General features: G+C 38.7%; 2 protein-coding genes across 6 annotated transcripts; one reads left to right on the forward strand and one right to left on the reverse strand.

Moving 5' to 3' along the window:
* The first annotated feature begins 28,598 nt into the window (after positions 1-28,598).
* On the forward strand, positions 28,599-41,812 carry chrna1 (cholinergic receptor, nicotinic, alpha 1 (muscle)). Its single transcript, XM_074675654.1, has 10 exons — positions 28,599-28,653; positions 35,595-35,737; positions 38,815-38,859; positions 39,338-39,447; positions 39,547-39,742; positions 39,858-40,095; positions 40,222-40,445; positions 40,548-40,662; positions 40,825-40,949; positions 41,245-41,812. Exons 1-10 carry the CDS (start codon positions 28,599-28,601, stop codon positions 41,371-41,373), a joined length of 1,380 nt encoding a protein of 459 aa, XP_074531755.1. The 3' UTR covers positions 41,374-41,812.
* Positions 41,813-44,097: 2,285 nt separating this feature from the next.
* On the reverse strand, positions 44,098-55,865 carry lnpk (lunapark, ER junction formation factor). Of its 5 annotated transcripts, none has more exons than XM_074676280.1 (15): positions 55,728-55,865; positions 54,319-54,379; positions 53,269-53,310; positions 52,896-52,946; positions 52,661-52,797; positions 52,445-52,503; positions 52,130-52,170; positions 51,761-51,844; positions 51,616-51,667; positions 51,379-51,480; positions 50,983-51,075; positions 50,754-50,859; positions 50,362-50,432; positions 49,451-49,621; positions 44,098-46,708 (listed from the first exon to the last, which is right to left on the reverse strand). In XM_074676280.1, the coding sequence occupies exons 2-15, from the start codon at positions 54,343-54,345 to the stop codon at positions 46,527-46,529; spliced, it is 1,218 nt and encodes a 405-aa protein (XP_074532381.1). In that variant the 5' UTR covers positions 54,346-54,379; positions 55,728-55,865; the 3' UTR covers positions 44,098-46,526. The 5 variants fall into 5 exon arrangements, with proteins under 5 accessions (XP_074532381.1, XP_074532379.1, XP_074532380.1 ...); XM_074676278.1 differs by having other exon boundaries at positions 50,983-51,093; XM_074676279.1 differs by having other exon boundaries at positions 51,367-51,480.
* Between the last annotated feature and the right edge of the window lie 5,083 nt (positions 55,866-60,948).

Raw genomic sequence — 60,948 nt, forward strand, 5'->3', positions numbered from 1 at the left:
CTTCTTTGGGGGAAGCAATACACAACTCTCAACATGACACAAAGAGAAGTTGAGCACTTTACACAGGACATTTTCCAACCTTCAGACACAAAGCTCAAAGAGCAGTTGGATGGCACAAATGCTGCTGGACTGTTGGTGTGTGACATTAGAGCAATCTGAGTGTTTCTTTCTTTCTTAAGGACTGATAGCGACACCTCCCCACGTGGAAAAATTTGTCTCAATAAAACTGAGCAGGTAAAACAATGGACTCTGTGAGTCACCTTTCTTTTCAGTTCTGTCATTGCAGGAAATCTACTTAGTTAGAGCCTCACTCTATGTGACGATACGCCTGTGAAGATTATTTTTACAAGCCTGCGCTGCGTGTTTGCATTCAGTGTTTTCAAAACTTCTTTGAACATTTCGCATCTATGCAATACCTTCAGTTATGTGCACAGTTGATTGTTAACATTACTATAGCTTGATCAAGCAAAATACTTAAAATCTGCACCCTAACTTTTTTTTTTTTTATTGTGAAAGTCCAGGTCCACACAAACAATGACAATACATGTTATATCTCACATTTGACCATTCAGCAAGCAGTCCAAAAGTGTGAGGTACCCATCTTATATCAACACTATCAGTAATATTTACATTTAACCTTTTTTTTTCAATAAAATAAGAACAAGAACACTAGGAGGTAACACACAATGGGGTAAATTTTAATGGCATATAAAGCCATCTACAGAGGAAATATACAAAAACAAAAACAAAAAAAAAGACACAAAAAATTCACTTCAGACAAATGATGGTCGGATTGGTGTGACATACTTTATCCATCTTTCCCATCTTTTTGAAAAGGTTTCTTGTTGGAGTCTCAGAGCAAAAGTAATCCTTTCCATCATAAACATATAAACTATATCGATCCATTCCTCCACAGTAGGTTTCCCTGGTTGTAACCACTTCCTGGTAATTGCTTTTCTGCTGGCAGCACTTAATATCCTAAATAAGTATTTGACATCAGAAGAAAAATTTTCAGATGTGATGGCGCCCAAGTATAATGTCTCAAATTCAAACTGATTGTCTGTCTGAAAAACACTTTGCAAAACTTTATGAACCTCCTGCCAAAAAGGAACCAAAGATGCACAGGACCAGAATATGTGAAAATGGTTTGCCTCAAGGAATCCACACTGTCGCCAACATGCAGAAGAATTTGTGTAATGTCTCTTTTGAGCTGGAGTGATGAAAAACCTGATAAGGTTTTTCCAGCAAAATTCTCACCCAACTGTTGAACTTGAGGTTTTCCACTGTATCTCACATAGGTTTTCCCAATCTTCTTCCTTTAAAACAAAGTGACCTTCCTGTTCCCATTTTTGCTTTGCACCCTAACTTTTTAGCAATTAGTTTTGTGGTTAGTATGTAAACAAGGTAGTCAATGTGACAGCAGTTTCCCCTTCCCTCTCAAAAAATAGATATTGAAGCATCGAAAACAGATTATTTAAAAAATTGAATTAATTTTTTTTTTTTAACGGATTAATCCAAAAATTAGGTAGATCTCTGGTATATGTTACTGATTCTTAAAAGTAAAACTTCTGATTCATGACAGCCTTCAAACCCACCAGATTGGCAGTTAGGGTAAAAAAAAGTCTGTTAACCCCAAATTTACTTTAACTCTTTAGTGAGTTAAATTCAACTTAATAATCCTGCTTTCACTGCTGCTCAACACACCCGTCATTCAAACACCAGGCCTCAGAAAATTGTACAACAGGGTATCTGTTATGAATTCAGAATAAACCAATCCCAAGTCACTGCATCCTTTTACTTCATCAGCGGTATTCTCAGACTGACTCTCACATTATTAACAATTTCCAAAGCCTGGACATCACCTCACATGATGACTCAACTGATGATGTAAAATCAGTCTGGCTCTTTAGGACGTGGCTGAAGCTGCTTTGGATGAAACAAAGCATCAGTCTGCAGCTTGACAAACAGGCGTGCTGGAATTTATACATCCACAAAAGACGCTTCTTTATAGGGCAGTCTGGACCCAGACCCACATTTTATAGAACCCCAAAGCATAATGTAAGCTGATAAGCCACTTGTTGATTTGCACAAGTAAAGTTTCATAGATGTAACGGCTAAAAACAAAAGAATAAACACAATCAGTAGTTACACACATGAAGGGAAAAATGAGAATCCAATTTGAGCAGGTGACAAATGAAAACCTCGAGTGCTTATAAAAACATCTCAACTCACCCAAGAGAAAAAAAGCAATCAACGCGGCTCTCTGAGAGAACTGACATCAAATGTTATTGGCAATTTTGGGAGAATAAGACTGTGATAAAAAGAAAATCAAAAGTTTGAGAGCAACTGATCTAATAGGATTACAAAAAAATCTAATTTTGAATCAAATGACAACCTGGTTTTAAGAAGATTGATCTGCTGATTTGTGATGTTGTAAAGCCAGGTAAACAAAAACAGGGCTCTGGAGTTGCTTCAAGAATATTGATTGCAGAGTGATACTAGAAGACTCACTCTCCATACATCACACCACAATACAATAGGATGGACAATGCCATACCATGACATACAGTTGTATAAAACAACCTTTATTTATGACAAGGACATTTGAAAATTAATTTCATATTTGACTCAGCTTCAGGCACACTTCAGGAAAACACTTATCCGTTGTGAGCACAGCATCGATCAGTATATCAGTAGCTCAAATGTTGATCATCTTGTGCTTTTATAGCAGGGGTGGCCAACCTGCAGCTCGCGACCCACATGCGGCTCTTTGCCTTTCAGTGTTCGGCTCTTTGACCCATTCATTAAAAAGAATTATTATATTGTTATGAGTAGTGGTGTGCCAATCAATCTAAAATATTGATATATCAATGCCAATCATAGTGTCACACAGCATGCGAATAATAGCACTAAGTCTCTGCTCACAACTGCCATGCTGCCGGTCTATTTTTGCTGGAGTTCGCTGCAGGCACAAGTCTACCTCTACAGAGCACATAGTACCAAATAGAAAAACAGACTATCCAGTCAACTTCAAAATAAAGTAACATGTTCTGGCTCCTGATTGTAAATATAGTCCCTGTGTATAAAAGCTACATCGCTAACCTAACAGAATGAATCCAGAATGAACTGCAAATTAACTTCTGAAAGGTTCTGTTGTTTACTTGTTGTTACTTCTCTATACATGGTTGTTATCACATGGTTTCACAATTACAGCAGGAACATGGTTCTGCTATGAAGCACACTGTACTGTTAAGAGCTTACGAGACAGACCCAGTGTGAATGGGTGCATGTCCTATGACAGAGCAAAACCATGGCGCTGAAGGACTGCAGTGCCCAGAGTATCAATTAGGGGGCAGTGAGTATTTGTTTTGTTGCTGGTAACTGTAGGTTATTAGGCATAGGTATTATTTGTATTACCATTTTTGCTATTATCATAACTCTTATTATTTTTATCATTCTTATTATTCTTATTCTTATTATTATTATTAGTACCACCGCCAAGGAGGTTATGTCTTTTGGAGAGTTTGTCTGTCTGTCCGACTGTCTGTTTGTGAACAACATAACTCAAAAAGTAGCGGATGGATCTTGAAGAAATTTTCAGGAAATGTTCAAATGGGATAAGTAAAAAGGTGATTAAACTTTGGAGGTGAACAGGATCACCTTCTGGATCCAGGGCTAAATGGTCGGATTGCTTTGCAAAACAGGACTTTGGAAATTTTGTTTGAATTGCATCTTTGGAAATAAATGTGATGAGAAAAAAGTTGAAGTGTACTTATACTTATTGCCCCCACTGTAACTCTATGATAAATGGTCGGATTTGTTTGCAGAACAATACAAGACAAGGTCACAATAATTTCTGACAGATGTAAAAGTACGATCCAGATCCTGGCAATATTCTGGATAAAAAGATCCGGAATGAAGTATGAACTGGGTCATCATAATTTTCAACACTGTCAGGTAAATTATCATACAAACCTGCAACTAACACCAAATTATAGCAGACAGTCTGCTGAAAGGGAGTATAACATTAAAGTAGGACTTAAGTGTTACGTGACAATCACAATATCCTTGGCGGAGGTCTGCGTTTTCTGAGTGTTTTTCTACTTATCATTTTGCCATTCAAAGCTCATTGTGTCTAAGAGTTGTTTGTTGCTGCTGGACTTTGGGATTGTTATGGGTCATACTACTCCAACCAAAAAACTAAAACATCAACAGAAACTCTGCTCACTTTTTTCATCAGTTATCTATCCATCAACATCCTCTTTACTGAATTAACTTCTATTTCATAAATGGAGAATGGATGGTTACATAATATGTTACAGTCATTCATCTCATTGGTATCATGAGGAAACAAGATATGGAGTTCAAAATGGCCGGAAAATTTGTTTCTACCCCTTTTCTCCACTTAAAATACCAATAGTTCATTCAACAGTTGTGCTTCACAAGTCAAGACAACAGTATTTTCCTTTATCTATATTTTGTCCCACCTCTAAAAGTTACAATTGACTACTTAAAATTAGGCCTGCACAATACATCGTTTGAACATCGCCATCGCAATATGCACATACGCAATAGTCACATCGCGCATGTGATGTGACTATCGCATTTCCCCCATTTATTGGAGATATGGGAAAAAAGCAACTGAAATTGAAACCTATTCTATTTTGTACAGAGACATGGCCTCCTGGATCCCTTTCATATACAGCAATCTTCATCATTCACAGATAAACCCCCTTGGCCTGGATTGGTCATTGTGAGTCCACCAAATTCTTCCCAAACAGAGCTATTCAAGTCACCTGGTGAAAATTCTTCTTTGTTTAATATCCCAATATATATCACAAACCCCCCAAAAAACTCAATGTCAGTTTTTTCCAATATCTTGCAGCCCTACTTTAAATGTAAGAGTGTATCAAAAGTGAAGCAAAAACAGGGAAACCCCTACAAGATCCTCAGTGTGAATACTCTGCTCTGACATCTGGGTAATGACTCATTTTTGTGTACCAAAGAAAGATGATAAAAGATTAAAAATACATGTTTCAAATAACAAGATACAATCAGTCATTCCATCTATATTTTCTGTAACATAACTTGTTTGAATTAAGGTTTACAATGTGTTGATCCACAAGCTAAAGCCCTTTTAAGCCCAGGCGTCAAACAGATTAATTGAAAAACTGAATAGCAGACAGTATTGAAAGAGAACTTTACAGCCAGAAGGTGCATTTAATATATATCAAAACATTTACCTCTTGGAATTATAGAAAAAATGGTATGCTTTATATCATTCATACTGAAATCACAAGTCATGTTTCAGTTACAGGATGTCAGAGCCTGAATCATCTCCACAGAAACAAGTCATTTATACTTTAGAAAACTCTGTATTAGTCAGTTCTGTGTGTGTGTGTATGTGTGTGTGTGTGTGTGTGTGTGTGTGTGTGTGTGTGTGTGTGTGTGTGTGTGTGTGTGTGTGTGTGTGTGTGTTTGTGTGTGTGTGTGTGTGTGTGTGTGTGTGTGTGTGTGGCTGAATGCCAGTTGTTAGGATGTGCTGTGTCCATCACAAACCGCTGTCCCCGTCTCCCATCTGTAGACTAATTGTCAGGGACAGCCTGGTAATTCGACAGGTGATAGCAGAGCAGCCCTCTGCTAATGTATTCCTGCCCAGGAAATGAGACTTTGGTGCCACCATGACAAGATGACTGACAGCTACATTAGAGCACAGAGAGAGGAGGACAGGACCAGCAGACCTTTGATACACACTTTCACACACACTCACATCGACAGATAACGAATAGTAGCAGGTTTCTTACACTTTTTGATCCTCTAAAGTTTTGTTTGAAATGTAATTTTTCCCTTTTTCTTACCACAGTTACCAAAATGTATTTCTGCCTTAAAGTGATACTCCAGGATGGAACAAGTTGGGTCCTATCACAAGGTTTAGGGCAGAAATTACCCCTACAGCAGTGTTTTTGTGCAGCAGAAGCCCAGGGCGCACGTACCAAACACCCCCTCCCTGCTCCTCTGCCGGTTTCCTCTGCACTTAGACAGGGCCAATTTTTACTTGGCCAAAAACACAAATAAACAGACTCCCACCGAAAAAATTTGGTATCGGTCTGCGTTCACGCTTTATTTAGAGAATTTTCAGCGCGTTACTGTCACCACTAAATAAGGCTCTAGTTCTCATCTTGTCTCTTTGTCCTGGCAGACTACCTGCATTTGTTTATATCTGGCACGTCGCGCTCGCGGACTGATACACTAAGCAGCAAGTGCCTTGTAGCCAGCTGTGGTTCTGCAGCGGAGGTAGCGCTGTTTTACGACACCAAAAACAGAACAATGAACTGCAAATTTAGCAGAGGGAGGAGGAGAATCCAATACAAAACGACAAGACCTCAGGCTAAGTTCATGGTATTTTCAAAGTATAATATAATATAATATAATATAATATAATATAATATATTATAATATAATATAATATAATATAATATAATATAATATAATATAATATAATATAATATAATATAATATAATATAAAGTTTGGTTTAAAATAAAAGGTTTTCTCAACTTTACCTGATTGAGATTTCCCCCTTTTTGCATGCAAATTTTTTAAATACAACTTAAAGGTCTGCTTTAATCATTATACTGAAGTCATTTCATGCATCAAAGGGTTTGATTCAAAATTTTCATGGTGATATAGAGGAGAAATCAGAATATCGAGATATATATATATATTGTATTGTGATATAGCCTAAAAATATTGAGATATTGTTTTTTGGCCATATCAAGCAGCACAGTTTAGCATTCACTGTAAATACATACATCTATAGTAGATTTTTGTCACGATGTACTCCTTCAGTCAAACAGGCTTAATCCTTGATGCTGTCAACCTTCAGCAGAAGTTTTCCTGCCGCATATCTCCTCCACCCTAATGAGACTCGTGTTTAGAAGATGTAGTCATTCCACCTTTATAAGAGGCTTTAAGCAAACATTTTTATTCCTTCCTAATCTCTCTGCTGACAGTCTGTGGGAGGCTAAATGCCAATCATGACACTTTTATTCAGCCTTGGTGGTTGGCAGCTACTAACTCCTCATCAGAGTTAGCACAATGAGACAAGGAGAACACTGCTACAACTGTAGTGACATTTTGGCTTATGTTAAGTTCAACGCAACCCTTCCTCACCCCCTCTGTTGTTTGAAGTGATTGTCAGAGGAGCATGAGGAGCAGTGCACTGAAGCATACCTCTCCAAAGCGTGCCAAAGCACAGAAGTGAAATGTACCTCAGTACAGTGCACTTGGGGTCACATGGGCCAAAGGAACTGGACTTTAGGGTTGAAGCGTGCTTGGGCATGCTTCAGATGGCCACCACACCTCGAGACATGTCTGTGACATGTAACATTCAGAAATCCTGGTTATTTCCTACCAGCCCACATCTACCAGCTCCAACCTCACCAAGCAGAGCAAACATAACATCAGTCTTCATTTTATTGACAGACTCTCAAGTTTGAACAGACCACTACAGAATAACTGCTGCATCAGTTGAGCTTTCTCTCGCTCTTCTGTCCTTTTTTCTTTTTTGCCAGTCCATTTCCACTTTCCACCATAAAGACAAAATGAATCAAATAAATCTTTTTTTTTCAAAACAAAGGACAGATATTGCTCCTCAGATGATTAACTCACTTCTCATTGCTAAACTTTGCAAACTTGCACAGCGTACAGGCTTTTAGTCTACCTGCCATGGGTTCATGTTCCCGCAGGAAAACCCAACCTGACTATGAATACTGAGAAATAACATTTATAAAATACAGATTATTTTAAGCTCACCAAGTCCTTACAGTGCCTTTAACGTTTGCTTTAAACTGCTAAGAAGGTAGGGCTGGGCGATATGGCCTAAAAATAAAATCTCAGATTTTTTTTCACAAAAAATTTGATTTTCAATTTTTTGATGATTTTTTTTTGTTGTAAAGAAAACAATAGGTACAAATGACAGAGAAAACTCAAAACCAGTTTTTTTTATTTTTTCAAAAACTTAAAACGTAATAAAAGTAACCTCTATTTGACTTTTGGAATTGAATTTTCAGCTTTTCTTCTGTTTCAGTAATCACTTTGTAGTTTTAAAGGAGGCAGACTTATTTACATTCACATTAAAAGCTGCACCATTTTGTAAAATTTGAATTTAAAAATACTGCTAGGAAAAGCATGTACAGTACTGTTTCAGTGCACTACAGCACTATTCAGATATATTCTACTTTTAAATGATTTAAAAGTCATTTCTGTCGAGTTTTATTTTTTTAAGGCTATAGCTTGTTTATCCTTTAATTTTAATACAAACAAATAAGTAAAAATAAATGCTATTTATTCAAGTGTGGACTCATAAAATTCATGCCTCCATGCATAGGTCAGTGCCCTGGTCGGGGCACCCCAGTCTAAAAAGTCTGGTCCGCCCCTGCTTGACAGAGCGCACCTCGATGCTGGTGCTTTATGTTGTGCTGTTCATCAGCGGATTGATTTATGCTGACAGGATTTATGCTGGTGGAACAGAGGGAGTTGCAGGTAAAGACAGAACTCAGCTTTCTTCAGGTAAGAATTTAACAACTTCTGAGTCATGTCTGTCCAAGCAGCACGCCGCTCTGTTCGATCACCTACCGTCGTCCCATCTCCCACCCCGCAGTCTACTTTCACAAATCATGATCCATCCATGTCACCATAAGAGGGGATTTTCTTCAGTAGAGTGAGGGTGTTCTGAGAAAAACTAATGTACATTTCTTTACTATCTAAATCTCAAAATGATCAGAGAATTAACTTTGAAGAGCAGCAGGTTTTACGCGCGTCAATCACATCATTAATAATCTGCAGGTGAACATAAAAGGGTCCCGGCTTTGTAAATGTTTGAGTCAAAGATCTAAACAAACTCCTGAAAAGTGACAAATAAAAAAAGCAGAGTATTGGAGGAAAGGGATTTGAACGTTCACTGACGAGAGGTCTAGTTTATATTAACCTCTTTGGGCTGTTGAAAGAGACTATAAGGAACACGTGTCCGTCAAGGTGCTGGGTGTCAAAGATGCACAAGAACATTTTTATGACATTTAGGTTTCTGTTGTTTTGTTAGTGAACTGTTAAATCACGCTGCTCACACACGCAGTCAGCGCTTGCCGCGGTATAAAAGGGTTTTTTATTTTTTAAATCGTCCTCAAGGAAAAATTTGAATTAATCCATATAATCGATATATCGCCCAGGCCTATAAGAAGGTTAGCCCCTCAGAAAATTCCTGTTTAGAGTCATCATGAGAAAAATCCATCATAAAACACAAAAACTTCCTGATCCTCCTTCCTTAATATGCCAGCCTCTCACTTTAAGTATGATTATGTGTTTGCTGGCTTTTTGCTTTGATTGATTTTAGTTCTCATGATATCATAGCTACCAGCAGCTTTTCAGCAAAGAGCCCATGACAAAAAAAGGGATTTTCTGGGTATTGCTTCAGTGAGCCTCAGAGGGTTGAACACTATTACAGCTGGGACATCATTTTACGGCGACAGATGGAACAAGTATTACAGTAAGTCATACTACAAGGGTTGACGGGGATAAGTCTGTTGTAGCTGTGATTGGGGCTTGATTGCTTTCTTCTCCAGGAAAAAGAAAATGACAGCTAGAAGCAGACAGACATCTTAAGAGGAAATCAAAAACAGTTGCTTTTTCAGATGAAATCCTCCTCACACTGAACATTTTTTAAGGAAATTGAGAAAGAACACGATCTTGCTCAGATTGACCGACTTCTTCTGGGTAAGCTGAATATGTTTGGATGATTTTATGGTGTAACAATGTCAGAAAATAATCCTGTATTAGGAATTCTCCCTTTATGGTTGTAATATTAACTCTTTTTTCCCGGCTTCATCTGCAGTCTATCCTGTTAAGCTTCTTTTGTAGAATACGGACAAGTGAATCACAGTTTACGCTGTTTTGTGTTTTCTATCCTTTCTTTTCCTCTTTTAAAGCTCATGTGAAATGCGTCTGTTGGCTGCCTCAGTTTCTGCTGCCGTCCAATTGTAGTTTCTTTCCTCTTCCTCAGTGGTTCTGTCAGTTCTCATCCGTCACTCTCTTTTTCTTCTCCTCTTTTTTGCAGAGATGAGAGGACTTGCTGTTTGTTTGCTTGCTCATCATAGAGCTGTCTCTTTGCTGTCTTTTCCTCTCTATGCTGTAATGTCTGTTTTGCTGCATGCCTCTGTTCTCTCGCTCGCTCGTTCAGTTTTTATGTACTCAGATGAAAAGATCACTCTCGTCGACCGTTTGTTGTCTGCGCTCTGAAAGTTTTTCCTCTGGTTCTTTGCCACATGCTGTTTGTCTGATGGCTCAGGTCAAACGAACTGACCCGCCGCGCATTGCTAATGTGCTCTGGGGGGATCGGTTAAATTATGCTCGCAGCAGGGGCGAAGACATACATAACACTGGCATCAAACTCCTCAAGGTTACACAGTATTTAGCCGCACAGTTTCCAGCTGTTTACAGAAGATGAAGCGTGTTTTGCTAGACTGCCATGTACATGTCTGACTCCCTGTTAGCCAAACACTCACTGAGGGCAAACATTACAGTCATGGCCTACAGAGGTTTCTGGAAAGACACAAAATGACAGTTTGTTGGCAGGCAACCAGTAAAAGAAATTACACCATCCCAGACATCCAAAGAATTTAACTTTATACACCTCAAGAGGGGCTCACTCAAACACTGAATATGACATGGAAACGACATAGGGCTGTGCATCTGTTTCTAGCCTATCTTTGGGTCTTTGTGAGAAAAGCATGGTTTAAGAATGAGTCAAGTCAGGGCAGCTCATTGGCTGTCTTCAGAAGCAATTGCTGTAACTCAGCTTTAAAGTTGTTAAAATGTTTTTAAACATTTTAAAGGGATTTTGAAGGGGGAGATGTCTTGAAAAAGGGGGAAAATCTCCTTTTCAGGTTTGATAGTTAGGATGTGTGAACACAGCAATCTTAGCTCAATTTAAAAACAGCACAAAATAGTAGGCAATTGTGTTTGGCTTATCATTTCTCTAGCTTTTACCACTGTACAGTTTAGAAGTCAGTTTCGGCCTGATTGACTACAAAAGTACATTAGAGACCATGATGGACTCTGAGAAAATCTGGGTGAGAATTTTTTTTTTTCTTTTAAGTTTTATCTCTCCATGGCTCTCCCTCCTGACTATTTTTTTTTTCAAAAAAAACTACACAGGTACGGCAGCTGTCAATCATCATTAATCACGCATAAAACCCTGTTTTTAACCTCAAATAACTCATAGAAACAAAACTTTTCAGAAAAAAAAATTGAGCACAAATTTCCTTAACTATTCTTACTATAATTCAATAAAACCCCTCTGAAAGGGTATTCAGTACAAGTAACCGGACACAATTCGTCTCCTTTTCTTCTCACGTGTATTAGCCACACGTACACCAAGTGACAACCTCCGGTCTAAGAATATGAGACAATGCTGAAGTGCTAAAATCTGCTGTTTCTCGAGTGTCCGCTTGAGGCTGGCTCTAAACATAACAGAAGTCACATACACACCAAACCAAAAAAAGCCAGTCTCACAGCAGAAATTAACCTGTTTATAGCCTGGCCCAAAAAACGTCTCCTGTCTGACTCGCCAATTTCACTATCGGCTCACACTGTGAGCCCCCTCCACTTCTACGAAAGCTGATTTACTTCAAAAATCCATTTCAGAAAACAGACAGGTGACTTCAGGGAGACTATGTCCATTAATCATACAGTCTTGACCATATACTGTAAAAAAAATGGATTTTCATTTTGAGATCTCCACAAAAGCTGCTCCCCCTGGTGACTGGCTGCAGTATAGGTTAAAAAATCTGGCTTTCCAGCCATTCCAAATGGGCTGTGGTCAAACTTTAAAAAATTAACACACCTCGTAGAAAAGTTTCTCACGTCCAATTGTTGTGGTGATATGAAGATATTATTTTGCTGTCTTGTATTCAAGTCCTTATTTTTTCTGAAAAGTTTTGTTTTCATTAGTTATACGAAGTAACGTTTATTGATGATTGACAGCTGCCGTTCCTGTGTATTTTTTCAGGGACTGTAAAATATGTCAGGAGGTAGAGTCAAGAAGTGATTAGACTCTCAAAAGGGAAAAAAATGATTATTATTTTTGTCACCCAGCTCCACTCAGATTCTCCCAGAATCCCTCATTGGCTCTACTGCGCAGACTCTGGCTGTACAACTGGTCAATGGCTGCACCTCTGACGGAGGAATTTTGGCTTCAAAACTGTACTATAATAAATGGCGGAGCCACACTGTCCACTCTATATACAGTCTATGGTCTTGACGTACACACAACAAACATAGTTGGATAAATAGGTTGTAAACCTGCACATAAACACAAACAAACTCAAACTTAACTTAGATAAACTCACATTCATCCACACAACATAATTCCCTTCTTAAACACTAAAAAAAAACTCACTCACTGACACATCGTGTCAAGTTCTGACAATAAATCAAACAAAAATGAAACTTAAAGATTAAAAGCACTTGTGATGACCCTGCCCACCCTATGCACACAGCACATGATCAAAGACTCTTCATTAAACAAACATCAAAGAAACGGAAAGAAAAGGAGGAGTGACACAGTATACATTACCCACAGTGATCTGGCCTGACAGACTACAAAAGTTATACAACAGCACAGCCTAATAATATCTTGACATCACCACAGCATATGGATGTGAGAAACATTTCTACGAGCTGTATTTATTTTCAATGTTTGACCACAGCTCTTTCATAACGGCTGGAGAGACAGATTTATTTATCTATACTGCAGCTGGTCACCAGGGGGAGCAGTTTTTGTGGTGACCTCTCTTTGAGCCAAGAGAAATGATGTGCATTTTTTTACCATCTACCATCTGTGGGAAGTCTCTAAAATTTGACAAATTTTGTCATTGCCCAAATGTTGATGAGGCCCCAACCTTCTCCCTGCTTCAAGTGAACCCAGGACTCGTTTTGGCGTCTCGTGTGTATGGCCTACACTGTGAGAAAAAGAGACTGCAATACTGCAGTGTGAACATAAAACAACCCAAGGGGAAAACAAACCACAATGAGTCTTTTTTTGTTGTTTTATAAGACCAAAGAAAAGGAGCGATAGAAGTGAAAACACCCTGAAGCTAAATATTTGGCTTGGTGTAAGTGTATCCAACCACAGACAGACAGACAGACAGACAGGCAGAGAAAGAGACAGGTAAATAAACAGAGACAAAGTCAGACACATGAACAAAAATAGATCAACAGACTGACACAGGAGAGCAGAGATTTGAAGCCCTCCAGAGATGCTGTGTCTAGGTGAGTTTTTACAATGTGCAGCATCACAAACCATCCATATCAAACATCAAGAGGGTTTCTTCAACATCTCTCTTCACTCCTCTCCGTCCTCGCTCTTACAGTCTTTTGCAAATCTGTCTGAAGCTGCTTGTCTGCCACCTCTTGTCAGCCACCTCTTGTCTTTCCTGTCACATCTGTCTCCTTCTTTCTGAGGTGGTCAGGGACGAATAAGTGCTTTTCTACATATTCCCAAGAGCTGCCACAGCTGGGAATCTTGACATGTCAGACCTCTGTTTCTCATGGAAAATAGTAAAGGGAAACTACTTCTAGTAAAGGTATGTCCTTTGACATCTGATAGATTCAGCTGAACTGAGTCAGCTGGTCAGTTAGACCCCAAAACAAGCAAATGATGATCCATCATCACTCATCTTTGTACTGTACTGTATGTGCCTAGAAAAAGACGATCTTGACTCAGGATTAAAATTTGTCTCCATGAATGTGTTCATGTATGGTTGAGCTTTTCTGATCCTGACCTTGAGACCAGATGGCAGAGGGGACCTTCGTCATATCTCACAGTAATTTTAGAAAACCCACCTTTCCTCTCACAGGCTAATAGTAGTTGTGACGAAGCAGACACCAAGTGACACTGAGGCAGGGAAAAAAAAAGGAAAAAATTAATTAACAGACAGACATAGTATGGAGAATGAGTCAACAGGAGGTTTCAAAGAGTGGAACTGTCTTACAGCTCCATCTGTTCGACCAAGCAGCCAAACCAGTTTGTTTATTTGTTGATTATTTGTTTGTTTGTTTTTGATGACACACAGAGATTATTTACCCAGAACAACAACCCCACTTTTTTGTATTTCAGCAAACAAAAATACCTACTCATATTTGTCTACTCTTTTCTTTGGTTTGATCTACTATTGACCCTTGAAACATTAACTCTGCAGATACTGCAAGAAGCCATCAAAGTTGTCTTAAGTTGTACACCCAAACTGTCTGTTTTAAACTCTCTTTATGCCTCGTCTTGGCCTTGTGGAAAACACCAGCCCAATGGCACAATGGTGACACATGATGTAACAGCCAAACTGTTGCAAACACAAACGCATAGATACCATTAAACCCAATAGCTGGTCATTATCAGCATTACCCTATCTATCAATTTGTGCTGATATCGGACGTATATCAGGATTGGATTGGTGCATCTAGCTCTTAGGGGACTGAAATATCTCCTGTTGATCTCTTGACTTTAAAAGCAGTCATCTTAATTTGCTGCCATTGAAGAAGTCTATAGATGTTGATTGGATTACAACTGTTTACTGCATCTATAGAAGTAACTTGTGTTTTTCAGGGGGGGAGGCAGGGAGGCGGAGCTTGTCAATCAAAATCATGCTCGTAAACTACTGTGGGTGAGAGCGGTGCACTCTTTGGATGAGAGATCAGCATGGATATGAGGAGAAGATGTGAGCTGACAGAAGCATAGGGATAGGTACCGAATTGAATACTATTATAGGTACCGACTGAATTCTGTCAAAAGTATTGGGTACGATTCACATAAAATCAAAAGGTACCATGTTTAGGTACCAAAATTCATCCTTGTGACTGTGAAGGAGTGGAAGAAAAGGTGATTTTTCATACTGGACATGAACAAAGTATTGCAAGGTTATATATTGAAGAATAAATTATTAAATTTGTTTTTTGTCTCTTTTCTATTATTAAACAAATTGATATTTTTTACTACATAAACACAAAAGAGTACTGAAAATTGGTACCATTGAGAACCGGTACCTATTGGGCATCTGTACTGTATCGTTTCAAATGTGAAAGAGAAGCATAATGAGAGGCTGTAAGTCAGAAAAGTACAGGCAGCACACGCTCAATCTGAGGATGTGTCGCAGTAGTACAGAGTGAAAGAGTGGCGCTATCATGAGTAGGGATGAGTACCTTTCACATTTGAAACAATACAATACCGATACTTGGTACCTGGCAATCAGTACCAGTACTCAACATACCAATTTTTGTTACTTTTTAGTGTTCATGTGGTAAAAAATATGAATTTGTTTGATAAAAAAATTTATATATATATTTTCAATTTAACACATTTGTTACTCAATATATAACCTTGTAATGCTGTGTTTACGTTCAGTGTGGAAAATCGCCTTCTCTTCCACTGTCTCACAGTCACAAGGATACATTTTGGTACCTAAACATGGTACCTTTTGATTTTAAGTGAATTGGTACCCAGTACTTTTGACAGAATTTGGTTGGTACCTCTAAAAGTACCTAAGTCGTTACCCATCCCTAATAATGATTAAAGACGACAGAGATCATGGAGAGGATCAAAGGATGGAGAAGAACAGAGCACACTCTTCTTAGTTTTGGTGTTTACACAGTCATAGAAAACAATACTATTTGGGTCTTGAAAGGTTGTAAAAGGTGCTATGATAATGTCTGGCAGCCAATAAGTTAACAGACAGACAGGTGAGAAAAGGACACGAACAATCTTTACAAAGTCCAAATAGACATAAATCTTTTGTAACTATTACGTCTTCAAACATGCAGAGAAATATCAGAAACACAAACTTCAGGTTACTTAAACATCAAAACAAGTCTGAGCTGACGTGTATTAAATGAACAATACCAAACAGAAGGCTTGGTAAAAATCAAATCCATCCAGGGGCTGAAACTGTTGGAAGTCTCAATCAGAGTTTAAATTTCACCCCCTGACTTTTACTGCCAAACTTATTTATATCCAATAAATCCATCGCTCTTTGCGTTTCATTCCTGAAAGGCAGACGAATGAATAAAATGCAGCCATGAAATCATAATGGATGTCGTCTATGAGGATGCTGAATTTTTCGACAGTTGGCCAGTTTCTTACTTATGAAATGAAAACTTGAAAGTTTTTCACACTACTTTTTAAAGCAGCACAAGCTCCTTTTTCAAATGATCAAAAGGTGAATCTGCAATCAGCAGCAGCTGCAACTTAAGCAGAGGAGGAAAACAGAAAACTCCTCTCAGAAAGCAACAGCCATTCAACTGATATAAACTTTAATAAAAGGTTTCAGGATAAATGTACACATGAATAATACAAGGCGTCCTCTTTATGTTTCCTCATAATACCTCTACTTTCAAGTCTTCAACAACTACGACCAGCTCTCCTACAGCAAAGACATTGCTGTAAAGCTCCGGCAATTACTGCCTGTTTTATCTTCTCTTATATGAGGGCGAAATCGATTTGCCCTCAAATCACAAGCAGCAGCTCTGATAATCTCAATCACACACACACACTGTGCACTTTGTCAATAGCTCTGCTGGTTCATGGACCATGTCCCGCGCTCGTGTGTGTGTGAGAGAGAAAATACCAGTGCTGTCAGGTGTATTTAGCTCAGAGCCCTGTGATGAGTTCTCCACAGAGGCTGGAGGGATCATGACCCCATTACACACAGGTCACACACACTGACCCTCAGTTTGAGAGTGTAAGGGAGTGGGAGTCCTGAGGTGGTCTGCTTGTGTATTACATGTGTTAAATGCTGTGTGTTCATGTCATATGCGTATGTTAGTGTAAATGTGGAAAGAATAGTGGCAAACAAGAACAAAAAAGAGTTGAGATGATTTCCAGTTAAATGCTGACTTATAATTTAAGATGCTTTTGCCAATACCAATAACATAAAGTCTGCTCACTTTGTGACGCACATACTGTGCATTTGCGTTTTCACAAGCTGTATCCTTGGGACATACAGGTAGATTTCACTTTATTTCTCTAGATGTGTCAAAGACGCAGGACATGTACCATTACCTCTTATTCATCAGGGACCAAACTGAATGTAGGTAAATTAAAAACACATCAGAGCTCTCTTTAACAAGGACTTAAAGCAAGTAAATATAGTATCTCAACCAAGAAACCAGGCTAATTAAAATATTTCAGGGCTCTGATCATTTGGGGACTTGTACTTAGTAACTGTCTCTCACCTGGGGCCTGTTGAAGGCGACATTTGCCTTTTTAATTCCCTTCCCTCCAACACATTTCTTTTAAACAGAAGAGCTGCTTCGACTTTTACCACACAACTCACAAAAGAGACGAGAAGAAGGACCGAGGGATGCCCTGAAACAGAATCAAATTAAATTTCTACTCCTGCCTGTCCTTCTGTCTCCTTCTACACTCAAACTGTGCCACAGTCGATACGTCATGGTGAGGAGGCAGAGAGCTGAAACACAGAACGTGTTTTTAACAGGGACAATCACATTGTATCACCGTAAATGTACCAAACTTACTCTATTTTTACTACTTGAGCAGAATGTAATGGATACACTACCATGTTGACTTCTTATATTAAAAAACAAACAGTTGTATTTGTGATTTAGCTAGTGTTGTGTTGTACACGGTACGGTGTTGGTCTCCAATCTGACCTCCAATAGAACAAGTTGGGATGTCTCACCAAAAAGTCTCCCTCAGCTACATGTCCCTGACTCTTCTCTTCCTTCCACCTTGCAGATGGCACCAATTAAACACGCTGGTCGAGGCCTTACTGGGGCTAGGCAATATGAATGCATGGGCCATGCGTCCAGGGCTCCATCTAATTGGTCCGACGCTCATGCTGAGTGTGGATGCATAGCAGACAAAATAAAATTATTTCTTTCATTTATTACTTCTCAATGTGTTCATTGTGTGCACTCATGGTGCTGTAACAATGAGAATACAGTTTATTGGTGAGCGGGACAGCTCAGTCTTCTCCACTGCTCAGTGGCTCTCCCACATCATTTATATTCCCACACCTAAAAATACTCCAACGCCTCGACCCAATGTTAACACGGTTTAACATTCTACCCTGAATATGTTGTGAGGTGCATTCAAGGACACATAAGTAGCATGTTTACTTTGTCCAATCAAAGAGACATAACTCATTAGGGCTGTCACTTTATGTTCAAGATTCGAATAACCAATCGAATATGGGGATAAATATCTGTAACCGATTAGTAAATACTAGTGCTGTCAGGCGATTAAAAAAATTAATCTAATTAATTACAGGATTTGTAGTTAAGTAATCTAATTAATCGCATTTTAATCTCATATCTGCTTAAGGTCCCAAAATAAAGAGTTTGAATTCCAGGACATTAAAATTACATTAAAAGACATTAAAAAACATTTAAAAATAAGGTGGGAATATTTACAACACATTTATAGGTACCCTGATGCATAAGGAACACATGATAAAAGTTTTATGGTTCTATCTTTAAAAAATCTACGCATTCCTGCACCTAAGATAAGCTGATTTGATTTTTAGGACGGTTTTTGCTTTTACTCAATGTTGACTCGATTGTCACTGCAATATGAACTTCTATACTTCTATGAGGTCAGGAGAACCAGGGCTACAGGCTAAAAACTGTGAGGAACAATGTACAAAACACTTAATTCAAGTCTTGGATCAAAGAAAATAAAGTATTTTCAGTTTAACATGCTCTGAACACACAAACTGTTGCTCATGGGTGCAGAGCAGCCCCAAGCTGAAACATGACACCAGGAAGATGGAAGCAAATTTTCAAAGAATTCTTTAGATTTAAATACAGGATATATATTGATCATTCAGGACTTGTTTAATGCAGTAAAGAGTGTGAAACTATCTGTTTTGTACAGAATTGAGCTAGAGCAAACGGTTGATTTTCTGCAGATTTTCAAAAAGGACGTGCGAATAAACGGGACGTGGAAGGCAGTCACAAATCACTCTCGCCTCCCTCCCTCCGTTTTTTTCACGTGTGATACATTCAGGGACCGTTGGAAATTTGAAAATCTGACAAAAACACCTCTTTTTCCAAGTAGGACACACGGTTTGTAAATGCCAGACATTTAAAAATAAGTGCGTCTTTGAACGCCCTGCGGGTTTGGGATCCAGATTGATCTGCGTTAATTTTTATAACGCGTTAATATGCGGTGTAATTAATTAATCTAATTAACGCGTTAAAATGACAGCTCTAGTAAATACATATTCGAATGTAAAATATTGGGTTCAGCAGCTCATCAGGGCGCCTGGAGCAGTGAACCCCTTCATTCAGCAGAGGGCGCTGTCTGCAAAGCTTGACAGTTCCGTCGCGTATGAACTTCTCTCTTGACCTCAGCGACCAAAGAGTGAAGTATAGTTCGATAAAAATGGAAGACGCAGAAAGCCACAGTGGACGACGTTCAATATTAACACCGAATCATCTGAGGAGCACTGTGTAGAAGCATTTTGGGTTCTACGCCATTAATGGGGAAATTAAAAACAAAGACCGGGCTGTGTGACGGTTATGTGGAAAGCAGTTTACCTACTCGTCCTCAACAACAAGTCTGCGGTTCTGTCGGCTTTTCATCCAAGCCATGCAGTCGAGGAGGAGGCGCCAAAGTGCAGTGGTGCTTCATCGAGTGTTCAGCCCCGTGTGACAACGTTTTTTTCGGCAGGGTCCTTACCAGAGTTGCGGAAAAAAGCTATCACCGACAAGATTGCACGATTCATATGCAAGGATATGCAGCCCATTGGTGTGGTTACGGGAGAGGGCTTTCGGGTCTTGATGATGGAACTGGAGCCACAGTACACCATTCCTAGCCACACCGCCATTTCGAGCCACATCGTAAAGCTGTACAATATTACGCGGGCAAACATTGAGACTATTTTAAAAGACAAGACGCTCTCCCTTACTACTGATGGGTGGACATCGATGGCTACTCATGCTTATGTGACAGTGACGGCTCACTTCATTTCTGACACATGGGAACTTGAAAACTATGTTTTGTGCACTAAAGAGCTTAGAGGGAGCCACACATCTGCACACGTAGCCGCTAGTATTAGTAGCATGCTGGAGGACTTTGGCATATCCCGGGAGGCAGTCGTGTCTGTTATCACAGACAATGCTCTTAACTATGTGAACGCCGTGCACAATTTGGGGCTTATTGATGTACCGTGTTTGGCTCACACCCTGAACCTGGCAGTGCGCAAGGGACTGGAGGCTAAAGGAGTTGATTATCTTCGGTTATTTTCGTTTATGGTTGAAAACTGTTCGACTTTAAATTTGGGGAAAAGTGACAGCTAACACATACCTAAGAACATTACAGTGATAGTTATACAAACAAACAAAATAACCAGCATGGATATGATTAAACTGGGTTCAAAAGTGGGTTTCAATTAATCTGTAATGGAGATTAATTTCCATTTATGGAGCATACAGACCTCCAAAATGAATTCCCTATCAAATCTTCTTGTATTTAGCACTTAGAGGAGTTAATCTCAGATAGTGCAGGAATCTGTATTTGAATCTATTTTATTATTAGTCAGTATCAATCAATTTTTTAAATATTAAATATTTTTTAAAAACCCTAAAACTACACCTTTTCCCTTTTTGGGCTTTTTTTTTCCCTTACCATTCCAAAAATGTGCTGAACCAAACCAAATCTTTTGTGGACAGTTATAAGTGTAAGTAGCAGCAGTAGACTTGACATGAGAAGTAAGTTTAACACTTGTTTGATGAGTGCAAGACTTGAAAACTAAACAGCTACCAGCCAGACTAAACTGTGTCATGAGTAGAGACAGAATAATCTGCAAACAGAGGATCTGTAAAGACTAAACTCTAATGGACAAGAGGGCTTGAGGGTCCAGAGTTTGGCACTAAGTCATGTCTTAAGAAAAATGTGTTTGTGATGATGATGATGACATGAGTCACCAAAACATGTCAAAGCTGAACTACTCAAAATGCTCGATGAAACTGTATTATAAGTGATGAGTGATTGATCCTCACAGCAAACCATTTCAGCAGGATGTTTTTTTTTCATTGATTTCTTTGTGCATTACTGAGACTCCTCTGAAAACTAACCGTGAAAACTTGAGTTGGACCATGGAACAAGACTTGAGTCATCTTTTGTGATGGTGGGGCTGAAAAAGTTCACTCTTACACTCCTTATTTCACTTTAATGAATCCAAACTCATGAAATTGTTCACATATTGCTTCATCTTTTGAGGCCAAAAACAGCATTAGAAATAATCTGTTCCATAAAAACCCTGATAGAACAAAATTGATTTGTTTTTGTCACTGTGCCAAGTGAGGACACTTCTGAACTCTGCTGAAGGAGCCTACACACGAAGGCCCTTTCATTCAGAAAATCTCCAGCTCTGCTGGCTCTGAAGGCATGTCCAGGTTTAAAATCCACAAACTCTCTGTGGTTCACTTTCTTCTCATTCTCATCCTCTTTTTTTATTTTGTCTGTCGTTAATCCTCATATAATAAGTTCCGTAACACGGAGCAATGAGGCACATATGCTTCACTTTGAGTTATCCTAGGGGTGCTCAAACTGCAAGCTATTCTATCAGACATATGTTCAACATATTTCTGTCTGGTCTTTTCCCAACCACTGGAATCTGAGCTCTTTCCCAGACATCTTCAGGCAGCTGGAGAAATCTGCTCCTTCTCATCATTCAGCGTTTATCTCAAAGCGTCCTGGACAAGTAAAGCATTACCCAAACCTCCCCTTCAGAGCTCTAGATGGGGCTCACTTGTCTACTGTGGGAACATCAACACCTCTGTTTGAGAAAATTACACTTCTAACACATCACTAACGTCACTTCCTAAAAACATAAGGGAAAGTTGTTGCTGCCTCTATTTTTTAAATTTGGTCATAGCCCTGAACTTAACCACTAGGGGTGGAACAGTTCACAAAATCCACGGTTCAGTTCTTATATGGTTTTGTGGTCACGGTTTTCGGATTGGTTCGGTTTACATTAGGGATGAGTACCAATTAGGTACTTTTATAGGCACCGACTGAATTCTGCCAAAATATCGGGTACCGATTCACGTAAAATCAAAAGGTACCATGTTTAGGTACCTAAATGCGTCCTTGTGACTGTTGGGGTGGAAGAGTAGGCAATTTTCCATGCTGGACTTGAACACAGCACTGCAGAGTTATATATTGATTATATATTTTTTTTTGTTTGTTTGTTTGTTTGTTTTTTTGTTTTATTTTTCAAAATATCAACCCTCCTCCTTTATCTGGGCTGGGGACCGGCAGAAGTGACCATAGTGAGACACACACTTGCATGATTTCATCTGCTGTGAATGAGGACTGTCTCTGTGTTTTGGATAGGGGAGGGGCTCACTGTAGCACACGCACCCCAAACAGAGTGAGCAAAACCGAAAAGTTCGGATTTTTTTCATAAACCGTTCATCCCTGTTAACTTCGGTGCTTATGGTTTGAATCATGTGATGATGTTGTGATGATGTGCAGCAGAGGCTCACAGAGTAATACGCAGATGATAATAAAAAGAGGAATGAGATTTTGTCTGTCCACAGTCAAGACCAGGAGCGTAAATCGGCTTATATCATGAGTTTTTCAACGTAAGCAGATTTGGTTCAAAATTTCAGAGAGTTTAAAGAATTTCTGTCCCAAACATCCTGAGGACTTTGGGCAACATAGGAGTTGTTGAAAATTAAAGTAAGGTTCCATGAGACAAATGAACAACAGAACCTCATTTACAGTTCAGTCAGACAACTCACATTTGAATACTTTATTTAGCAGAAAATGTATTTTATGTTTGGCGTCCAGGCTCGGGCCTCATCACTTCTCACAGATAAGATTATATGGCAACATTGAAGAGTGAGGAGCAAAACATACTGAACACAATGACCCCGTAGCCTGCAGGTGGTTGCTGGGGTGGTGGTGGGGGCCAAAGAACATGCAGCATTACAAACCCAGGGCAGCCGAGGCATTGACAAGCAGAGAGAGATGGGAGATTCACGGATTAAATAGACCGCCCAATTAAGGCAGAGTACAGGCTCTCCCCATCAGTGAAAAGGTATTCATTTGAACAGAGCCATAAGCCAAAGTCCTTGTTTGTTTGTTTGTTTGAAAGAATAGAACAAACACAAAAATACAAAAAAAATACAAAATAAAAACACAAGTTATATCCAATAGGGCTGGGACTATGTGCTATTCTCGCAAATCCATTCTATCATGATTTTTGGAGAGCTGATTCCATTTTAATTGCGATTGTTCCATATTCACAATTTTTGCGATTTTTAGTTTGCTTTTTTTTAACACCAGACCATGGGAAAAAGTTAAATGATGATGATGTCTACAGATGATATTAGGAGCTATATTTTCCCATAAAATGCACATCACTTGGCAAAGAATCCTAATTTTGATATTGTCAAACAAAAATTCCTGATATATCATACTTCAATTTTTTCATCACCCTTAATATTCAAGCACTATACTGTACACAGCAGCAGCAATTATAATGGTATTTTTGGTTTTGTTCATAGAATTCATGTCATGATTTTAGTTAAATATATAAATGTTTGTGTACGTGGGTTTGTGTGTGTTATCGGTTAAAAGTTATTAGTATCAGCCCTCTGGAGCTGAAAGTTATCAGATATCGGTTTAAGAAAAGTTTTCATGCATCACTAGTAAAAACATCAGCTCATCTAAAGCACACAACAAAGAACTTCATGTACTCCACACAAATACAAGGTATGTTTAATTAAGTGTTCCTCGACCCGGCCTTTGAATGTGCGTTTTCCATAAGGAATAGTTTGCTCTGACCCTGACACGCACTCACCACATGTCATCTTCATCTAAAAGCAAAAGTTAATTAATCCCTTGCAACCTCACTCCACAAACTTTTTTTACTTCGTCTTTCCAGATCAGCACATTTTCATTGTCTTGTTTGGTACTTTTCAGTATGCCTCCAGTGTCGAATTGAATTCTGTCCTTTAATTTGCAGATACAATATTGGATTTAGTGTACACACACACACACACACACACACACACACACACACTCACACACGCACACACCACAAAGTAGAAATAACCTCCGTCCTGTCCCCTCCAGGAATGAAAAAACTCAATTTTCTAATGTGAAAGTTGTTGATATGGTGTGTTGATGGTTCCCTGCAGAAAACTTCCCTCTCAGATTGTAACCTTTTCATTGACAAGTAAATTAAGTATCACTCCGAAATAAGATATCTGTCATTTCAAGGAGAAGACACCTGCTGTGACGAAATTGACTCAACTAAGAAACGGAGAGTTTTCAGTTGGGATTTGGTGATTGAAGATCCTGATTGACGGCACCTTTGAGTCATGGATTTTCTTCAAATTAGATTCAAGATACAAAGATGAACTTTTGATGGAGATCTGAGGTGAGTGCTGAAACTAAAAATGATGAATTTCTTTCATGCCATTAAATTTTGAGGTATTAGGTTCCGTCAAATACACCAAATTCTCCACCTCAAAGGGCTCTTTCATGTTCACTCAAAACGCAGCCTCAGTTTTCATTCTCGGTCAAATGAGGAAAAGGTGAAAATAGAGGTCTGCGTGTGTGTTTCATGAAGAGAAAAAAAATTATTTCGAGGCAAGAAGGAGGAGAGACAGAGGAAGAAGTAAACAGCGAGACAGAAAAGAGAGCAGCCAGGCGGTGTAGAGAAAAACAGTTGGTGGCTCGTGTACTGACTGGCAGAGAGAAACAGAAACATACCTTTGAGTGCCAGACAGACAGGGAAACAGGCAAACAGACCAAACACCCTGCTGTAGGACATAATGTCATCAATTCCACTGCCATTTGCTGTGCTTTTTCAATCATATACTGCCATCTAGTGGATGCAAAAATAAATTCACCCGGACTTTTTTAATTTCAAGCAATCCAAATATCTATAAAATGGGTGAATCTTGACTGTCCAAATAAGATCAAAAACTTCAATAAACCAAAAATTTCAAAAATAAATGTGGTCTATTAAATATTGGATCCCTGTCATTTCAAGATGTCTGAGTACAGAATCCAACAGGATACAACATCGATTTCCTGTCTTAGACTGAAACCTGGCTGTCTCAGGATTAATGTGGAGCGTCACTTTAAATGAAGCCATTTCTCCCGTCCCCTCATCCTCATGTCCTCGAGACACTGGCAGAGGTGATGGAGTGACAACTGTGTTTAATTTCCAATCTTCCAATCAACCCCAAACACAAACTAAATTATAGTTTATTTTTCAGATCCCACATCAAAAACTGTACAACCAACTTTATTCGCTATAGATCAATGATCTCCTGGGCCATTTTTAAGAGGTGGGAGAAAAAAAATCAAAGTATCCACATTTTTTGTTTAACAATTTTAAATTGTGTTTTTTGTTATTCAAAAATATTTTTGTTACATGGTCTGGTCTTAAAAAAGAAAACTAAAGACCACAAAAATCAGAGATACTGAAGTATCGTAGTTTAAATTGAACCAGCACTCCACAAATTGTAAAAGAATCAAGGCGGGAGAACAGCAAATCGTCCCAGCCAGTACAGATGAGATCATAATCTTAGGTAATTTTGGTTTTTATGAGAGTTTTGATTAGGGATGCACAATATATTGGTATCAGTATCGGTATCGGTCAATATGTAAAAGTGGGCCGATATTTACCCATTAGCTGCCAGCCATTTTCAGAGCATCTTGACTTGAACAACCTTTCAAGACCCAAATAACACTGTTTTCTATGACTATGTAAACGTCTCAACTACCGAAGAAGAGTGGACACTCTTCTTTCATGTCTCTCTTCCTGTTTTTGATCCAAAAAAAAGACAAAACATACTGTTTTGATTAGGGATGCACGATATTGGATTTTTGCCGATATCCGATATGCCGATATATCGAAACCCCTTTTGGCCGATACCGATACCGATAATCACAAGTTTGTTTTTTTCACTGTAAAGAAAGCTAAGTCTATCCTGTACTGGAATTTATATGTTACTCTAATTGTGACGGTCTTATTTGTTTAAGAAACACACATAAAACAAGACAAAAAACATTTGATTTTACCGTAAATAAGAAATGTATTACTTTTTCAAACTCAAGACATTCAGTATTGAAATACAGAAAAATAATTTCTTTAGATCACATGAACTTTAAATGCACAATGCATTTGTAAACATAACCAAGTTGCATTTGATTATTTTAGAGCTACTGTAACAACCTGGTGACAGACACAGAGCTCTGCAGTGCAAATAAATGAAGAGCTACATTTTATTTAAGGAGCTTATTTTTCAGATGGTAAATAATGATAATCTTAACTGAATAGCACCTTATCGGCTGTGCCTCTCGGCAGAAATTTTCATATCTGCCGATACCGATAAACGTGTTTTTAAGCTTTTATCAGCTGATACTGATATTGTGCCGATAATATCGTGCATCCCTAGTTTTGACAGCGTTCATCTAGGGCGCTCCACCCTTAGATCCTCTCCATGATCTTCATCATCTTTTCTCATGATCACACCGCGCTCCCTCTTTGAACTATCTTGACACATCATCTGTGTAAAGATTGTTTGTTTTTTAACCGATATTGATATATGTAAATATCGGTATTGGCCATAACAGGAATATTACTATCGGATATCGGTCATATCGGTGCATCCCTAGTCTTGATTATTATAGTCTTCATATTGCTTGTCATTACTAGATTCAACTGGCTTCCACCTTCCCATAGCCTACCCTCTTTGTTTGTACCTTGGGGATTGATAAAGTTTTTTTAATTGAATTGGAACAGAGAATTATAAGTACTCTCTTCACAGATCACTTTTGAGTGCTCGACTCAACAAAAACGAGCCGAAGTGTGTCTGAAAGTGCTAGCTTTAATGCTTTTAAATTCTGTAACTTTGACTTAATCAAAACCTTGTTAACCTACACCAGTCCCTCTCATGTTTGAGTTTGGTGATGGTGCCATAGGGTTACTGCAAGTCATTCTAGAGAGAATTGCTTTGTGGTTTTAACCCTATGGTAGTTTTACAAAAAAAATCACAAGAACAGGATTCCCCTCCCCGCAAATATAATGATAGTAGGAATATAAAAAGGGAGAATAAGAATAGTTTTGTTACCTTGGGAGATTTGTGGAAACAGAGAAATGTGGAAAACAAATCAATCATTTTCTGCTTGCTTGGTTTTATATTGAATTTAATCCCTTTTTGTTCATATTTTTAAAATACTAGATGAAATGTGTCGTTGATATTAGATAGGTTTATGGAGGGCATTTTGCAACCCACCTATCAGTGTTTCATGACTCCTATTTTGGGAACCAGGGGTCTAGGAAAACTGAAAGAATATGGCTCTCAACCATGACAACCAAAAATTGTTTACTGGATGTTTACTAAGACAGTCTTTATGAATAAAAATACACCCAGCTGTATAAGTTGCTTGCTTCTCTTCTGTAGTACATGGGAATCAAAACTATTCCCGATATTTTTCAGCACTGTAGACACCATGACATACAGTCATGGCTCTTTTAAGTCATTTATTGCTTTGGCCAATAGCATTAGACAATACTAAATACGATACTAGTTTCTTCAGAATAATTAATGAGTGTGGATCTTTTTTCCAACTCTGCTTCAGAACTTAATACAAACCAGGACAGTTTTAACCTGAACAGACCTTCCTATGATCTTATGGCTGGACGGACATACGATTGTTTTTTATACACGTTCACTATAAAGTCAAGTTGCTGATATAAATGACACATTAAGATGGTGAAACTTTAAACCATTGTTGTCTTTGGCCAGTTGTTCTGTGACTCACACAAACTGGTGAGTTCTACGCCATGGCATGCGTGCTGGCATGGTTGTGGGTACAGTGTGTGTTTGTGTGTTACGGGATAGTAGCATGTGTGGACATGCCTCTCATTCCGGCAGTGACAGCTCTCAGCTGTCTTCCTGTCTGCCTCCATGTCCCTGTCTCTTCTTCTGTCCCCTTCACTGTCCATCTGTTTGTCTTCCCTCCTTTCTCCTACGTGTTACGCCTTCCACTGCGCGGTGCTTCGATATCGCTCTGACGGAGGAACAGCTAAACTGAGGCTACGGAGAAAAAGCATCACGTGTATGAAAAATCATGACGGTGTTGATTAGTATATATTCTAAAGCGCACACACACACACACACACACACACACACACACACACACACACACACACACACACAAGCACAAATGCTCCCAGCTGTCTCCTGTGCCTTGAAGTGTACTGAGAGGTCGGGATGTGGTTGGGTGGGGGGGTTGGTAAGGGGAAACCAAAGCTCAGAGTTCACTTACTGGTCGGCCCACCTTCCCAGCTCCCACTAGCCCTGCAGAACTCCACATAGGCTGCTCCAGCTTGAGGACACACAGTGGGATTCTTACTGCTCTAGCTTGTATAGTATGTCTCTTTGAATATCCAGTCAGCTTACAGGTTAGCTTGCCACCTGCTAACTTTGAAACAACACTTGATTAAACGGATGCTGTAGATTTTAGGGCTGTTTTTAGAAGTGTCTGCTGGAGATATGAACCTGCCTAAGGTGCAGATCTTGCTGGTATGGATCCTCAGTGCATTCGCTGGTGAGTATTCTTGTGTTTGTGTTTGGTTATATGCTTCTCTGTGTTTTGCTGCAGCAGCACAGCTTGAGAAATATTCTTCGTGTTAAACGACATTTGTTTTGGGTTTTTTTCTTAGCTGGGAATTAAGTTTATGAAGAAATAACACAAGCAGAGAAGGGAAATGATGTTTTCCAACTTTCAGAGAGAGATTAACCTGTGGTTTCTACAGGAACAAATATAAACTCTCTGATCTAAGCTGTTCAGAAAACAGTTGATGAAATCCCTTTTTCATTCAAGTTTACAACTGCTTTGTATTTTTGCTTTGTACATGTCATCTGTGGGTAGCAGTGATCTTAAAATCTGCAGTAGTGTCCATGTCTGGCATCCATTGAAACAAAGAATTAATCAAAGTTATCTAACCTAGAAACGAGGGCCACCTACTAACTGATGTGAAAAAATAACTCACATTCACACAACAAATCAAATTGTTCTTCATCCATACATCTCTGATTTGTACAGAGTAAATCTTTCAAAAGCCTTACCATTCTAAGCAACATGTTAACACTTCATAAATGAGTGAAATTCTGTCCCTGCAAAGCACCTGTGGAGGTAAGATTGTTAGCATTTGTCCTTCAGCCAGCCTCAAAAAGACAGCTTGGCATTGTTAGCATTCCTGGCTGCATTCACATTTAAGGCATTTACTGTAGCCGGGCTTCTCCTTGTGAGTGATATATATCAGTGAATAGGTATGAGTTCACGGTCTTTGTCCAAGGACACTTGTTGATGCACACGCTATCTCATGGGGGGGGGGGTAAACCTGTGACCTTACGAGCACTGGACGGTCTGGACAACCACAGAGCTGTTTCTTAAAAGCCTGAAGTATTTCACAGAATTTTAAATCAATATCAATACCAAGTCTTTCTCATGTTTTTCTGTTTCAAGTTTTCTTGTATAAATAACTGAAACCCCTGTTTTTCTTTTGATGTGCATTGACTTTTAATGTAATAGCCCACCTGCACAGCTGCACTAAACATTATCTACAATGGCTTTATTTATGTGTGCTTTACTATACTGAACTATACTATATTATACTACACTATACTATACTATACTATACTATACTATACTATACTTTACTGTGCTGTACTGTACTGAACTGTACTTTACTATACTAAAATGTACTATAGGATACTATTATTTACTATACTATTCTATAATGTACTATAAAGTAATTTACTTTACCGTACTATGCTGTACTTAGGGATGGGTACCGAATTAGGTACTTTTATAGGTACTGACCCAATTCTGTCAAAAGTACCGGGTATCGATTCATGTAAAACCAAAAGGTACCATGTTTAGGTACCTAAATGTATCCTGTGACTGTGAGGGAGGGGAAAAGTAGGTGATTTTCCATGCTAGAAATGAACACAGCATTGAAAGGTTATATACTGAAGAATAAACATGTTAAATTAAGAAAAATTTTAATTTCAGTATTAAACAAATTGATATTTTTTACCACATAAACACAAAGAAGTACCGAAACTTGGTACCGTAGATTACTGGTACCGATTGCCTGGTACCGGGCATCGGTACCGTTTCGTTTCAAATGTGAAAGGTACCCATCCCTAGCTGTACTATACTATACTATACTATACTATACTTTACTGTGTTATACCTACTTGGCCCTTAATGTAATAGAATAAAATAGACTAGAATAGAACAAAGACATATTATTAGTGCCAATGGTGGTTATAGGGGAAGAGAGCTGATTATTTTTTTACTTTTGCTGTTAAATATTAAAAGACTTCCAAAATACCAAAATCCAAATAATGGGAGAAAGCACAAATGCCAGTTCCTGGTAAAATAGGTGTGGTACTGGGAAATTCAAAACCTGTGAAAAAAAACAGTTACATCTGTAGCCCCAAAGAGTTCTGGGAAGAAAGAAAAAACAGAGGGTAAAGCTAGAATACATACTCGAAGATTATACCTACAACTTACTTGCCTACACCAACTTTATACAGTCGTTACAGATCTTGTGCACTGGACGGGAGGGAACTACTCTAATAATCAGCACTATCTGAGAAACATCAGTGAACACTGAGGTTCATGTAAAGCAGCAATGCTAAAATGGCCAAAATGAAGCTTAAGAAGACAACACTGATGAATTCACTTCACAAGTTGATAATAAAAACATCTAGTCAGGTCAGATGCAATCAACAAGAGGTTTTATTATTAAGGATCGAATGCGGCCCGGTCTATAGAGCTCTATTATGTAGTTCTCGCTGAAACAGCTACCTCTTTTTTTCCAGTCTTGAAAAAGAATTTGACATTTGTACAGCACTTTTCAGTGCGTTTTAAATTATTTCTCATTAAACACAACTGCTGTTTTATTTAACTGATCTAATAAACTAAAATGACTTGATAAAGTTCACGATTTTAGTATTGATATAACTTCAAATTTCAGAGATTGCTCTATATTTATCTTTTATTTATTTATTCATAATAAAAAAATCAGTGTCTGCAGCAGGTAGACTTTCAAACTATTAACTTCCATTTAATTTATTTAATTCCTTTTAATAACCCGATTCAGTGATTTGTGAACTGGCACAGTTTATGTTTCACACCAATGACTTACTGATGTAAAAGTCAGATTAAGGTAGAGTGTAAGGATGAAGGGATGCAATGTGTAAGCCACCAGTTGGACATTATCTGCATCACTGCAGATATACAATAAAATAGTCTTCAGTACATGATCTGAAGGTGTTAATTCCTGGCTGCTGCAAATCCACTTTGAGGAACAGGCTGGAGCATGTTTGTCACTGAATCAAACAAATCGTCTCATGTGCGATAAATAAACACAATCAGACAGCAGAACTGTAAAACTGCAACACGCTGTGACCTCCTTTGTAACAGTGCCATTTTTAGTAAATTTTTGTTGTCTATTTTTGGTTCTTTTGGCTCTTTGTGCGTTGATACTGAGGGGATCAGGTCAGCCTGTGTTTGGGGAAAAAAAACTTTAAAAGTCTTGACAGAAAAAAAGTACTTAAGATTACAACAGCATATTCCCAGTGTTCACGTGACAAGAGACAACACTTTCTTCTAAAGCTAACACCATGCTCACAGCAGCATCACAGTCAGAATATTCTGCAGGTTACACTTTCATCACTTTTCGGCTACATGTTGCAGAAAATAGAAAGCGCCTTTGCTTGTCTGTTTTGCAGTGGTGGTTCAGGCTCATGTGGAAATTGGAGTTGAGAGTGGGCAATGATTGACAGCTCCAAGTGGCTGCCGTGTCCCGCCTCCAATCTATTTTTGTATGTGGCCAGATCAAAGCCAGCTAGCAGGACAACGGACAGGGAGCAGGCAGCCAGTGACAGAGTGACACAGTGGCAGACAGCCAGGGAAACCAACATCGGCACTGAACACTAAAAACCACTCTCCCCTTCCATCATCTTGGAAATCTTGAAAGAAGGCCTCCCTGAAGGAAACTAAAAACACACCGTCAGGGTCTATGTTCGTCTGGTGGGTGTGTGTGTGTGTGTGTGTGTGTGTGTGTGTGTGTGTGTGTGTGTGTGTGTGTGTGTGTGTGTTATAGTGTGTCATCTGCTCTTGTCGGCTAAATGAAACAAGATCCTCGCTGGCTGGGCTCAGGCTGAGTGTGTATCACCAGCAGATACTAGAAATAACATGCAAAGGATGTAACTCAGGGAGCAAACTGGCTGGCAGAAATATGCTAATCTGCTGGGTCATACTGAAACAAAATAACATTGGTTACTTACTGTGAACATGCGAACAAAGCTGATGTAACAGCTTCATTTGCTTAAATTAGCCCACAAAAGAATATAATGATAGCAACAGAGCAGACATGAGGAGGCCAGAGCTTGTGTTAACAAGGGAAAGGAGCAACGAACTGGGTCATTAAATGCGTGATGTAATACAATCTTCAATCAATCTGTGGTCATGGAAGTGAAAGAACTAAACAGAAGACTGTTGTCTATTTTTACCACTTGCAAAAGATCAGGTTATTAGCTCATGGATTCCTGTTATGAAAGAGACGACCACTCTGGATGGCAGGGGCAGATCCAGGAGTTTGGCTTTGCCCGCTTGAAATCTGATTGGCAAACCAGAAGTCTCCCCGAACTCCAAAAAGATGCTTTGGGGTAGTTTTGCAACAGGTTCTTTCTTCACATTTTCTCTGTATAACTTTCACTGTCAGTCACCATGATAAAAAAAACCAGACTCCACTGTGAAATTCATTTTTTGATAAAAATGACTGCACTAAAGTTAACTGTATTTGAGGGATGCATGCCCGATGTATGTGTTGGTGTTAATGAAAAAATATTATTTGTATGGGCATTTAGGTGTACAGTTAAATCATACCATTCAGAAGGGAATGTGAAAGCTTTTCTTTTTTGCTGTTAAAAATTAATAGACTTCCATAACACCAAAACAATCGAAATAATGGGAGAAAACACAAATGCCAGTTGCTGGTAAAACAGGTGCAGTACTGTGAAACTCAAAACTTGAAAAAAAAAAACAGTCCCAAAGAGTTCTTGTTAAAAAAAACAAAAATTACTCAAGTAATTTTCTCCGCCTTAAAAAGATTAAAGAGTGGTATTTTAAATAGAGCTGAGGCCATATTAAGAGAGTTTTCAGACCTCTCAAGCTACCTCTTATACAAAATAGCAACTAGCAACAAATCTAGCTTCTTTTCTGGAGTTTGAAGACGAATGGGTCATTCTACGAAACGGGTGCCATTTGGGTCCGCAACATTTTATGAGATGTACAAGGCACAAAAAATGTGTCAAAGTGTGTTTACAAATTTTGGAGCTTCCAAAGCAAGTGCTCTTATTGACATGCTGTATCAGAAAATTCTATTTCTTAAAGAGAACATTTTTTATTTGAAAAATAACTGCTCTTTAACTAAACAAAAATGTATTTTATCCGATTACTCGATTTATCGATTAATCGATGGGATTTTCAGTAGAATACTCGAATTCTAAAATATTTGATAGCTGCAGCCCTAGTTTTGACTATGTTAAAGTAGCCATTCATGCTGCCACTTAATACTGATTTTACCTGTGTTAATGGCATTTTAAAACTGCAAGAACCCTGACGTCATTCAAAACAATGTGTCTGCATGAACTCTGGAACAAGGACAAAGTTTCATAGAGACTTCCCACACAGGTCAGCTGCTCACCAGACACACCAATGATCCACTGCACCTGTCAGCACAATACTTCCGAACAGACAGAGCGACCGAGAGTGACCAAATCATTCACTCATTTGAGGATTGATGACATACATACTGTCTTTAAAAACCTGGCTCATAAAACAACAAGTCAGCTGCTCTCAGCTGCAGAGCACGACGAGGCTGTTTATGGGGCATTTCCCACCAGCATGTGATAATATATGGGCTCATAAAGACACGTTCTGAAAAAAAACTGTAAGTCTGCGAGCTGGAATTACCGTCTACATAAGGGTGAGTTAAATGAAGGCTGACTGTCCTGAACTCTGACTGATCCAGACTTCATTTGAAGGGGCTGCTTTTCCCAAACACCCTCTTAGCACTGAGATTAGGTTTGCTTCAAGGACTTACACAGAAACAGAGTTGATCGCAGAGCTTACATAGCTCATGGGATATTCAGTGTGGAGGCTTTTCACCAATATGGAATGTAAGTCACTTGACTGCTGTTACCACTGATCTGTCTGCATCTGCTGCTCCTGCATCTCTCTGAGTCACATTAAAAAGGTCGCTGGTTGGAAGCCAGGGGAGTGTTTGCTGTGTGAATCACAGTTAAGTGCAATCTGCTTGCTTCCCTCCTGCTTTAGCTGTGATTTCAAGCGTTGCTTTAGCAGGTTTAGTGTGAAAACAGCGGTAAAGACATGGGTGACAAGTGGGTATGGTAGCACTTGAGGTGCACCTCTAAAGTTCTGTTAGCAAGTCATACAGTGCTACGGCTTAGCAAGAGAGAGACAAACAAGATCTTTCTAGCGGTTGGAAATCAGAGTTTGGGTATTCCAGAAATCACATATTCTAAACCAGGGCTTTGCAAAGTGTAACACAGTGAGTCTCCCTTCAGAGAACATGACATCCCCTATTTTCATAAAACAAATAATGCTTATAAGAAATGAATGATCCACTTTGGTTTTCAACCACTACACACTGAAGAATTAATGTTGAGCATTCAGTCCAAATGTAGTCTCCCACATTTTAGTGAAAATGGGTAATTAGATGAATTAGTGCCTTTTTCTGCATTTATTATAAAGATGACATTAACTTAAAAAAAGAAAATAATGAGCTGACAGCTCTTGAGCCAGGAAAGAAAGCATGGCCACTGTGGCAGCAAAGAATCAAAGTTCAATCAAAATGCAGTAATTAAAACATTGTTCGATTCCAGATCAATCATATACAGAGCTGATTTTAGCAAAATTCTTGTTAAGGTGAGCATTTAGAATATATTGCCAAACGCAAATAGTAGATTACAAACTCACAGTCAACAACAGCACATGCCCCACCAGAGAGGAAAGCACAAGTGTCCAATGAGCAGTTGTTCATGGTCCTGCATGGTCGCACGTTCTCAAAGAAACATGGGCGCACACAGAGACGAGCACACTGTGCAGCAGACAGCGCATCAGGGAAAATAATCTGGAAACCACAGCACACTAGTCTTCATTTTTATGCACCTTCTGCTGAATTCAGACTTTTTTGGGCTTTATTTTCATGCCTCTTCTAACGCCCCCCCTTGAACTTTTTGGCGTCCCCAAGGGGGGAGGCACGCCTCACACTTTGAAACCACTGTTGTACATGATTTCCTGGGGAGTGGAACTCTCATGAATGTATGAGCAATAATGACATTCTGAATTGTGTGTGTGTGTGTGTGTGTGTGTGTGTGTGTGTGTGTGTGTGTGTGTGTGTGTGTGTGTGTGTGTGTGTGTGTGTGTGTGTGTGTGTATTTTAGGTCCAGTGCTCTGCTCAGAGGATGAGACTCGTCTTGTGAAAGACATCTTCAATGGATACAACAAGGTGGTTCGGCCTGTTGACCACTTCAGTGAAGCTGTAGTGGTCACTGTAGGACTGCAGCTGATACAGCTCATCAGTGTGGTAAGAGAGAAGAACAGTCCCTGCTGGCAAACGTGTATCTTTAATTATAAACAAAAAAATCAAGTACTTTACAAAATCCACATTTAAAGCTCACAGCAATAACTGTCTGACTCGCCATCCTTTCAATGTTAGTGTCATTATCAACACGTTATAAAGAAAGACAGTTTTAACTTTCACTCAGCAGCTCTTTCACAGCTTTCTACTTTCTAGAAATGTACATTTCTAGGTTCATTTGTTGACATAATTAATCCCCAAATGTACTGAGCAAAAAAGCTTATTTCTGTAAGACACAGTAACTTGTGAACTGCATTACTTCCTTGAACAAGGTAATGTTCAGTAACAGGTAATTTAACGCCAAGCAATTTAAAGAAGATATATAGACTTCCAAAACCAGATTTAAAGAGCAGGTAACAGAGCACCATTAGATCAACAGCAATCATAAAGAGAGGTGATGCTAAATGAAGTCGAAACTCACACTGATTATGCAAATACTCAAGTTAATGATTAGAAACCCAATTTGATACTCTCCTTAGTACTGAAATACAGAAAGATAGTCAGAACACAGAAAGACCTCTAAGTGGTGTGATGAGACTCAAGGAAAATCCTTTCAGAAATCAGCAACAAAGCTTCAAGGCAGTGTTAGCTAACCGCTCTTGAAAACCTTTGCGACATCACCCACAAGGCCTCAGTGATGGCATGGCAGCCACACTAAGGTACACACAAAAATAGCCAAAATAATGCACAACATAATCATTTCAGCACAATACACAGCAAACAAAAGAGGATGCTTGCATAAAATCAGCAACAACAATCCTATTGAGCGAGTACTGGCACAGCGGCCTGAAAAGACAAACAGGACACCACATATTGTTCACAAATCTCCCATTAGTCCCAAATACTAAACATGTTCATTATCTACGATCAATCTGAGGCCTTCCAAGCAGACATGCAGACATCAGACAATCAGGCCTTTGCTGGCTTTGATCATGAGGGAGAGATCAGGACAACAATCAGCCTGATTATCCTTTAAGTGTACCAGCCTTCGTGGGTAAGGCTACCCATACATTCAAACCACTGCCAACAGTATCAGAACTTAATTAACTAGTGACAGTCCAGACAGACTTTATGTTGTACTCAAAAACTTCTGTAAGCGCATAATTTAGTGGATAGAGATACCATATAAAATTATAAGAAACTTAAAAAATATATAGAAACTGCTGTGTTTGGAATGTTATCACTTCTCTATGGTAGTTACAGAAATACAATTAAATTCAACATTATTCATGTTTTTTACAAAACAGGCTTTGTCACACCACTTTATGGCAGTGACATTTGTTTTTGACACAATATTTTACTTTTCTCCTAAATTGAATTTTAGAAGGAATGGTTGAGATTTGACCACGGTACGTTTTATCAGTCTGTTTCCTGGGTACAAAAGACACGAACAGAAACAAGAAATCAAGCTTTTTTTCCGTTTCTCCGTTTTGTACAAAAGCGAAAAAACAGGAAATGACTTTTTTTTTCGTTTTTGTATTTTGCGCAAAAGACAAAAAATCAAAAAATGGCCCGTTTTTTGTTTTTACACAAAAAATGATGATTCCACTCACTATTCCATTTCGTTAGTGGGCGGGGCTTTGAAGCCCAACAGTGCTGTGCCCTTCACAATAAAACTCCTCTGGCAGGCTTGGAGAACTGGACTTTCAGTGAACTGCCTGTATTTATCCAAATCAACGCAAGAAGTGTACACAGTACAGGATTTACACTGAAGTAATCTATCTATTGATTGAGAGAGCAGCCTACTTGTTGGCGATAAAATGCACAAGGAAAGATGGAGGAGGCACGAGGAACGTAGGCATTTAAATGATCCAGAGGTGTTAAATAGTGAGTGGAATCATCATTTTTTGTGTAAAAACGGTAAAAACAAAAAACGGGCCGTTTTTTTATTTTTTTGTCTTTTGCGCAAAATACAAAAACGAAAACGTTTTTTATACAAAACGGAAAAACAGCTTATTTTTTCTGTTCGTGTCTTGTACCCTGGAAGCAGACTGATAAAAACGTACCTTGGTCAGATTTACATGTTGGAGGGATGAACTATTTGTACATACATTCACAGACTAACTGCGCGTTATGCATACAGTACAGTTTGTATCAAGGTGTTAGCTTTCATTAGGCCTGTATGAACACGCGACAGAGCTACACGTGGGACATACCCGCCGGATTCAAGCAAAGTTACAATCTAGCTAGCATCTGCCCGGACTGTCACTCTTTAATCTAGCTCCAGCAGCATACATAAACGCTCTCTTACTGTTCGTAGCTCTCCTTCTGCGTATCAAGTTAGCTTCACCGGTCTGCAAAGTTGGTAATCACAGCTGAAACCCACTTGAAGCGAATTCTCAGTAGTAATGGTAGAACTTGAGGCTTATCCTGTGTCCCACTCCGCGCTGAAATAAATCCAAGTTGTGGTTCTTTGAGGTTGGCATGATAGTGGGCCAATAAACTTGTCTCTTTATGTCGCAGACAGCTTCTCCCACGAGATGGTCATGATGACAAATGTTACATTGTAGCTTGATGTAGTTGTATCGACGGAGAGGCGTCACCACTGTTCGCAAAAAAAAGTTGTGATGTCGACGACATCCCTGCGAAACTGTCACAAAAGCTCCACGAACTTTTGAGTATTCTGTCATTTCACGATAGTACATCGTTTGTATTGGTATCTGTCTCCTACACAACCTTGAGGAGTGCCCATAGACTGTATATAACACTAACAGTACAGGAGTGCCATGAGAGGCACGTGGATGTCTTCCACATGCGCACCGCTCGATTTTGCGGTAGACTGGACGGGATACGGTAGATGGTGTCACAAAAGGCGCATGCGCAATTGCTTTGCGTTCAAGGTGACGCAAGTGTAACTTAAATGTAACAGTTTATGAAAAGTGTGAGGTTTAACCAGGATATACACAGGATACCCATTTTTAAATGCCAGTTTGAGTAAGATCTACATTTTTTTATGCTTTTTAAATTATTTTATTTTTGTGTGTAGTAAATCTATTTTTTTACGTTATTTCTGTATTTTCAAGGATGAAGTTAACCAAATTGTGACCAGTAACGTCCGCCTTCGACAGGTAATGTGGCTTTAAAATCCATGTCTATAAATAATACATCATTATATGTCATAAAAATCAGTGGGATTTACAACTGCATTGGACATGTTACATCAATAACGTGTTAATTAGATAATTTGATTTTCATGCTTTAAATAAAGATCTTTTAGATTTTTTCATGAGCAGGCCAAGATGACTGCACTGTTGTTTTTTCATTTAAATGGCACTTGGCTTCTCTTAAAAAGTAAGCTTTTTTTAATGTTTTAACAGTATTTCATGAATTAGATGTTTATTAACGTTTCTAAATCAGAGGGTGGTCAAGATAATATGACATCTCAATGGAAGCAAAAGGGAAAAGCAGGATTTGAATCAATGATGTTGGTGAAAAATATTTGAGTCAGCCATTGTGACATGAACTGTACATGACACTGCATGTTTGCTTTCTAAAATTCAGTGATTATGAATGAAATAATTCTAATGATCTTGTAATGTACCCCAGCAATGGGTGGACGTGAACCTGAAGTGGAACCCAGATAATTATGGTGGAATCAGAAAGATCCGAGTCCCTTCCTCAGACATATGGAAACCTGACCTGGTGTTATACAACAAGTAAACACATTTTCTGCATCTGTTTTTTATTTTTAAAGTACACAGCTACAGCTAAGATAGCATCTCAAGCTCCTGTCTCCTGCCCTTCTTCCTCTGTAGTGCTGATGGTGACTTTGCCATCATCCATGAGACGAAAGTCCTGCTGGAGCACACTGGGCTGATAACATGGAACCCTCCAGCTATCTTTAAGAGCTACTGCGAGATTATTGTCCTCCACTTCCCGTTTGACCTGCAGAACTGTAGCATGAAACTAGGAACCTGGACATATGATGGATGGCTGGTTGTCATTAACCCAGTAAGTGTAAAAAAAACCTCCAGCATATTTTCATGAAGACCAGCAGTGTATTTGATTTTCCCTTTTTGTAATACAATTTCTATCATCATGTGTTGTTCTGTTTGTCTATTTTCAGGACAGTGAACGGCCTGATCTCAGCAACTTCATGGAGTCAGGTGAATGGGTGTTAAAGGACTACAGAAGCTGGAAACACTGGGTTAACTACGCCTGTTGTGGCGAGACACCATACCTTGACATCACCTACCACTTCCTGATGCTCCGGCTGCCTCTCTATTTCATCGTTAACGTCATCATTCCCTGCATGCTGTTCTCTTTTCTCACTGGACTGGTCTTCTACCTACCTACTGACTCTGGTGAGAGTTTAGGGTGTATTAAAACTTGTCTGGAAGGCTTAAATTTACAGGCAGAATAAATCATATTCAAATCTGCACAGGCAGAATAACACACTTGACTCTTATTGTCCTTTGTTCTGTGTGCAGGTGAGAAAATGACTCTATCCATCTCTGTCCTGCTGTCTCTGACTGTCTTCTTGCTGGTCATCGTGGAGCTGATTCCCTCCACCTCCAGCGCTGTTCCGCTCATCGGGAAATACATGCTCTTCACAATGGTGTTTGTCATCGCCTCCATCATCATCACCGTCATCGTCATCAACACACATCACCGCTCGCCCAGCACGCACACAATGCCCCCCTGGATCCGCAAGGTGCTGCAATTTGTTTCCATTTGCTTCCTGTGATAAAGACAAGAAATATCATTGCGAGTATATCATCAGAATCTAATAAAAACCTTTGTTTCTGTCTCTCAGGTCTTCATTGAAACCATTCCCAGCATGATGTTCTTCTCCACAATGAAGCGGCCAGGCCAAGAGATCCGGCAGAAGAGGTTATTCCCTACTGACATGGACATCTCAGACATTTCAGGCAAGGATGCAAATAAATGACAGACGCAAAGTGATATTCCCAGATGAGAAGAGTTAAAGTTAGGCGTTACGTTCAGTGGAAATGTGTTACTTTTTTATTGCCATGATTATTTTTACAATCACAATTCTACCATTCAACTTCTGTCTGCCCTCTCCTCTGTAGGTAACCCCACCCCCACCAGTGTCACCTACCAGTCTCCCATCGCCAAAAACCCTGATGTCCGCAGTGCCATTGAAGGGGTGAAGTACATCGCTGAGACCATGAAGTCAGACGAGGAATCGAACAATGTAAGACAGCAGACTGTACAGCTAACGTGTTAATATAGATTCCTTCATGGAGCCAGTTGATATCCAACATGTGTCCCAGCTATAGCAACTACCAGTGGATAGTCCAAGAACCTGTTTTTATCAGAGCACAACTAATAACCATTGAAAAAGAGATAACATTGATGGAGACAGGGAAACGTGCCACAGTTGTTAAGGTTTATCTGTAATTTTATGCCTCTCTTATTTAGAAAGAAGCTCAAAAAAAACACTCAGAGCTCCTCTAACGTGACTTTCCTGCTTTCTCATCCTGTTCTAGGCGTCAGAGGAGTGGAAGTTTGTTGCCATGGTTCTGGACCACATCCTGCTCTGTGTGTTCATGGCTGTCTGTATCATCGGGACACTTGCTGTATTTGCTGGGAGACTCATCGAGCTCAACATGCTGTAAAAGCCTGATCCAGGAGGGATGGGTGTGTTTTTTATCAGCACAGATGACACCAGGGAGTAAGTTGTTCATCATGGACTGATTCAGAAAGAATTGATTGTAAATTCTGTTGAAGTGCTCCCACTGACTGAGACTGCAGTCAAAGGGAAATTCAGACGATTGAAGGATTGAGTCTTGTGATCTAGATGGGCTGTACTTGAAGATTTTTTTGCCACTAACATTTTTACTGTTTTAGTTGTATTTCTACTTTGTTTTGAGGAAATGTACTTCTTTGAGTGAGTACTTTATTGCTCTTCAAGCCATGACAGTCTGGTTGACTTGTTGTCTTTTTGGCAGCTTCATTTTAACGTCTCGGTCAGAAGGGTTTAATGAAACTTTATAAAAGCTGAGTATGGATGCTGTATCATGAACATGTGCTTTCTTTTAACATTTCAAATAAAACTTCCCCATCTCCATCTCATTGCTGTGTAGACTTAGTCAAGTTGCAGGCAAAATGTTTCCTGTCTGGAAGTTTTATTGTTTCTTTTTGCCTGAGACTCAAATAACTTCTTAACTTTATATTTAATTTAGGGCTGTGAAGTATTGTGTCATTTTTAAGGGGAAAGTGTCACGGTTTACTTTTTGTGATTGAGATTTGACATATGATAAGGAGAATATTGTATTTTCAACAATTGTATTCCAACTTTGTTGTGAGAAAGTGGTTGAAAGTTTAATTTAACTGCTGCAGGATCACCTCCAGAGAAGCTCTGATCCCAGGCAGCTTCTGCATGGAGCAGAACTACACCAAACTGGTGTGTCAGAGCTCTGTAAACACACTTGACATCAATGTGATAATTGGAGTAAAAGAGTTGAAACAACAGTTAACTTTCATAGTGTCACAGCAAGCTCAAGAAAAGAGTGGCATAGTTGGAGAGACTACTAATCAATGTTGAAACATCACAGCTGCAGTGTTGCTGCCTGTGTTTACAGCAACCAGAAGTTGGCAACTTGATTTATTTTGCAGCTGTGATTCTTTAAGGCAACAACGTACATGTATTTTTGTTATAAATGCTTAATTCTGCTCAGAATATTTATATATTTACATATCTGCAGTTCTTCATCTTTGAAATAGAGTGAAAAATAAAAATGTTTTATCTTTCCTTGCTGTTAATGAGAGTGATGATGTCACACACAGCCGAACCATATAATCCAGTTGCACTTGTCTAATTTCTAGGTTTCCTTTATTTGAAGGACTATTCCTTTATTGATTTTAAACAGTATAAAGGAGGAGGATGAGCAGGCAAATCAAATGTTTCCTCCTTTTTGAGGCCAAGGAAACATGTTTTGTTGACCAACAACCCTATCTGGCATTTATCTAAATCAGACATGTCCAAAGTTCAGCTCAGGGGCCAATTACAGTTACATTAAGGTAATGCCCTCAGCTTATATCGCAAAATTGATCATTCATCGAACAGAAACTGAATTCTGTGTTAATTTGCTTTTTCTTTCAAGTACATACACAAAACTAAACCTAAAAGTAAACTCAGGGATGCCTCACAAATCTAAAAATTGACTATACGCAATATTTTTTTGCCAGGCCAGGAAAAATAAAATCTTAAAATCTGTAAAATGTTATTACCTGAAGAGATTTTTGTTTGTACAAGGTGTTTATTTTCAATTATAACTAGACATTTACCCGAACACAACATACAAAAATGATCACGTTACAACCTAAACCTTTTCTTGTTATAGCAATATTGCCTGCTAAAAGGTTTTTTTTTATCTTAATGTGATGATTTACTTTGTGATAAAATTAATCCTTTCACATCATAACAAGACAAACAGTTTGTCGTTATTAACAGAAAAGTGCCACATGTTAATGTCATCATATGTAAAAGTATAATATAAGAACATGAAAACTGTTACTAAAGGAAACATCTCATGTAATAATATGATACTGATGTGTTTTGCTTGTTTTTTCATTTCTGTGGCAGCAATATGCTTCGCTACTAAAGCGTTACAATTTCTGCAGAATGAAAACTGAGGAGGCGCACAAGAATGTCTTTAAGTGTATGTATTTTTTGTGATGTGAAAATGCACTTGAACACTTCAAAAGACATGAAAGAGGATTCTTTAAAAAAAAAAAAAGATCAGAAATATACAGTGGTTAAAAAATGTAGAAAAATAAATAAATAAAATAAATAAAAAAAAGTGGAGCATAAAAAAAAAATCCAAAATGCAAGAGAAAACATTTAGTGCGAAAAATGTTCTTTTCTTGTCATATTGTTATTATATGTCAAATTTAATGAAAAAAATGATCTGGGATAAAATTCAGATGTAATCTGGAATGTAACTGACATGATATTTTCCAACATGTCCCACCCCTGATGGGAACATTTTCCTCCACAAGAGTTATCACTAATGCTAGCTAATGCTAACAATCCTGTTTATGTGGCTTGTAACACTGCAGTGTAGTGAGTTGATGACATGAAAGGTTTCAGACGACAGTTAGGAGACATTTACTTCTTAAGTGCTATAAAATTACAAATCTATCTGTCACTGAAAAGAAACAGTTGTATAACAGAGAATAAAAATGTGTCATCAGAAGCTGCTGACCCTTGAGCATTTTCACTAAATCAAGTGTAGCTCTTTTAGCAAAAAGGTTGCACATACCTTATCTAAATGATTATGTGAAGTAGAAATAAACTGAATGAACAAAAACAGAGAACTGCTACTTTGATTCTGCTTTTTAAAACCTTTATTGGGCGTGCCATGCACACACTGAATGTCAAGAGGCAAATGTGGATGCAGAGAGAAAGAAAGCTACAAAGTAAACACAGAAAACACCCATCTGCGTTTCAGACAACTTGATGAGGGTCTTGGAAGCTCAGATGTTATCAGCATATTTTAATGATAATAAAACAAACTTGTTAGCACAAGTTACAAAAGCAGGCACAGAAACCATGGTGCATCATTTTGTAAACACTGCTGCCTGGTGGTAGAACAAAAAAAAACATTAAATGTCACACTGAGAAGACAGGCTACTTTAAATTCTTCACAAGGTCAGTCCTAAACATTCAGTAAAGGTTTGTTGACCAATAGCGCTTTGGCTGCCACAAACAGGCATAAGGCTGCTTCAGTATGCAGACATCAATGAGGTTAAAGGCTAATTACAAACAACCAGAATTATTGTTAATCAATAGGCTCAAAACCTTAAAAATGAAACTTAAATGTTGTTTAGTGTGCTAAGATTTTTTTATCGCCCACCAAGACTTGCTGTGTATCCAGCACCAGACTTGTAAATCACAGGTGCCACCACCATGAGATTTCTTGTATTCAGTTTAATCATAGGGTAAATTTTACCAAATGAACTATGGATGAACCTTCTAAATGTTTATGTTCCAGCAGCAGCTTGACACAGGGCAAATAATAAGGAAAATAGTGCACACATTAAAACACTTCAAAAGCAAAGAAATAAAAATACTCCTCAAGAATAACCAACCTGATAAAAGCACTGAACACCAAACAATCCAGACTACCCTCAAGTCATGGTGAAAGTAACATAGGATTAACACACAGTGCAGCATTACCTGAGCCACAGATTCAAACACAGCACGGCCAAATGAATACAACAAGAAACTCAGTGCAAAAAGGAGTTGAGTAAGACATTTAAAACAGTGCATTTGGCAAATAATAACCCTGTGAGGAACTAATTGGCAAGACGCAGGTTAGAGACAAACTAGCTGCTCTTGTTTGTTCTTTACTATCACCTGCTAAATGTTTTGAAGTTTGTTCTTGGACTCTATGACTGTCAGCTTAAATCATACAATAATTATATTCTTAGGCTAAAAGGTTAGCTTGTTCATGAAGAGAAAATAATTTGAAAAAATCACAAAATCAACAGCTCATTTTATTCTACAAGAATTTCACTGTAAAAACACTGCTTTTGTATAAATAAATGGTGAGTCTACTCTGGTCATTGGTGAAATGTGTATAAACTGGGGGAAGGCACAGACAATACATGAGGGTTAGGATTGAAAAGGGTCAGTTTGTGACACACATAGCTTCCGAAATTACGAACACTCTTAAGATGCCTTTGTTACTGATGGCCGACCTGAATTTCAAAACAAACAGTTCTGAGTTCCTGCAGCACTGAGCCTTCAACGGGGCAGAGGAAAGAATTTAGTGGCATCTAGTGGTGAGGCTCCAGATTGCAACCAACCAATGATTGTGCCCCTCACTGCCTTGTTGGTTTAAGATCAACTCATCTCATCCATGGACTCTTGAATGTTACTCGATGAACTGTGAAAGTCATGGAAAATAATCTACTTTTGACAGATGTTGACAAAAAAAGTTAAAATGATCAGAACGGTGTTTACACTTCTTTCTATATCTTTGCATCAAATATTGGTGACAAGGTATGCTTAAACTCTGGCCCAGTACTCTGTTTTGGCCTTAAATTTTGTAAAACTGTAAAGTCTTGGTAAGAAACGTTAAAAAATCCAGCTGGACAAATCATTTAATGAATTGCTACTTTTAAAAAAATCAGTAATACTTCAGGGAACAAAAGTTGGCAATGGGAAATGCCATGACAGTAACTTTGGTCTTGAGAGTACGCTTCTTTAAATAAACTGTAAAAACATGAAATGAAACCAGGTGCTGTGGTGGATAAAGATGCTAATAAAACAAACTAAACAGACACCACACTATGTGGAGTCACTGTCACTGAGGGAGTTAAAATCCCAGCATATTTTTGCTGACAATCTTTTCTATGTAAATCCTTCAAATAATAAGTTAAAAAGTTTCTTAAAATCTAAAAGAACTTCTAAAATCAACCTTAAAAGCTGATAAATTAACAGTGTCAGTTACCACATAAAGAATATCACCAGCAGCAAACTACCCTTTCTAGAAACAGCCTTAAGTTTTCAGCTACAATCACTAAATCTGACAACTTCCCAGTCAGCTAATCCAACAGTCAGAGGCCATGATGTGAGGGCATCATTTGAGGCATGTCGTGAGTTTTGTTCATCTGATTCTCATGCTGCTTGTGGGGGGAAGAGGGAAGAATGATTTCAGTTGCAAGAGCGAAAGACTTTGTTATTGTTCTCTATTGCTTAGAAATGACGCCTGCCTATCATGGCCAACACATCTCAGGTGCTCCTCTGGACCCTCTGTCCCTAAGATGACTGAGGTTCTGTCTCACGAGGGGTGCCGTCACTCTGTTCAGTGTCCATTGCTTCCTCTTCCACCGGCTCATCATCCTCCTCTACCTGCTGCTGCGTCGGAAGCTGCTCTTCTGATTGGCTCTCACTTTCTGCCTCTGTAGTGCGCTGCTCTTCCTCCCCGAGCTCTTTCTCATCTGAAGACAAGACAGGCAAGTCAGACAACGTGTTTGTGAGGAGTAAGGAAAAGGACCAAATTTAGAAGAGGGTGAGAGAAAAGGGGAGCAGTTAAGATGATGTAAAAAGTTTGAAGTAGAACAAATGATTTGCTTGTTTGAAGTTAAAATCAGGAGTGGATGAAGTTAGTTTAAGTTTTTAAATGAGTGAAAGAAGTTTAAACAAATGATTTATCAAAACTAGAAAATGTTTCTGGTCACAACAAACAGAAAACACTTATCTCGAGTGTGACAGACAAAATGTTGGAGGATTCAATGATTTGATTGATTGATTGGAATGTTTGCTTCTTAGAGTTTGACTGTGGAATAAATCAAAGGTTAATAAATTAAAAGAACACTCAAAGATTAATTAAAAAAATATAAAAATAAAAAAATTAAGCCCAGATGGTTGACTTGAAATCCTGGCACCCTGCTCAGATTGAAGGCTTTTCAATCAGTTGCCCTGCTCAAAACTTTTGTTGTAATATCATCACAACCATCTTAAAGCTTCTGTGAGGAGTTTCTACCTGGTGCTAAAAGTGACTGAAATAAAAAGGAACGTCATCGCTTAGGCTGCAAAAGCAATCAAGACCATCAACGAGGAAACTGCTCTTTCTGAAAAGCTTATTTTAATTTTCTGTCCACTTTGCAGGGGGTGGAAAAAAACACTGAAAAGTTCCTCACAGCAGCTTTAAGGACATTCACTTCAAATGGATTAGGGTTAAATTAAAAAATGCAAAAGAAAAGAAACATTCATGCAAAAATACCCGACAATCTTTTTTCACAATCCAACCAGGCACAAACCGATCTCCTCTATATGTAATTATGAAGACACATTAAGAATGCATCAGGCTTTCTGAGACAATTGAGACATTAAACATGTTGATTGAAAAGAATCAGTGAGGAAATATTTTGCTCACTGGGTGAAGACCAGATCTGAGTTAAACAAGATGATTCACTTAAAACTTATTGTTTTAGGATTGATCATTTAGGATTAGTTAAAAAACTACATCAAACAAAGCCCCAACTTGAACAAGAGTCATTGTTGATTTATAAACCCCTAAAGGGAATTTTTAACCCCTAAAGGGAAGGATCAGTAGGATTCACAAGCAACATTTAGCCCAGATCTGGTTTACACATCAGTGACTGCTAAACTTGTTGTTTTTTTAGTTTGATTAGAGGTTATCATGAGTAGAGATTTGGGATAGGCATTTGGTCGAGCTCTACGGTGCTACAGTTTACACAGCCAAGAAATAGACCCATTCTGGAAGATCAAATTAAGCCAGATCAGACAGTGCAGGAAGGGAAGGGGAACCTGGGCTCTGCAGAGGTTGGTTCTGAGGTTTCTTTGGACTCTGCTGGATCCGGAAACTGTGGACCGTATTCCACGCAGCCGGAGCCTTGGCTAGAGGCAAGATCACACTGTTACCCACTGACCATTATCACGTTCAACTCTATGAGCAAATAGTGTGATGAAGCAGGCTGCTGACACAACTTTTGCTTCTTTCACTTGTTTTGCTCCACCAACTGTATTTGTTACTTATGAGGTTTTTTAAACTCTTTTACTTTTTTTCATTAATGCAACAAAAAATATATATTTCAGACTCTAAATGATGTCATCTGATATCACTGGACCCATCAGTCAGAAATGAGCCAGGGATGCCAGGCTAATACTGTAGATAACATCCGGATATAATGCCTTCTTCTACCACTCTGCAAGCAGACAGTCTGACAAGAATAAAAACCTCTGTAAGGATTCATTTCTACTGACTGATTTTGTCTGGTTAAAAGATAAAATTTGTATTTTGGCTCATTGTCCTCTAACAACTACAAACAAGACAAATTTTGACATTGAAGTAACGACAAGAATCAAACACAAACAAATGATGAAGGTCAACTAAGAAGCATCTAACACAGATGGTTAGAAAATGGAGTAAGTAACAAAGATGCACAGAATGCTGTGAGTATGGCAGCATGTGTGTGTGTGTGTTTGTAGGTTTTTCTCACAGGTCACGTGAGTTTCTCATATCAAATCTAAACCTTTTTATAGTTAAACTGATCTAAAGTCTGATACAGTATAAAGGCATCTGACACTTTTTTCAGTGTGACTGATAAAGGAAAGATTTTTACATCCCTCCTCTCTTTCAGCAATCTGTCTTTAAAGCCCTGTTTCCACCAAGCTGTTCAGTTCGGTTTGTCATGGCACAGCACGCATTTTGTGGCGTTTCCACCGACGATGGGGCGTTGATGGGTCGAAAGAATTGTCATTAACCATGTGACAGTGGCTGAATTTCTCCTCGCGGCAGCCTTCTCTGACACGAAACTTGATTGTGGCTCGTAACAAAGAGCCACATGCCAATCACAAAGACGACGAATTGCTGGGTGTTTACCATTGTTGTTCTTTGTTTGCTGTGTCGTGTCTTTCTTCTTCGTTGCATTCATTAGCAGGGCATGCTGTGTCGTGCTGTTATGTCGCATGATTATTTAACTGATGTGGCTATCGGCATCCAGCTTACACACCGCCTACCAAGAGGGGGCACTGTTGGCTATAGAAACACAAATGGGACCAGGCTAAACCAAGCAAACCTGAATCAAACCATACTGATCTAAACTGGACTACTTGGTGGAAACGGGGCTTAAACACAAATCCGTGTCACTTTAAGTCCTGAGGAGACCCGGCCTTTGTTGCTCTCCTCTGCTGCCTGTGTGTCTGTGTTGTAGTACCTCCAGAAGGGGGCGGGCTTTCCTCTCTATCTGCACCAGAACGCCGTTCTGGTCCGGGTGAACGTGATTCTGCTCGCAGCCGTCTCTCGTAGCTGAACTCTGGAAGCCTGGGAGCCTGGGGGCGTGTCTTCCTTGCTGGATTCAGGAAGTAGCAATAGGCGCAACGAAAGGCTGAGGAGTTACAGGTAAGAAAAAAACAAACAGGAGATTGAATAAGGAACATAAACAAACAGGCTGTGCTGTTTTAAGGGTTCCTACACATGTTTTATGTAATGTATCTTTTTAAAAACTAAGTGGTGTAAATCTGAAAATCAACTTTAAAGCTAAACTAAAGCTGCTCTATAAATATGATTTCTGTGGTGTTACTCAGTGAAGCAGCTGTTGCTGTGACAGTGTGTGGCCTTCAGAAGTATTCTGTGCTCTCATGGTGATTAGCTCAGGCTGCAGGTGATTAAACCTGACTCACAACAAGCGCTGGCATATTACACGTCCCTGCTCCAAAGGCACTTTGGCTTGCTTGGTCTTAAGCCCAGAGCCTCAGGGCTCATGGGGGCTTTATGCTGCCACGTGAAATACTCTCAACAGGAGAAAAGTTAACTAGAACTATGAAATGAAATATTTTCAACAGGAAAAAAGTAAACTAGAAATTGTACATTTGATGAAGTATTTAGGCATATATCAGTCAAAAGTGTTATCTACAATTTAAAATCTCTTACAACTGTGTTTCAATCAATCATCAATTCTGTGATGTTTCATAGGGAGCCTGGATTTACAAACTTTGGTGAGCCTAGTTTTTACTCAGTGTTTACTTCCAAGTGTTTATCCTCTCAAAAATTTAAGTTACAGTAAGTTTCTTTCAGATCTCAAGTTTCAGATTTGATTCAGTTCATCTCCTTGGATTCTGTTCTTACCTAGATACTCAAACTCTTCTTTCAGAGCCATGCCATTGTGAGAAAAGCACTGCTGACAGATCAGAGCATACCTACAGGAAGGAAAGAAACAGGACAGTTTTACATCATAAATTTTTGATATCAAGAACATTTTCAGAATCAGTTTGGTTAAACTTGATATTATACCGGCAAAAAGGCAAAGATGCTAAAAAAAAGGGGGGAGCATGGATCTTCCAAGTCTCCAAGAAAGTAGAGAAAGTTAATGCCACAGTAGTAGCAGAAAAATATATAAAGGTGACAGAAGCGTGACATTGTCTCAATATTATGCCCTGATGGAGCGTCTGCAGACTGTTCAGTATTGGACTGTGTGAAAGTTACAAGCCAAGGGTTACATTTTCTCATGGCTTCCTCACCTGTTCTGTGGTCCATCACCTACTAGATACTCAATCACTCTGTCCATTGCTCCCCTGTCTTTAGGCAGAATTGGTCTTGCTAACGGAGGACCCGGTGGGTGTAAACCTGCATAAACAGGCACACAAAGTTACAACCATGTGACACTTAAGTTCAGATTTGTTTAACCATGTTACTATGGTAGAGAAGCACATTCTCAAAGAGGATTCACTGATGGACTTGAAAACCTACCAACGCCAGGGACAGGAGAGCAGGGGCTCCTGGGTATTGCCCCCTGGAGGACAGAGGCAGACAGAGCAGATCTCTCCGGCGGTCCTCCTGGAGCTGAGAGAGGGACAGGTTCTGTAAGGAGAGCAATATGAAAACAAAGGCACTGACATACCAACCTAGTCAAAGTCAACTGGGCTGTCTTCAGCCCTGCTGACTTCGACTGTGAGCTGGAGGCCAGAGAATCTCTTTAGAAAGAGCAAGACTTCTAGTAAACTTTGGTCACAGAATACAACTGACTGTCTCTAACTCTGAGGTCAAAGTGCAGGGTTGACCCAGCAGTAATGTTGGCATATAATGTGATACTTCGTTGTGTTCAGAAGGAAGTATCTCTGTCAGCCCCCTTACCCACAGGTGTACCTCCTGGTGCTAAAGTGGGCCGTGCTCCCTGGGGAGTCATTGCCATGGGACCTGGGGAGCCCATCGGCATTGGTCTCATTGGCACGCCTCTTTGTCGAATCTCTGTATGGAGAAAAGGAAAACAAAAATTCAACTCTTTCCCAAAGGTAAGAGTTTTTCTCGGCTTCAATTATCATGTATTTTACTGGCAATAAATCACAGTTAATTATCTGCCTGATGTGTGTTGGCATTTTTTACCTTGTCCTGGCCTGGGAGTCATCTGAGGACGCACTGGAGTTGACTCCAGCTCCTAAAACAAAATAAAAAAAACAGACAAAAGTTAAACAGAAATAATACAATAAGAACTCCATCTAAGAAGCCAATCTAAAGAACTGACACTCACAGCTTTCCTCTTTGCCTCAGGATCAAAGCGCTCCAGGATGAGTTTGGCGTTTTTGTATGTCTCTGTCTCCATCACTTCCTCCAGCTGTGGACACAAAAGAAGGGAACTTTCATACAAACATGCAGATTGATTTGTGATTCCCTGGTTTCAACTTTTAGACACCCTTAGGACAAAAATAGTTGTTTTTCAAGCTTGTCTAAGTTTGGAGAAAAATGCAGTCATGAATGAGCCATTCTTCTTGTTTGACAAGTCATGTATTATCTTGTTTTTTTACTTGAAAGGTAAGACAGAGAGGGTGTTCAACATAGTTTACAATAAGTCAGTGGTAGATGCATAAAAAAGAAGAACAATGAAGATGTTCACACTTACAATCTTTTTCTTGGCTGCCTTTGAATCTTCTAGTTTATCATCTAAAAACAGGAAGCAGAAAGAAATCAGACACTGAAGAAGTATGGTCAAACATATGTTTAAAGCAATATCGATATTTAGAGTACATTGATTCCAATTTTACAAATGAGAAAATATTTGTTTCTGAGTCCACAACAGGAAGACAAAGTAACAACAATTCTGTAAGTATTTACAGTCAAAGTGGCAGCTCACAGCTCAGCCTGAAAAAAGTGCAACTACTGTGGCAGCAAAATGCTCACCTGAAGCAGACTGAGAGAGCAACTAAAGGCAACTTACTGTTTCTCTCAGTGCGTTTGGAAAAGAGGAAGATCAACAGCTTTCTGATCAGCCAAACCCTAAGAGTGAGATTAAAAGGTAATTAACTAAATATAATAATAGAGCAAACACAGTGCAAACCAGGATCAGAGAAAAAAATAAGATATCTTCACGTGGCACATCTGAAACACCACTGCAGATGGTAAAGACATACTGTAAAACAAAGTGAGCACTTACAGCAGAGGGTAAATGAAGAAAGGCAGAGCCATGTACAGTCTCTGGAGCCATTGATCAGGCAGGTAGAGATAGTACACAATCACAGACGTCAGCAAGTAGAGGACTGACGAGTAGAGGATCAAACGGCCCACCCACAGCTGCAGACACACACACACACATAAACACACATTAACACACAAACATTTAAAATAATGAATCAAATGGTGCTCATGTTGGATGTTTTCTTTGACTCTACCTTTTGAAGACGCTGGTTTTTGGCTCTAAACTCCTCAAGGTCTTTGATTTCCTGAAAGGAAAAGGTGGAGGTCAAAGATTATTCAAACTTCCACTCTCACTCTGTTAAGAGCTGCGATTTGTCAATATTGTCAACAAAATAGTCTTAAGGAGAAGGATTAATAGTGTTAGCTTCACAATGCTTATTAGTTACATACTGAATATCTGCCATGTGTTCAAAGTATCTATTCAGAGCTCAATAATCGTGTGTTTGGTGTAGACCCAAATTTATTGAGTGTTAGTTTTCTTCTTTAAAATTACAATTTGGAAAGTCATGTTTTTATTTTCTGTACTAGATTTAGTGTTCGAGTAAATGACATGATGTAAGTCAGTACCTTGTCAAGGCTCTCCAGCTGCTCAACTGTGGTTGGCTTTGCCTGGGTAGAAGAATTAAGATAAGAGACAACAATCATCAGGTTTATCTTGATTATTACCATGATACACTGTGTAACAGCAAACATATCAAAAATCTAATTTACACACATCTTATTCCTCTTATTTCCTGAGTCCTTAAATAACTAGTTGTACTTTGGTGTGCCCACTTGCTCATCGTCTCTCTCTCCGTCCCTTTCTGAGCACGTCTAAAAATAGTGTGTGAATTTCATCCAGCTCAGGGCATGGGGTTCAGTGTGCCGAAGTGGAACACAAGAATAAAACCTAGAAATAACTTTTTTGGCCCACAGTACAAAGCTTATGAAAACAAGAAAAGAAGGATAAAACAACAATAAAAATAATTGCACCAAATCTGAGAATCAGGCACTAAAAAAACATATAAAGGTGCAAACACAAAATGAACTGCAGCAAAATGTTGGACTCTAGACTTTAAGTTGGACTTATATTGCGTTCCTTTTTTTCTCAGAACCGGGAAGTCGGGAGTGGGAGTGAAGTCGTCTTCGAGTTCAGCGTTCCAGTTGCCAAGTCGGAAAAACTTGCCTTAACAGCAGTAATTCTGTATATGAACATCGAATAATACTGTATATAGGTCTGATTTTTTTGCAACAAACACAGTCAAAAATTCTAAAATAAAAAGAATATAATAGGAGCTTAACTACTGTTTACCCCAGATCTTGGAATTTCCTACTAGGAACTTGGGGGTGGTGTGGCCCCTCCAACTTACAACTTGGAAATTCCGACTTCAGAGTACAAATGGAACGCAGCATTAGTACTGATTTCAATTCACTTTTTTTCATTTATGATAAACAAAGGACTGCTGTCAGCACTCTCTAAACTGACATTTGATGAGACGTGAGATTTTATAGTACATTTGACTAGTGTGTGTGTGTGTGTGTGTGTGTGTGTGTGTGTGTGTGTGTGTGAAATGCATCACGATACAATTATACGTTGCTAACTTGTCCTTTTTTGAGCCTGAAGTGTTTTTGACTTACCCTCCATCGGGACAACAGGGCCCCCATGTCGGCAGATTATAATAATCTCCTCTTTGACTCTCTATGGAACAGAAAGTCTTTGTCAAAAACGCATGCTTTAAGTCAACAAAACCAAGAACTACAAGTGCAGTTACAGAATGCTAGCTGCTAAATACCACAGCTAAGCCTTGCTGTAAGATTTATATAACACTTACATCATCACAGGATCTGGCAAGCTGCCTGCAGAATAAGTGGCCTCAATGGTTGCCTTTGTTGAAGTAGATTTAGAGGGGAAATCTTTGCTTGTCGCGCCTAATTTACTTACTGAAAAACTAACTATATCATAGGGCTTAACAGAAATTAAATATCACTGTTCAGGAGGGTCTTTTGCTGCAATACAACAGCATATTCCGTCTTGTACTTAAAATCAAAAGCTGTTCTTTCCACATGGCTGGCGTTTGCCCACAATGAACAGCTGCTGTTTTCACTCTCTGTGTAAAGGGCAACTTGTACTCAAAGGTTATGATGATATGAGTGACCAGTTTACCTTTAGACCAGATGGGACCTATCAAAATATGACTCAGCAATTTTTACACTTGCCATCAGGTCTACTTGTAGCTGCTGATGTGATGTCATAGCTGACATGTCAGCAGTGTATGATGTGAAAATACAGGGAAAATAGCAATTAGTGAGCAAATTTGTTATTATATGGATTATCAATGATAAGAAAGACAAATAGATTTCAGTAACAATCCTGCAAACCACATTATCAACAATCAATGGAACAGCTTCAAAGCTGAATAAAGTGAAATATCTTAAGATTTAAACGTAGATTGATAATTTGCATTGACTTTATACATCTAACTTGAAGTGATATCATTCTAAGCGCATTCCTGGAGAAAAAGAAACGTAATGCCACACATTTCAAATAGCAAGCCTAAGTGGTAAAACGGGTTCGGGTCTACGGGTAGTAAACAGACAAATGCTTGTGGTTCTACCTGATTTTTGTAGCCATGTTCCACCCTTTTTAAAGGGGAAACAGGATCCTCCAATTAAACCTTGTCCTCTGTCATTACACGCATATTAACTAAAGGCTATTTAAGTTTAAAGTTAAGCAATAAAGGCATGATATTTGCTCAGTGGTTGTAGCTTCTCCAACACAACATTACACCCTCGCCTACTAGCAGGAAACCTTTATGTTTTAGAGCAACATACAGAGTCCATCACCCACCTTATCTCCGGCTAAAACAGTGCATTTGATGTAGATTGAACAAATTCATAGCTTAAATACATAGAATGATGTGCTTTCAAGGCTACTCCTAGCTAGCTACAGCATCAACAACAAAAGACGTGAACCGATTAGTCCCCGACAGACATTAGCTTTAAGGTTCCTAACGTCATATACAGCTTTTAACACAACAATTACTTACATACTTTGATGTTCGGCGTTTTTTTCCCAACAGATTTTTGGGTTAAATGAGCACAGAAACAAGAAAACGGCAGTCTGTGGCTGCCACCTCAACTGACATTTCTACTGCCAAGCGAGAGTTGGCGCGGCGTGGAGACGTAATTATCGTTTATTTTGTGATGACGTAATCCGGAAGCGAGTCTCCCTTCTTTCCCAGAGCCCTTTGCGTTGTAGTCTTTTTGTCTTTTACGCTCCACCATAGTGGATTTGTAAATAAGGCCCTGTAAACGGTGGAGAAAAGAAACATTTAAATGTTCATGTGGTTATCGCATTTTGATGAATAAAGTTTTTCATCTATCTATCTATCTATCTATCTATCTATCTATCTATCTATCTATCTATCTATCTATCTATCTATCTATCTATCTATCTATCTATATTTTGTGGACCGAAATTGGGACAGATAGGCCAGTTTTTCTGATTTTAAGGGTAAAATCAAATGTAATTTATGTAGAGATCTCGTTTTGGAAGGAGGTGAGAAAAATAAAATGCACAGAACAAGAGAAATGGAAAAATCGTGCCTTCAAAGAAGAGGTTGTGACTGGCATCAGAATGGAAGTTAACCTGAAATATTGGGGAAGGGGTGAAATCTGCAAACATTTTTCCATATACTTTTCTATATATATTGTAAATAAACAAACTGTGGGACATATGTCTCGGGTAGCTTGAGATGCTATTTGCTTGCTAATATATTAAACCCTAAATACTAATGCATTAACATAACTTTTAAGCAGAGTTACTTGTCATTGTCTTGATTTTGTTATAAATATTGTGAAGATCTTTCTTATGATTAATGAAGAAACTTTTTATAAGCTAACTCCTCAATTCTGTAACGTATAGCCCTTGCACTTTGTGAAAACTAACCAGCATGTTTTTTCTATTTGACTTGACAATTTAGATTTAAGATAATAAAGTTCAGCTGGCACGAAGCTTCAGTGTGAAGTGATGGCAAAGCATCAAAATTTTGGAACCAGAGCAGGGTTTTCCTAGATGTTTGTGTAATGTCTGGTTCATCCTCTATTCGCACTTAATTTCATGCTGTTACAAAGAAGAGTGGAATATCAGGGGAAATTATATGTAAGAAACCATAACGACAAGTTGAATGCATAAAAAAAATGAAAGGAGCCACTGATGAGTGTATATAAACGGCAAGAAATGCACAGTTTAACACTTTTTTATTAATTTTGTAATTTATTTATTTTGCAACAATAATAGATCCAAGGCAAAGGTTCACTGTACATTTAACCTGCTGTCACAAATTACCAAGCACATCACAAAATAATAATTTCATGTCAACTCTATGAAAAGTTTTAGCCACAATTTCCAAAATAAAACAAAATTAGTTTCTTCACATGAACAAAATATACATATTGAGGAATTCAGAAATGAAACACATGCTTCATAATGTTCTGTAGTTCATACCAAGAATATGATCACAAGGTGGAATTACAAAACTGTTCCAATATACCTGAATTCACTCTACCATCCATAGTAAGGAAATCAGTTTTGAATGCACAGGCTTTAAGACCTGAATTGAAGGACTCTGAGCGTTCAAATGCAAGCATGTAACAGCTACCAAAAATTTCTTCTGATATATTGGGAACGTTGCTATATTCACAAAACAAAAAACAAAAACCTTTGGAAGACTTAGCCTACATACTGTATGCAGGGTGTGAGTCAAATTATCGCCACTAGATGTCATCACTGTATTCTTTCAGTTTCTTCTCAGTGCTGCATTCGACAGGAGCTGATCAGTAGAACAGGGAACAATATATTTTATAAGGTAGTTACCAAACTGGGAGTATAAAGCAGTTTTAATTCAACAATAACTGTTTATTTTCACCTTGTTGTTTTAATTTTACATGGCTACTAACTTCTATGTGGAAGTGTTTAACCCAACAAGACAGCAAGAACTACAAAGCCAGATCAGATCTATGATTATTCAGAGCATCTCTGTATTTCTCTCTGCAGGTAACAATAGCTAAGGGGTGCGAGCCACTGCGGCTTCTTGAAGCCTTATGAATATGGGCACAGACTGAAAATTGCACAAACACACTGAGGCTTTGATGTGTTCCCACTGTAATCACTTTGTGGAAAACATTTTAAATTTGTGGAATCTCTCCGGAATTCAGCACTTTGTTTCATCCAGTTCTCCTCTGAGCTGTTTCAGAAGAGGCTGCAGTGTGCCCAGATTTGGCCTTCAGCTTTAATGCTTACAGCTTCCTCTAGAGACTGAAGAGTTATGGGCCTAATAAAACCCTCTCTCTCTCTTCTCCCTTCCTCCCTCTTTTGACCAAACACACACACACACACACACACACACACACACACACACACACACACACACACACACACACACACACACACACACACACACACACACACACACACACACACACACACACACACACACACACAAGATATGTGTGCTGATGTATATTATGGCTGATGAGTTATCCTGATGCTGAAGTTATTTCCGTTTCATTAACCTTTAATAAATTAAACACTGAATTAAAATGAACAGCGGGGACTACTTTTACAATATTCACCACCACACTTACACAAAGTGCACACTAGGATACACACAAAACACAAGTGTGTTTGTGTATGGATGGGACAAATGGATGCTGAAAAGTCACAGAACACTGAACAGTAAACACATCCTATAAAAGAGTCTGATCAACACTAAATTGGCTCCAGGAAAACGTGTGGTTTTATTTATATTTTTTTTGAGACAATGCGGAAAACGAGATGGGGGGTTCCTCTAAATTAAATAAAGGACAGACTTTTGGAAACATCTGCAATAATTTAGAGATTTGCTTTTTGTTCATGCATATGCTTTTTTTTTCTTATTGAGCACTTCACGGATCAAGCTGGGTACACAGATTTTGCTCAGAAAAGTGAAACATGTAGGCTAGTTTGAGTCAATAAGATTTGAGCTGCATTATGTCCTTTGAAAAGAAAACTTAAAAAGAGAAATAGGAAATAGTTTAAACTGCGTAGGGTTTTCTTTGCATTTTTTTAAGAAACAGTCCTCCAAGTCGCGTTTACAAAATTGAGCAAAGATTTCTAAGCTAGTTATGATGGTTAGAGGTAGTCTCCTCGTTTTCGAGCTTAAGTGCACAGAGGATTTTATTCCAGTAGAGATGAAAGGCCCTCTGCTCGTCACCATTTGTCGTGTGTCTCTTTTGTTGACTGAACATTCCGAGTAGACAGCATACGGTTCAAAGACACTAAAGTTTGGTGGGTTAGACTGTTTATTGGACTTGGCAATCGGTCTGTCTGTCAGATTAGCTCAGACCACGTTAGGACTGTTGTCCGTGAGGACACACAGGCCGTGAAACCTGTCCGGATTTGCTGCCTTTAACCCACATTATTAGGTAAGCTCATGAAAGAGCCTTATTCTACTGTAAAGCGTTTTCGTTGATTGTTGAAAAGAGAATTGTCTTATTTAATTTTATTTTTTTTAAAACAATCTTTCCTTCTTCTGTTCATTAACTCTCATTGATTGCGTGGTAGGCTACGCATTATTTCATTGGGCCTAAAAATGTGTTGGATTTTACACAACAGGAAAAATCCTCTAAATTCAAAAGAAAAAAAAAAAAAAAATACCACGGCACATTTCTTTTTTTCCCCAAATGCGTATGGAGCTAAGTCAAAGAAAGGGAACTGTTTTGGATGTTATTGTGCATTTTAGGACTCTGGAAACAAACTTAAACTGATCACCGTGAACCTCATTTGTTTTCATCCTGATGATTTGTTTTAATGATGTTTTAAAACATTTTTTATCTTTAGTTGTAAGGTGACATTGGGTGTCATGAAAGGCGCCTCCAAATAAAATGTAGGCCTATTGTTATTAACTTAATTTTCGAACGATTAGCTAGGTTTTTTAATACCATGCATTTTTCATTATTCAGACCATTGATTGATGGTTGAAATTCAGGTTCGAGCTCTACATTTGCTATGGTAAATTTAACTGTTTCTGTATATTTAATAAATTTAGGTTGTACATCGAATAAAGACCAATGCCGTATTTTAAGTGTAGTGGTTTTATTAACGGCCAGGAGTGCTTCGGGTCTGAGGTTTAAAGTTTCATTATTATTATTACTATTATTATTATTATTATTACTTTTATTACTATTATTATTATTATTATTATTATTATTATTATTATTATTATTATTATTATTATTATTATTATTATTACTGCTGTTCGGTTTGTTCTTGGCAGAGTTTTGATGAGGTTTGGATAAATTAACTGCGCGCGTCTTCATTCTTTTGGTGTCGACATTCCGCGCCAGGATGGATTTAATATCACAGACACATTCAAATCAAAGTCCAAATCTGAGTTTTCATTTTTGGAGGAAATAATGCGAGAAGAAGCCCATATGACTTTACACCATGACCTTCATATAGGTCGTCTGACGTTCACTGTCAGTCTGAGGTGTTGTTACCAAATGCACGTTCGCTGGTTAGCTCAACGTTTTTAATCTCATATTAAAACGTGTCCTGTATCTAATCCTCAACTGATTCCCCCTTTCCACTTAGCATTCGTGTTTACCTATCAAACATATAGGCTACCTAATATAGCCTATCTTACTCCTCTAAACAACGGACCACTCACGGTCATCATTGGCGTGTTGAACATCAGTCTAGAAATGTGCTGGAAAATTCAGCATACGTGAGAAACTTAAGACTGCTTGTCTCTGCATAGGACAAACTTCTCGTGTTTCTTTCAGATGTTGTAGAGCTGAGCATTCAAGTACCAAAGTCTTTTAATCAGACATATATATTCATTGTGCAGTGAAACACAGTCCTGAGGTTCATAGATTGCTGCAACCCGCAGGGTTACTGTAGCACCCTATCCATAAAGACTTCTATCTTTATGTGACAAGTAATGAAGGAAACATGGCAATATAATGCACATTTTAGCTCTGTATATGTCTTGTTTGCTGACTTGGATTTGGTAATATATTATAGAAATCTTTACAGAAAAGCCCCACTCAGCCTGCCTTTTCTCTAGAAAACAAATCCACAAAATTACATTAAAATCTGTAAATGCACAGGGTATCAGTATGAAGATTTGTCTGCAAAATCTTCCAGAAATTGACCATACATTAGTATATGTACTGAGATGTTTCAGGTTGTTGCAGCTTACCTGGCTGAGCCCTCAAGGTAGGAAA

Source organism: Halichoeres trimaculatus, unplaced genomic scaffold, assembly GCF_033239565.1.
Source record: "Halichoeres trimaculatus isolate MK-OKI-2021-1 unplaced genomic scaffold, fHalTri1.1 fHalTri1_scaffold_8, whole genome shotgun sequence".
In the NCBI taxonomy this organism is placed as follows: domain Eukaryota; kingdom Metazoa; phylum Chordata; class Actinopteri; order Labriformes; family Labridae; genus Halichoeres; species Halichoeres trimaculatus.

Coding starts and splice junctions, on each gene's coding strand:
- chrna1 (XM_074675654.1), top strand. CDS start 28,599: ATGAACCTGCCTAAGGTGCAGATCTTGCTGGTATGGATCCTCAGTGCA. Junction 35,738..38,814: donor TGATACAGCTCATCAGTGTG/GTAAGAGAGAAG, acceptor TGTATTTTCAAG/GATGAAGTTAACCAAATTGT. Junction 40,950..41,244: donor CAGACGAGGAATCGAACAAT/GTAAGACAGCAG, acceptor ATCCTGTTCTAG/GCGTCAGAGGAGTGGAAGTT.
- lnpk (XM_074676276.1), bottom strand. CDS start 54,345: ATGGGGGCCCTGTTGTCCCGATGGAGG. Junction 51,668..51,760: donor CTGAGGCAAAGAGGAAAGCT/GTGAGTGTCAGT, acceptor ATTTTGTTTTAG/GAGCTGGAGTCAACTCCAGT. Junction 50,433..50,753: donor GGTGATGGACCACAGAACAG/GTGAGGAAGCCA, acceptor TCCTTCCTGTAG/GTATGCTCTGATCTGTCAGC.